The 71937-nt window shown below is 35.7% G+C and overlaps 5 protein-coding genes across 10 annotated transcripts in view; 3 read left to right on the top strand and 2 right to left on the bottom strand.

Annotated features, from left to right (window-relative positions):
• Positions 1–635: 635 nt before the first annotated feature.
• Positions 636–4592, top strand: LOC133870624 (serine/threonine protein phosphatase 2A 57 kDa regulatory subunit B' kappa isoform). Its single transcript, XM_062307788.1, has 2 exons — positions 636–2288; positions 3913–4592. The coding sequence occupies exons 1-2, from the start codon at positions 1155–1157 to the stop codon at positions 4267–4269; spliced, it is 1491 nt and encodes a 496-aa protein (XP_062163772.1). The 5' UTR covers positions 636–1154; the 3' UTR covers positions 4270–4592.
• Positions 4593–24147: 19555 nt separating this feature from the next.
• On the bottom strand, positions 24148–32108 carry LOC133870930 (cyclin-A2-2-like). 5 transcript variants are annotated; one of them, XM_062308215.1, is made up of 13 exons: positions 31980–32108; positions 31251–31312; positions 30359–30726; positions 29663–29954; positions 29237–29367; positions 28352–28444; positions 27346–27479; positions 26628–26703; positions 25711–25787; positions 25591–25624; positions 25338–25487; positions 25102–25236; positions 24148–24610 (listed from the first exon to the last, which is right to left on the bottom strand). In XM_062308215.1, exons 3-13 carry the CDS (start codon positions 30686–30688, stop codon positions 24557–24559), a joined length of 1506 nt encoding a protein of 501 aa, XP_062164199.1. In that variant the 5' UTR covers positions 30689–30726; positions 31251–31312; positions 31980–32108; the 3' UTR covers positions 24148–24556. The 5 variants fall into 5 exon arrangements, with proteins under 5 accessions (XP_062164199.1, XP_062164198.1, XP_062164202.1 ...); XM_062308214.1 differs by having other exon boundaries at positions 30359–30718; XM_062308218.1 differs by having other exon boundaries at positions 30359–30668.
• An 8816-nt stretch (positions 32109–40924) lies between these two features.
• LOC133871766 (photosynthetic NDH subunit of subcomplex B 3, chloroplastic) lies at positions 40925–46569 on the bottom strand. Of its 2 annotated transcripts, XM_062309184.1 has the most exons (6): positions 46266–46562; positions 46063–46176; positions 43009–43062; positions 42548–42610; positions 42168–42230; positions 40925–41263 (listed from the first exon to the last, which is right to left on the bottom strand). In XM_062309184.1, exons 1-6 carry the CDS (start codon positions 46458–46460, stop codon positions 41228–41230), a joined length of 525 nt encoding a protein of 174 aa, XP_062165168.1. In that variant the 5' UTR covers positions 46461–46562; the 3' UTR covers positions 40925–41227. The 2 variants fall into 2 exon arrangements, with proteins under 2 accessions (XP_062165168.1, XP_062165169.1); XM_062309185.1 differs by lacking the exon at positions 43009–43062 and having other exon boundaries at positions 46266–46569.
• A 1406-nt stretch (positions 46570–47975) lies between these two features.
• On the top strand, positions 47976–51440 carry LOC133871335 (pentatricopeptide repeat-containing protein At5g11310, mitochondrial). The gene is made up of 2 exons (XM_062308762.1): positions 47976–48636; positions 48977–51440. Exons 1-2 carry the CDS (start codon positions 48030–48032, stop codon positions 50194–50196), a joined length of 1827 nt encoding a protein of 608 aa, XP_062164746.1. The 5' UTR covers positions 47976–48029; the 3' UTR covers positions 50197–51440.
• A 6596-nt stretch (positions 51441–58036) lies between these two features.
• LOC133870391 (protein TIFY 8) overlaps positions 58037–71937 on the top strand; it is a 16933-nt gene continuing 3032 nt past the window's right edge. The window contains exons 1-4 of the mRNA XM_062307504.1: positions 58037–58569; positions 59563–59747; positions 59853–60307; positions 60441–60528. Of these exons, the coding sequence (XP_062163488.1) occupies positions 58305–58569; positions 59563–59747; positions 59853–60307; positions 60441–60528 (993 nt within the window). The 5' untranslated portion in view covers positions 58037–58304. The remainder of the gene's footprint in view (positions 58570–59562; positions 59748–59852; positions 60308–60440; positions 60529–71937) is intronic.

Genomic DNA, 71937 nt, shown 5'->3' with positions numbered 1-71937 from the left:
GAAGAAGACGAAGGGCGGCGGCTAAGAAAATAGAAATGAAGAAGGGGTAGCCGGGTAGGGTTTTTAGGATTTTAGTTATTTAGAAGGGTCCGCGAGGCGGGTCCGCTAGGTTTTTTAAAACCCCAACCCGTAACCTGCCCCGCCCCGCTTTATCCAACCCGTAACCGCATAAAAACACTTAAAAACCGAAAAAAAAAAAAAAAAAAAAAAAAAAAAAAAAAAATCGGGGCAGGACTAGTTTTCGAGTTTTTGCTCACTCCTAAACTTGATTGAAGTACTAATTTGATCTTTTTTTTCAAAATGAAAGTACAATTTATGATGCAAATAAAAACTCCAATATCAAGAAAATAAAATTTTCAAAATTAAAGTACTAAAAATATATTTAACTCTATTTCCCAATCGATAAAAAAATTTCCTCCCCAAAATAAGGGGAGGGGAAATTTCAAACGCGCTTTGATCTTTTTTCCCCGTCCGTACTGGGACTCTGCCAACTAATCCACTGTCTGTCTGTGACTGTCCACATTACACAATTCAAAAAAAAGAAAAAAAAAAGATTTTTTTTTTTTAATTTTTTATTTTACCGATATTATTATTATTATTTTGTCATGAGAAGTACCTAACATTTTTTCCGAGAAAATGCCACAATTTTCTCATCGACCGAGAAAAAAAAAAAGAAAACCAGGAACTTCGTCCATTCTTTTCATGGAGATCAAACAGCCATTATATGCTTCTTAGATCTCCATCACCTCTATTTCTATCTTTCTCTCTAAATTTCTGTTTTTGGTTTAATTTCCCTCTCTCTCTCGCTAATTTTATTGGAAGAAATAAGAATAAGAAGCTTCAGAACCTGAAAGCTTTCTACTTTTGCTGTTTTTGAGGGAAACTCGGAATCCATTTTTGCCTGATTCTGCTTCGTTCCAAAAATATCAACGGCGCCCCCACAGGTTCGAGATCTGGTATTTCACCAATGCCCAATGCAGTCTCAAAGAGTTTCCCCATTGCCCCCAATCTTTCACAACGTGGGGATCTCATAGGTTCATCGATATCAGATTCAGATCTAGGGTTCTTATAGATATCTCAAATCCGCCGCTAATGGGTGTTTGATCTGAAAATCGCAGGCCTTTGATTGATATTTCTCACGAAGTCACAAAATCATGTTCAAGCAATTCCTAAGTAAACTCCCACGGGGCAGCAAGTCCTCGTCGAAGACGGACTCGGCGGAGTCGCCCCGATCCGAGGCTACCCGATCGTCGCGATCGAACGGCGGGAGCGCCACGGGCGGCGCGTCGAAGCGAACGGCGGTGTTTCCGGCGAGTGTGGTGGCCGGAATCGAGCCGCTAGTGGCGTTTCGGGACGTGCCGAGCGGCGAGAGGATGGGGCTCTTCTTGAGCAAGGTCGGCCTCTGCTGCACCAACTTCGACTTCGCCGACCCGGCCAAGAGCCCGGTCGAGAAGGACGTGAAGCGCCAAACCCTAATCGAGCTCGTCGACTTCGTGGCCTCGTCCGGGCCTTCGATCCGGTTCACCGAGGCGGCGATCCTCGCCACGTGTCGGATGTGCGCGGCCAATCTCTTCCGGGTCTTCCCGCCGAGCTACCGATCAGGGTCGGGCGGGTCGGGCGAGAACGACGAGGACGAGCCGGTGTTTGACCCGGCCTGGCCTCACTTGCATTTGGTCTACGATTTGTTGCTTAGGTTCGTTAACTCCTCGAGCGTCGACGCCAAGGTAGCGAAGAAATACGTAGACCATTCGTTTATACTGAGATTGCTAGAGCTCTTTGAATCGGAGGACCCCAGAGAGCGAGAGTGTTTGAAAACGATTCTGCATAGAATTTATGGGAAATTTATGGTTCACAGGCCTTTTATTCGTAAGGCAATCAACAATGTTTTCTATAGGTTTATGTTTGAGACGGAGAGGCATAACGGGATAGCCGAGCTGTTGGAGATATTTGGGAGTATAATTAGTGGGTTTGCTTTGCCTTTGAAAGAGGAGCACAAGATTTTCTTGTGGAGGGTGTTGGTTCCATTGCACAAGCCCAAGTCTGTGGGGATTTACTTTCAGCAGTTGTCTTACTGTGTAGCGCAGTTTGTGGAGAAGGAGCCCAAGTTGATGGTAACGGTGATAATGGGGTTGTTGAAGTACTGGCCGGTGACGAATAGCCAGAAGGAAGTGATGTTTTTGGGTGAGATAGAGGAGATTTTGGAGGCGATTAACATGGTGGAGTTCCAGAAGGTCATGGTCCCGTTGTTCTGGCGGATTGGATGCTGCATTAATAGTTTCCACTTTCAGGTATTGTTTTTTCTTTCATAACGATTTTGTTTGTTGCTTGAGATAAATGCTGCAAATTTCTGTTCGGTTTTGACACCTCTTGATTTGCAAGATAGCGTCTTTTCTCTTACTGCTAATGTAGGGGCATTTGATTTGTCATCTTTATTCGGATAGGATGTTCTGATGCATTTACCCATTGTAAAATATGGTCGTATCATTACGTGTTCAACTCGTTAAAGTATTAACTAGTTTTAAAGATGTGGTTGAAGTCTTTGGGGGCTTGAAAGTACATCCATTTATGCTTGTAGTATATTATGGTAAATGTGACTAAAACTTCCTTAGACATAAGAAAGAGCTACACACTTGGTGTCACAAATCTGGATTGCCTATCTTCGCATTGATTATGCAAGAAAACATGGAACGATGTTTGAATATTATGGATCTGCAGGTAGGTGTTGAATTTGCTTTTTAATCACCATTATACAACTTGACAGCAGATGGTTCATTTCATTCCTTAGTTTTCATTAGCTTTTGAGATCACAACCTGCAACAATAGAGCAGATTTGTCATATCTTTCATATTGGTTACCAGTTTCTGCTAGAGAATGTATTGGTCCCAAAGGGTGTTTATAGCAGCATCTTTTTCATAGTTATTTTTATCAGATTGTCATTCATAACCACTGTTTTTTTTGGGTAAATTTCATTCATAACTACTAATGTTTACTTTTTGTCTATTCTAGTTATAGACATTGCCTTGGTACATGCCATATTGCTTCAGAGACTTCTGCCATTTACATGTTACTCTTCACCGGGTTCAATTTATCATTCTCACTGTGCTAGATGTTATGTTTGTTGTAAGAGATGTTAATTCGCATGGTAGTGGGAATGATACGTGGGCTTGTGATGGGACTTTAGTTACTCTTTTTTTGCTTAGTTTCAGTAGTGCAGGACGGTGCTCATTGTGTTTTCCTCATCTAGATTTTAGAAAAAAGAACCTGAGATTTGGAGCTTGACTTGCAAAAATAAAAAATAAAAAACAAAGATTTGGAGCTTGGTTAACTTTATGAAATTTTGTACAGCTGTACAAACTGGTGGGATGTTCTGCTTGTTAGGAATGGAATGATGGTAAGCTGTCACCTTGCCATGCATGGCTAGGAGCAGAGCCAAATTGAGACAATATGTGAGCAGGGCTTGGGGTTCTAGAGTATCTATTAAACTTTTCATGAGCGTTAGGAGTCCTATGTATGGCACCTAGAACTCTTGCAGTTAGCTATATTTTGGCTGGAGATCACTTAACATCAAGCATTGATGGTTTCTGTGCACTAATAGTGTAGACATTTTGTCCAATTGAGCTTCCAATTCTGCTTAAGAGATTTAGGCTTGTACGCCATTCTTGTGTGGTTGTCTGAGCACTGTATCACTTATTCCTCATTAGTTGTTCCACGATTTCGCTATAATTGGTCTGCGATCTCGTTCTTCATTTTGGCTGGGTTATTTGAGTAACTGCACTCTTCCTCCCTCTCCAGTCTCCACCCCACAAAAAAAATTATCTGTTTTTCTCTAAATAGCTTTTGTGATGCCTCATACTTGTCTTCTCAATGGCAAGGAAAGAAAGTTCAATTGTCTGCGTTGACTAATTGTTTCAGGTAGCTGAAAGGGCCCTTTTCTTATGGAATAACGACCACATTGTCAACTTGATTGCACATAACCGTGAGGTTATTCTTCCCGTCATATTTCCGGCCTTAGAAAGGAATGCCCAGAGCCACTGGAACCAAGCAGTGCTCAACTTAAGTGTAAATGTTAAAAAGGTGTTGATGGAGATGGATGACGAGCTTTTCATGTCCTGTGATGCTCATTTTAAGGAGGAAGAAGCAAAGCTAAGCCTGGTAGCCGAGAAGCGGAAGGAAGCATGGGAGCAATTAGAGAATGCAGCCAGTCTCCAGCCGATAATTGGAAATACTGCTGTTCTGGTAGCTCCTCTAGCAACCTCAATTGCCTGTTAAGTGCCATTACCAATTGATTGTGCCAAGCTTTTCTTTCTTCTCTTTTCCTGTTTTTTTTTTTTAATGGTGGTGGGAAACCAGAAGAAATGGCACTTAACAGAAGAAATGTACTAAAATGGCTGTTTTTTGGGTGGTGGGAAATTATTTTTGGATTATCCTCTGACGGCCAACTGTAACTTTGTGTTGATCCTGTATGTTCCATTACTACTGCGTGGAAATGTTAATTGCTTCCTTGAAAAAGTAATGGGAAGGCCCATGCAGTGGACGACTAAAATGTTCTGTACAAGCTAATGGCTTATCAATTTTTGTCCTCTTTCTCTTTCTCTGCACTCCACATGCCCTCCGCACCTTTATGTCAGTGAATGATAAATGCTGGTGAGCTTCTTTCTGCTCGCTAGTTGTCTTAGATAATAGATACCACCATAAAGTTTCTTCCCTTTTTTTTCTTTTTTTTTTTATATATATATATATAAAAATTAAAAAAAAAAAAAAAAAAAACTACAAAAAGCGACATACAACGTATACCTTATAATTTTTCTAAACCATTTGGATAGTTACAGTGTTACCTAATTCACTATATTCATAAAAAATCACTTGTATTATCATCAATCCCCTCCATTCTCGAAGTAGAAAAGACGAACTCCTGTTTCTCCTATTGTTACTGGCCCGTTACAATCCTTAGCTCTGTTTCACCTTGTTATTAAACATGTTACGATTCCTGCATTCAGCCTTAGAATATATTTATCCCTGCAAGAATTCTATCTGAGTCTCTTTGCTTGTCTTTCGAGTCGTTATTTAGTTGGGTCTTTCTCTAGTATTCTAGTTATAATAGGGAGTGTATTTCCAATAAGAGTACATTTTTAAGATATCTCAGTGGATTCTTGAGTTTGTTTTCAATCAGTGTTGGAGTCTACTTCAGGTTCATGAGTCTTTTAACAGATTTGTGGTGGGAGTAAAAGTTGTATGATTGTAACTCCATGTAAATCGAGTCTTTGAATATAAATGTTGAGAAGAATTATAAAGCAACGTGTATGTTGGAGGTGAGGTCCTTTAAAATCTATTCACCCCACTTTTCGTCTATTATATTGTCATCATAAGAAAGCCACATCTTTGTTAAATCGACTAAACCCTACGAAAATCTATGATTAATAAGCTAACAGAGCAAGTAAACAAAGTGGCAACATGCTAATAGCAACATCCAAAACGAGATTGGTGTAAAAGATTACCTCCACTTGAGATTAACCCTCAACATCCACATTCTCTATACTTCTTCCCTCTCTCTCTCTCTCTCTCTCTCTCTAACGTAATGAGGCTAATGAGTCGTGAAAATGCCATTTAAGACTAAACCATGCACACTCAAAAGGGTAGAGACATCCAAAAATTATATTGTTGAAACCGTCCATCGAAAGTTCGATATCCAAGTCGACCATTCGTGGCTATGGTTGCATCGATTGTTCGGTTGTCCTCACCAAACGTTCAGTGAGATCCAAAATCCACAAAAACCCAAATATAATATACTTATCCCAAGTCCAAGCATCCTAGGTTGTAATTAGAGTATTCTTATTGGGGTGTTACAGTAAGTATTGTGCTTTAAAAATAAGTATAAAGTCTCAGTAAGTAATATACTTACCGTTTTCCGTAGATTGCTTAAAGACTCATTGACTCAATTTTTCACTAGACTTTATTGTGCTCACTCGCGACAATATATTAGTCCAAAATTATTTTTAGAAGGCTAAAATCTAGACCCTTAATTCTTTTCCTTATACTCTAACCAAAAATTGGAAGTATAAAGACATATTTACAATCGTAAATATATTGCAAGTATGGAACTATGGTAGTGCATGCATGACACTACTCACATGAGTGCATAGCCCTCAAACGTGAATACATGGAAATAAACCTTGGTTTTATTTTATGTTTTATTTTATTATGCTAAACACGTTGCTAAAGTCTCCTATTAAATTTTGGCAGTATAACGGTATATCTATAAGGTCATAATGGCACTTGACGTTACAACATAATTTTAAAACGTCGTATTGTTACTCAAGCATTATGACTATCTCTCACTTCTTCTCACTATTTATCTAATAGCGTTGATTTGTTGATGTATGTGATATGTTTTTTTTCTCCCCTAAATGTGAGTTATAAAAATGAAAAAAAGAAAAAAAAAATGAAAACCTAGGCGATCCTTTTATTTTTTGTTTTTATTTTTAGGTTTTTATTTTTTAATTTTTAATTTTTTTGGGTAATTACCTTTTTCCCCCATGAACTACCGGCCTGTGTCATTTTGCTCCCACGAACTATCACTTCGACAAAAAAAGAGCATCAAACTACCATCTTTACATAATTTGCCCCCTTCCGTCAGTCTAATTCATGCAAAGACTTAAATGCACTAACTCAATTTCAAAAATTACCTAAATATCCTCATTTTAAACAAAAAAAAAAAAAAAAAAAAAAAAAAACTGAAGGAAAAGGGGGTGGTTGCAGCCACCCTGGCCTCCCCAGAACCTGGGTTGGCCGCACGGCCACCCTAGGTCTTTTCTAGGGTGGCCACGCAGCCACCGCAGAGGCCGTGGGTGGCCCGCGAGCCACCCCTAAAGGTGGCTCGCGGCCACCCCGGAAGCTGGGTGGCCTCGCGGCCACCCTAGAAAAGACCTAGGGTGGCCGCGCAGCCACCTCAGGTTCTGGGGAGGCCGTGCGGCCACCCCTTAGGCCGGGGTGGGCCGTGAGCCACCTTAGAGGTGGCCGGAGCTACCTCTGCGGGTGGTCGCAGGCCACCCGGCAACCTCAGGGGTGGCTACCGCCACCCCTTTTCCTTCAGTTTTTTTTTTAATATATTAATTTTAATATTTTTTATTAATTACTGTAGATGGCATTTTAGTCTTTAAATCGAACGTAACGGTAAAAAATGACATATTCCATCCAAGTTAACGGAATTCCATGACGGAAGGGGGTAAAGTATGTAAAAATGGTAGTTTGATGCTCTTTTTTGGTCAAAGTGGTAGTTCGTGGGGGCAAAATGACACAGGCCGGTAGTTCATGGGGGAAAAGGTAATTACCCTAAAAATTAAAAATTAAAAAATAAAAACCTAAAAATAAAAATAAAAAATAAAAGGATCGCCTAGGTTTTCATTTCTTTTTTCTTTTTTTCATTTTTATAACTCACATTTAGGGGAGAAAAAAAACATATCACATATAGCAACAAATCTACGCTATTAGATAAATAGTGAGAAGAAGTGAGAGATAGCAGGTGTAGCTCTAATTTTTGAAAGGACCAGGCAAATCAAATTGAGAAGGGCTCCGAACGAGAAGAATAAAAAAATAAAAATAAAAAAACCAACCTAAACAGGGGCAGCAAATTTGGGGCAACAAATTCTCTCAATCTCAACAAGCATTATGATCAAATCCACTTCACGCCTTATGTGATTCCTCTTTTTTAGCAACACCCTTACGAGACGCATCGCTGCAAAACTTGACTGGCGGTGGTTATGCAAAACAGATAAACCCCTTTTCCAAACAACGAAACACTCCAAATAATTAAACACATTAGAAAAAGAAAATGAGATAACAAGTCTACTTACAGAGATTAAACTTCAACAAAAAATTAAACATCTTAATTACTTTAAGTACCACCACAAGATTCACAACCACATAAGCTAAATTAGAGTTACAGAATCCCAAAATACAAAGTGTTTAATCGTCATTCCAACTTTAATAAATAAATAAAATCAAGAATAATAGAAGTGCTTTATCACTTTGTGTTAGTCATATTAATACCGACTTGTTGGTTATACAATGTTTATTATATTAATTAGAGGACATAATCCATCAAGAATAATCCACTTAATTACAGCAATTCAAATTTGAAATATCATCGGAATCAACATCTTAATAAACGACAGATATTAATAAACAACTTTATGGGCTAAACGAATTCCTATAATAAGATCTTATTGCTCAATCTTTAATTATATCATGTCTAAAAGCACACTTGACCACGTTGAGATGCATAGATATTGGCATAACTGGCTAATTAGATGTGTGTTTCTTTGTTCTGCCTTGCGAGAGTGAATCGTCTCTACTGGAACCCTCTGATGCGGGTGATTAATCTAACCGATTATGATAATCATAGAAGAGCTCCTCACAGGCTTCATGATGATCCTTGGCAGAAACGTTTATAACTGATGTAATCAAAAGTAAAAGCCATGTATAACAAACTCATCAGAACTCGGCATTGAACCTTTACCATCGAAGAGCTCAGGTTTCCTGTTTGAGCCATTGGAACCTTACCTCACCTTAATCTGAACCACCTGTTTTGAACATGTCGGGCGGCTCGCTTGGTGCAAATATGTGATTTACTACACCAGCTAAAAGCCACAAATTCAACCAAGCACACACGTTCCCACCCTCAGTCAAGTAAGGCCAAAAACAAGAAACTATCAAACACATTTAGGGGTAAAAACATAGAAAATATGCATACATCACGCTATTAGATAGACAGTGAGAAGCAGTGAGAGATAGCAAGTCTAACTCTATTTTTTGAAAGGAAAAGGTAAATCAAATCGAGAAGGGCTCTGAATGAGAAGAATCAAAAACAAAACCAACTTGATCAGGGGGCATCAAATTTTCTCAATCTCAACATGCATTATGATCAAATCCATTTCACGCCCTATGCGATTCCTCCTTTTTAGCAACACACTTATGAAACGCATCACTGCAAAACCTAACAAGTGGTGGTCCTGCAAAAAAGATAAACTTCCTTTTTCAAAGAACAAGACACTCCATATAATTTAACACATTAGAAAAAGAAAATGAAATAAAAAGTCTGCTCACAGAAATTAAACTTTACAAAAAAATAGAACATCCTAATTACTTTAAGTAACATCACAAGATTCACAACCACATAAGCTAAATTAGAGTTTACAGAATCCCAAAATACAAAGTGTTTAATTGTCATTTTGAATTTAATAAAAGAAAAAACTAAACAAATCAAGAATAATAGAAGTGCTTTGTCACTTTGTCTTGGTCATATTAATACTGACTGGTTAGTCATACAATGTTTATTATATTAATTAGAGGACAGAACATATCAAAAATAATCCGATTAACTACAACAATTCAAATTTGAACTATCATCGGAATCTACAACTTAGTAAACGGCATATATTAATAAACAACTTTATGGGCCAAAAGAATTCATATAATAAGATCTTATTGCTCCATCTTTAATTATATCATGTCTAGAAGCACACTTGAGCAAATTACGATGCAAAGATGCTGGCATAACTAGCTAATGAGATGTGTGTTTCTTTGTTCTTCCTTGCAAGAGTGAATCGTCTCTGCTGGAACCCTCTGATCCGGGGGATTCATCTGACCGATTACTATAATCATGGAAGAACTTATCACAGGCTTCATGATGATCCCTGGCAGAAATGTCAATAACAGATGTAATCAAAAGTAAAAGCCATGTATAAGAAAGTCATAAGAATTCAGCATTGACCCTTTACCATCAAAGAGCTCAAGTTTCTTATCCGAAGCCATAGAAACCTCACCTCACCTTAACCTAAACCACCAGTTTTGAACATATCGGGCGGCTCATTTAGTACAAATATGTGATTTCCTACACTAGCTGAAAACCACAAATTCAGCCAAGTAAGGCCCAAAACAAGAAACAATAAATCACATTTAAAGGTCAAAACATAGCAAATATCGCATACAACAACAAATCCATGCTATTAGATAAACAATGAGAAGAAGTGAGAGATAGTAGGTGTAACTTTGATTTTTGAATGGACTAGGCAAATCAACTCAAGAAGGGCTCCGAACGAGAAGAAACAAATACAAAACCAACCTCAACAGGGGGCAGCAAATTCTCTCAATCACAACAGGAATTATAATAAAATCCACTTCACGCCCTATGCATTTCCTCCTTTTCAGCAGCACCCTTACGAGACGAATCGTTGTAAAACTTGACTAGCGGTAGTCCTGTAAAACAAATAAATCTCTTTTTCCAAAGAACAAAACACTCCAAATAATTTAACACATTAGAAAAGGAAAATAAGATTAGAAGTTTGCTCACAGAGATTAAACTTCAACAAAAAATTAAACATCCTAATTACTTTAAGTAACATCACAAGATTCACAACCACATAAGCTAAATTAGAGTTTACAGAATCACAAAATACAATGTGTTTAATTGTCATTCGGACTTTAATAATAATAATAATAATAATAAAAAAAAAAAAAAAAAAAAACAACAACAACAACAACAAAAAAACAAATCAAGAATAGTAGAAGTGCTTTGTCACTTTGTGTTAGTCATATTAATACCAACTTGTTAGTCATACAATGTTTATTATATTAATTAGATGACAGAACACACCAACAATAATCCAATTAATTACAGCAATTCAAATTTGAAATATCACCAAAATCAACTTCTTAGTAAACGACATATATTTATAAACAAATTCATTGGCTAAAAGAATTCCTATAATAAGATCTTATTGCTCAATCTTTAATTACATCATGTCTAGAAGCACACTTGAGCACATTGAGATGCATAGCATAACTGGCTAATGAGATGTGTGTTTCTTTGTTCTGCGAGAGTGAATCATCTCTATTGGAACCCTCTGATGCAAGTGATTCATCTGATCAATTACAATAATCATAGAAGAGATCCTCACAGGCTTCATGATGATCCCTGGCAGAAACGTCTATAACTGATGTAATCAAAAGTAAAAGCCATGTATAAGAAACTCACCAGAATTCAACATTGAACCTTTACCATCAAAGAGCTCAGGTTTCCTGTCCGAAGCCATAGAAACCTCACCTCACCTTAACCTGAACCCCCAGTTTTGACCATGTCGGGCAGCCCGCTTGGTGCAAATATGTGATTTTTCCTACACAAGCAAAAAACCACAAATTCAGCCAAGCACACACGTTCCCACCCTTAGTGAATCAAGGCCCAAAACAAGAAACTATAAAGCACATTTAGTGGTAAAAACACATCGCATACAGCAACAAATCCACGCTATTAGATAAGCAGTGAGAAGAAGGTAGAGATAGCTAGTGTAACTCTGATTTTTGAAAGGACCAAGCAAATCAATTCGAGAAGGGCTCTGAACGAATCAATTCAAAAACAAAACCAACTTGAACAGGGGGCCGCAAATTCTCTTAATCTCAACAGGCATTATGATCAAATCTATTTCACGCCCTATGCGATTCATTCTTTTAAGCAACACCCTTATGAGAAGCCTCGCTGCAAAACCTGACTAGCAGTGATCCTACAAAAAAGATAAACTTCCTTTTCAAAACAACAAGACAGTTTACAAAATTTAATCCATTAGAAAATGAAAATGAAAATGAGATAACAAGTCTGCTCAGAGAGATTAAACTTCAACAAAAAATTAAACACCCTAATTACTTTAACTAACATCACAAGATTCACAACTATATAAGCTAAATTAGAGTTTGCAGAATCACATAATATAATGTTTTAATTGTCATTGCGACTTTAATAAAAAAATAAAATAAAATAAAAATAAAAAAATCAAGAATAATATAAGTGCTTTTTCACTTTGTGTTAGTCATACAATGTTTATTATATTAATTATAGGACAGAACACATCAAGAATAATCCAATTAATTATAGCAATTTAAATTTGAAATATCCCCGGAATCAACATCTTAGTAAACGACATATATTAATAAACAACTTTATAGGATAAAAGAATTTCTATAATAAGATCTTATTGCTCAATCTTTAATTATATCATGTCTAGAAGCACACTTGAGCACATTAAGATGCATAGATGCTGGCATAACTCGCTAATGAGATGTGTGTTTCTTTTTTCTGCCTTGCGAGAGTGAATCGTCTCTATTGGAACCCTCTGATGCGGGTGAATCATCTGACCGATTACGATAATCATAGAAGAGCTCATCACAAGCTTCATGATGATCCCTGGTAGAAACGTCTATAATTGATGTAATCAAAAGTAAAAGCCATGTATAAAAACCTCATCAAAACTCAGCATTGAACCCTTACCATCAAAGAACTCAGGTTTCTTGTCCGAAGCCATAGAAACCTCACCTTACCTTAACCTGAACTACCAGTTTTGAACAGTCACGTGACCAACTTGGTGCAAATATGTGATTTCTTACACCAGCTAAAAACCACAAATTCAACCAAGCACACGTTCCACCCTCAGTCAAGCAAGGCCCAAAACAAGAAACTTTATATTACATTTAAGGGTAAAAACATAGCAAATATCACATAAAACAACAAATCCACGACTGGGAAATGCGAGTCTGTTTTGTCCACTTTCTCCATCCGTTTTTTTAGGACTAACTAGACCATAAGATTCAGTTTCTCATCTCAAACCAGCAAATCATGATCCCTACAGTAACTCCTTTTTTCCTGTCTCTAATTGATCAAGTAGTAGTATGTCAACAAGCAATTCATCATCTTTTTAAATGGGTGGTGGGCAATGGCAACATTTTTTCTATCGACTGAAACCTCCGAGCTCACGGGAAAGACGGAACTTGTAGGTTTATTCAATTAAGGACGAGTCGGCTTCGTAGTGAATAGGGACGTGAGGCTGCATTTTGAAAGGACCAGGCAAATCAAATCGAGAAGGGCTTTGAACGAGAAGAATCAAAAACAAAACCAACTTGAACAGGGGGCATCAAAATCTCTCAATCTCAACAGGCATTATGATCAAATCCACTTCACGCCCTATACGATTCCTCTTTTTCAGCAACACCCTTATGAGACGCATCGCTACAAAACCTTACTAGCGGTGGTCTTGCAAAAAAAATAAACCTCCTTTTCCAAAGAATAAGACACTCAAAATAATTTAACACATTAGAAAAAGAAAATGGGATAACAATTCTGCTCATAGAGATTAAACTTCAACGAAAAATTAAACATCCTAATTACTTTAAGTAACATCACAAGATTCACAACCACATAAGTTAAATTAGAGTTTACAGAATCACAAAATACAATGTGTTTAATTGTCATTCTGACTTTAATAAAAAAAAAAAAAAAAACAAAAACAAAACAAAACAAAACAAATCAAGAATAATAGAAGTGCTTTGTCACTTTGTGTTAGTCATATTGATACCGACGTGTTAGTCATACAATATTTATTATATTAATTAGAGGATAGAACACATCAAGAATAATCCAATAAATTATAACAATTCAAATTTGAAATATCTCTTCGGAATCAACATCTTAGTAAACGGCATATATTAATAAACAACTTTATTGGCTAAAATAATTCCTCTAATAAGATCTTATTGCTCAATCTTTAATTATATCAGGTCTAGAAGCACACTTGAGCACATTGAGATGTAAGATATTATTCCCTTATGTGGCCTTTATATCACATTTACGGTGTTTGCTATGTTTATTATTTTTTTTAATAAACATATACGGTATTATGATTATTTCTATTAATTTAGATTACCGTAAATATGGAATCTGTATTATGGTTATTTCTATTAATTTAGATTACCGTAAATATGGAATCGGTTAATTGATTTTAAAAATCAATTAACAATATTGTCTCCTTGATGGAAGGAAACAATTCGGTGTTTACCATTTGAGGGTCCCTAACCTAGCCTATAAATAGAGTGCCTGTGTACACCATCAGTACAGCCATCAAGCAATAGGCATAGGTTAGAAGACACTCATATTTTTGTTTCCAGAAGTGCTTGAGCAACAATGGCCGGAGGTATGCCTAAAACTCTTCTATGTTCTTATTATTTCCGCTGCGCATGTTAGGTTAAAGAAATAATTGTTATTTAATTATTTCTAACATGAGATGCATAGATTGTAAAGACTCAAGGAAAAACGCTAGCCACATCTGCGCTATCACCTCAAAAGGACTAGTCAATTTGAAGTTTCCTTAGAATCCATTATAAAGCCTAGTTTCACTTAGTAACTAGGCAATGTGGGACTTAGCACTCATGAATATCTATATAAATCACTCACTCTATGTGAACTATTCATCTCTTCCTAATATAGGATAGGGGTGTTACAAACTCCCCCCTTAAACTTCTGACGTCCTCGTCAGAACCATGTCATGCAGTGCTCTAGTACCACATGACCTGGCGTTACTAGGTGGCTCTGATACCATTTGTAAAGACTCAAGGAAAAGCGCTAGCCACATCTGCGCTATCACCTCAAAAGGACAAGTCAATTTGAAGTTTCCTTAGAATCTATTATAAAGCCCAGTTTCACCTAGTAACTAGGCAATGTGGGACTTAACACCCATGAATATCTATATAAATCACTCACTCTATGTGAACTATTCATCTCTTCCCAATATGGGACCGGGATGTTACATAGATGCTGGCATAACTGGCTACTGAGATGTGTGTTTCTTTGTTCTGCCTTGCGAGAGTGAATTGTCTCTATTGGAACCCTCTGATGCGGGTGAATCATCTGACCAATTACGATCATCATAAAAGAGCTCCTCACAGGCTTCATGATGATCCTTGGCAGAAACATCTATAATTGATGTAATCAAAAGTAAAAGTCATGTATAAGAAACTCATCAGAACTCAAAATTGAACCTTTACCATCAAAGAGCTCAGGTTTTCAATTTGAAGCCATAAAAACCTCACCTCACCTTAACCTGAACCCCTAGTTTTGACCATGTCGGGCGGCTTGCTTGGTGCAAATATGTGATTTTTCCTACACCAGCAAAAAACCACAAATTCAACCAAGCACACACGTTCCCACCCTCAGTGAATCAAGGCCAAAAATAAGAAACTATAAATCACATTTAGGGGTAAAAACATAGCTAATATCGCATACAACAACAAATGCATGATATTAGATAAACAGTGAGAAGAAGTGAGACATAGCAGGTCTAACTCTAATTTTTTAAAGGGCGAGGCAAATCAAATCGAAAAGGGTTTTGAACGAGAAGAATAAAAAAAACAAAACAAAACAAACTTGAACAAGGGCAGCAAATTCTCTCAATCTCAACAAGCAATATGATAAAATCCACTTCACGCCTTATGCAATTCCTCATTTTCAGCAACACCCTTACGAGACGCATTGCTGCAAAACTTGACTGGCGATGATCCTGCAAAACAAATAAACCTCTTTTTTCCAAAGAAATAAACACTCCAAATAATTTTAACACATTAGAAAAAAGAAAATAAGATAAAAAGTCTACTCACAGAGATTAAACTTCAACAAAAAATTAAACATCCTAATTACTTTAAGTAACATTACAAGATTCACAACCACTTAAGCTAAATTAGAGTTTAGAGAATCAAAAAATACAATGTGTTTATTTGTCATTCCGACTTTAATAAAAAAAAACAAAACAATTCAAAAATGGAAGAAGTGCTTTGTCACTTTGTGTTAATCATATTAATACCGACTTGTTAGTCATACAAAGTTTATTACATTAATTAGAGGACAGAACACAACAAGAATAATCCAATTAATTACAACAATTCAAATTTGAAATATCATCGGAATCAACATCTTAGTAAACGACATATATTAATAAACAACTTTATAGGCTAAAATAATTCCTATAATAAGATCTTATTGCTCAATCTTCAATTATATCATGTCTAGAAGCACACTTGAGTACATTGAGATGCATAGATGCTGTAATAACTGGCTAATGAGATGTGTGTTTCTTTGTTTTCCCTTGCGAGAGTGAATCGTCTCTATTGGAACCCTCTGATGCGGGTGATTCATCTGACCGATTACGATAAGTATAGAAGAGCTCATCACAAGCTTCATGATGATCCTTGGCAGAAACGTCTATAACTGATGTAATCACAAGTAAAAGCCATGTATAAGAAACTCATCAAAACTCAGCATTGAACATTTACAATCAAAGAGCTCAGGTTTCCTGTCTGAAGCCATAGGAATCTCACCTCACCTTAACCTGAACCTCCTGTTTTGAACATGTCGGGCAGCCCACTTGGTGCAAATATGTGATTTCCTACACCAGCTAAAAACCACAATTTCAGCCAAGCACACACGTTCTCACCCTTAGTCATGCAAGGCCCAAAACAAGAAACTATAAAATCACATTTAGGGGTAAACACATAGCAAATATCGCATACTACAACAAATCAACATTATTAGATAAACAGTGAGAAGAAGTGAGACATAGCTAATGTACCTCTGGTTTTTGAAAGGACCAGGCAAATCAAATCAAGAATAGTTTTGAACGAGAAGAATCACAAACAAAACCAACCTAAACAGGGTGCAGCAAATTCTCTCAATCTCAATAGGCATTATGATCAAATCTAATTCGTGCCATATGCGAATCCTCCTTTTCAGCAACACCCTTATGAGACGCATTGCTACAAAACCTGACTAGCGGTGCTCTTGCAAAAAGGATAAACCTTCTATTGCAAAGAGCAAGACACTCCAAATAATTTAACACATTAGAAAAAGAAAATGAGATAGCAAGTCTGCGCACAGAGATTAAACTTCAACGAAAAATTAAACATCCTAATTACTTGATGTAACATCAAAAGATTAACAACCACATAAGCTAAATTAGAGTTTACAGAATTACAAAATACAATGTGTTTAATTATCATTCCGACTTTAATAATAATAATAAAAAAATAAAAAAATAAAAAACAAACAAACAAATCAAGAATAATACAAGTGCTTTGTCATATTAATACCGACTTGTTAGTAATACAATGTATATATTATATTAATTAGAGGACAAAACACATTAACAATAATTCAATTAATTATAGCAATTCAAATTTGAAATATCACCAGAATCAACATCTTAGTAAACGACATATATTAATAAACAACTTTATTGGCTAAAAGAATTCTTGTAATAAGATCTTATTGCTCAATCTTTAATTATATCATGTCTAGAAGCACACTTGAGCACATTGAGATGCATAAATGCTAGCTTAACTGGCTAATGAGATGTGTGTTTCTTTGTTCTGCCTTGGGAGAGAGAATCGTCTCTATTGGAACCCTCTAATGCGGGTGAATCATCTGACCGATTATGATAATCATAGAAGAGCTCCTCACAGGGTTCATGATGATCCCTGACAGAAATGTCTATAACTGATGTAATCAAAAGTAAAAGTCATGTATAAGAAACTCATTAGAACTCAACGTTGAACCTTTACAATCAAAGAGCTCAGGTTTCCTGTCTGAAACCATAGGAACCTCACCTCAACTTAACCTGAACCACTTGTTTTGAACATGTCGGGCAGCCTGCTTGGTGCAAATATGTGATTTCCTATACCAGTTAAAAACCACAAATTCAGCCAAGCACACACGTTCCCACCCTCGTTCAAGCAAGGCCCAAAATAAGAAATTATAAATCACATTTATGGCTAAAAGCATAGCAAATATCGCATATAGCAATAAATGCGTGCTATTAGATAAACAGTGAGAAGAAGTGAGAGATAACAGGTGTAACTCTAATTTTTTAAAGAACCAGGTAAATCAAATTGAGAAGGGCTCTAAACGAGAAGAATAAATAAAAAATAAAAAATAAAAAAAATAAAAAAAGCAAAAACAAAAACAAACAAAACAAACAAACTTGAACAAGGGGCAACAAATTCTCTCAATCTCAACAGGCATTATGATCAAATCCACTTCATGCCCTATGCGATTCCTCCTTTTCAGCAACACCCTTACGAGATGCATTGCTTCAAAACTTGACTAGCGGTGGTCCTGCAAAACAGATAAACCTCATTTTCCAAAGAACAAAACACTCCAAATAATTTAACACATAAGAAAAAGAAAATGAAATAACAAGTCTGCTCACAAAGATTAAACTTCAACAAAAAATTAAACATCATAATTACTTTAAGTAATATCACAAGATTCACAACCACTTAAGCAAAATTAGAGTTTACAGAATCACAAAATACAATGTGTTTAATTGTCATTCGAACTTTAATAATAATAATAATAATAATAATAATAATAATAATAATAATAATAATAATAATAATAAAAACAACAACAACAAAAAAACAAATCAAGAATAGAAGTGCTTTGTCACATTGTGTTAGGGTGCGTTTGGGATTGCGATTTCGTAGACAATAAGTGCGATTTTAAACCAAATTGCAGAACATAGATCGTTTGGGAACTGTGTTTTTAAAAATTGCGATTTGAAAACGCAGAAAATCTACTTTTTCAAATCGCAGATAAGATGTTGTTTTTTTGAAAACGCAGGATTTTAAAGGTAAATTCGCGATTTTAAAGGCTAAACTGCGATTTTGCCAAACGCTTATCTGCGTTTTTAAAAATCACTTTTTTCAAATCGCACATTTTAAAATCGTTATTTTAAATCGCACTTTTTGAAATCGCAAACCCAAACGGACCCTTAGTCATATTAATACCGACTTATTAGTCATACAATGTTTATTATATTAATTAGATGACAGAACACATTAAAAATAATCCAATTAATTACAGTAATTCAAATTTGAAATATCATCTGAATCAACATCTTAGTAAACGGCATATATTAATAAACCATTTTATGAGCTAAAAGAATTCCTATAATAAGATTTTATTGCTCAATCTTTAATTATATCATGTCTAGAAGCACACTTGAGCACATTGAGATGCATAGATGTTGGCATAACTGGCTAATGAGATGTGTGTTTCTTTGTTCTGCCTTGCGAGAGTGAATCATCTCTATGAGAACCCTCTGATGCGGGTGATTAATCTGACTGATGATGATAATCATAGAAGATCTCCTCACAGGCTTCATGATGATCCCTGGCAGAAACGTTTATAACTAATGTAATCAAAAGTAAAAGCCATGTATAAGAAACTCATCAGAATTCGGCGTTGAACCTTTACCAAAGAGATTAGGTTTCCTATTTGAAGCCATTGGAACCTCACCTCACCTTAATCTGAACCACTTGTTTTGAACATGTCGGGCGGCCCGCTTTGTGCAAATATGTGATTTCCTACACCAGCTTAAAACCATAAATTCAGCCAAGCACGCACTTTCCCACCCTCAGTCAAACAAGGCCCAAAACAAGAAATTATCAATCACATTTAGGGGTAAAAACATAGAAAATATAGCATACAGCAACAAATTCACGCTATTAGATAAACAGTGAAAAGAAGAGGGAGATAGCAAATGTAACTCTATTTTTGAAAGGACCGGGCAAATAAAATCGAGAAGAGCTCTGAACAAGTAGAATCAAAAATAAAACCTACTACCTGAACAGGGGGCAGCAAATTTTCTCAATCTCAACAGGCATTATGATAAAATCTACTTCACGCCCTATGCGATTCCTCCTTTTCAGCAACACCGTTATGAGACCCGTCACTGCAAAACTTCACTAGTGGTCCTGCAAAACAAATTAAACCTCCTTTTCCAAAGAACAAAACACTCCAAATAATTTAACACATTAGAAAAAGAAAATGTGAAAATGAGATAACAAGTCTGCTCACAAAAATTGAACTTCAACAAAAAATTAAACATCCTAATTACTTTAAGTAACATCACAAGATTCACAACCACATAAACGAAATTAGAGTTTACAGAAGCCCAAAATACAAAGTGTTTAATTGTCATTCCAAATTTAATAAAAAAAAAAAAAACTAAACAAATCAAGAATAATAGAAGTGTTTTTTCACTTTGTGTTAGTCATACAATGTTTATTATATTAATTAAATGACAAAACACATGAAGAATAATCCAATTAATTACATTGTTTTGGCAGTTTAGGAGGGAAATTGACACAATTGATAGTTTGGAGAGACATTGACAATGTGGTGATAGTTTGTGTACTTTTCCCTATAATTTTTCTACAATTAATTGAATATAAGGACATTCTATAAAATATTTATCTAAACTTTTTTAGATTAATTTGGGCATCATAACCATTAACCACTTAATTCAAATGAACAGATTTTGTAGTATGAAAGAGTAGTTCGAGAGGAGCTTAGTGAGCTTTATAGCAAAAAAATATTTTTGGGGCCATGGAGCACTATTCCTTGGCGGCCATTTCAGAACCATCAATTTAACAAGCCGAGGCTTGACTAAATTTACAGGCCTTAAGTTAACTCGGCTAAGTTAAGAAGCCAAGCCTCGGCTCGAGCTCGATTGGATTTTAATAATATTTTACTTGAATAAAAGCCTTGAAAGCTTAGAGCTGGCAAAAGTAGATTGGCGTTTACTTCAAATAGGACAAAATTTATTTATTTCATTTGTACTTCACACGTAATGGCTTCCGCTTCCTAGCGAAGACATGTTGGCTTCCATTTTATAAGCTTTCTCTGGTAGGATACTACTTGTTTTTTCCAATGTGAGACAAGTAGCTATCACCTTTACTTAAACATTAGGAGCACAACATGGGTACAACAGTCTCTCAAATGGGGGTGGGACCAAGACATTGGGCCTCATCCCCATATGAGGGCCTGTTGTGCCCATGTTGTGCCCATGATGTGTAAATAACATTTCTCTTTGCTATACTATATAATGTGCAACACGTACAAAAAAAATTATGGGGTCCAAGTTGTGTGTGTGTCTATATATATATATATATATACACAATATACACATGAGTAATGTTAGGGACCATCTTTTTATCCTATTTTTATTTTTTTAAAGTTGATGTAGTTTTTAAAATCACAATTGGATCAAAATCCAATAATGGTCTATCCCAAATTCAATTGTGATTTTAAAAACTTTAGGAGAATAAATAAATATATATATATATATATAGGCTGCCCTTAATGGCTTAGATAGAAAAAAGAACAAAGAAAAAAAATATAGAGGTTGCGTAGGAACTTCTGCAACACGTACAAGAAAAACTATGGGTCCAAGTTGTATATATGTATATAGGCTGCGCAGGAACTTCTTGACAAAGCTATATATATATATATATATATATATATATATATATATATATATATATATATACACGCTTTTACCGCGAATTACTGCATTTATCTGAGTGATCCACAAATGACGAAAATCTCTTTTTTACCTACCTCTATCCCGATAAAGCCGAAAACAAAGCTCTTATTTTCTGTTGAGTAATAGTTCTAGTAAGTCTTGAATGAGACCCTCGAAAGCTTGATGCAAATAAATGAATTTTTGTTCTACGTCTCCGAGCTATATATCCTCGTTTAATTCTGATCATTGAATAAATGAAACTTCGATGAATAACTAATTGATTTTCTTTCTTTCGGTTATTCTTTTTCCCTTTCCTAATTTATTACTAACAAAACGGATTCTTTCAATGTATAAAATAAAAACTCCAATGGCTTTTGCTCCTATAACCTTTCCGGCCACGATTTTCTCTTCTTCTTTTTTTTTTTTTTTTAGGCATTTCACTGTAAAATAAGAAATTGTATTGATAGTGATACTAGATATTAAAAAAGCATATTAAATAAAAACAAAAAAGTAGTAAATCTAAATAGATCAAAAAATCATAGGTACCATCGTATATAAACACGCACGCGAACTAATGATTCAAGCCGAACGAGTTAAGTCAAATTTATACAAGCTGAGCTCACGAGCTTTATTCGAGCCGAGTTAAGTTTATACGAATACGTCTCGTTTAATATTCAAGCAAATTATTATGTTTGCGAATGTCTCATTTATTATTCGAACCGAAACTGAATCGAGTTTAACCGAGCCGAGTCAGGCCGAGTTCACGAGCAGCAGACTCATCTAACACCCCTCCCAAAAATTGTTTTCCAAAAGCTTTTCTTTGTCCAATTAATTATTATTATTATTTTTTATCACTTTACATATTTCGGAAATAAAACTAAGACCTCAACTATAAATGAATATTCATCTCCTTAAATATTCACGTACCTGTTTAAATTCGTCCGAAATTATTGTTGTATATTCATAGAATTATTATTTGGTCTTAATTTTTAAATTAAGACTTCTATATTCAAGAATAATATAATTTTGTAAATTGCTACCACTAACGAAGTATTCCATCTGTCTCTCTGCCTACCTTTCGAGTTATTGTTTAGTTGGGTCTTTCTCCAGTATTTTAGTTTGAGATATGTTATTTGCACAACTCTTACACAACAATTGTTCAACAATGCTGATGTGTCCAATATTTTAAAAAAATAAAAAATAAAAAAATTTGAAAATACTGGACACATCGACATTGTTGTGTAGCTAACATATCTCTTTTCGTTATAACTGGAGTTGTATTTTCTAATAGATATGATACGTTTACCACTTCTATACAACTCGTGTACAATTCTAACTTCTTTTTTTAAAACTAAACATCGAATCTCTTTTCCTACACGTGAGTCCTACATATCCAATGATTGATTTTTTTTATTTTTATTTTTTTTTTTTAAAAAAAAAAAAAAAAAAAAAAAAGTCGTAAAAGTTGTAAAAAAAATTGTAAACGTATCATCTCTTTCTAATAAAAGTACATATTTAAGATGTCTGAGTGGGAGTAATGAGTTATAGTAGGAGTTGTGTTTGTTTTCGATAAGAGAACATCCGTAAGATGTCTCTGTGTTGGAGTCTGCTTCGGTTTTAGGAGTCTTTTAGCAGTTTTGCAGTAGGGGTAAAGTTGTATGGTTGTAACTATTTTCATGCGTCTTTGAATAATAATACCACAGAGAAGAATTATTAAGCAATGTGTACGTTAGAGGTGAGGCCCTCTAAAACCTATTTATCCCACTTTTCATCTACTATACTGCCATCATAGGAAAGCCACATCCTTTTACTTGGTCCACATCAAAGGCTTTAGGCTTGTAACAAAGTAGGTCATATTTGATCATGGTTCGAAAATGTTGATTAGAGGGTCTTTCTTTACCATAGCTATATTATCATTATCCAACAATGATCCATTGGCTACCTTGCTACATCATCTTCTACTCAAGTATTGACCCTAGAAATAGGAAAAACTGAACAGTGTACAATGATGTGATCACAACGCAGATGAGTGGCAGGAAGTTATAGGAAAAGAAAACTGCTATAAATCTTTCAAATGCTACAACCCACCTGTTGAGCTGTCATCTTTTCCTCTTCAACGTATCCGCATCCCATGCAAAGAGGTTGCTCATTGCGTGCGCAATGGACAGCCTCAAGTGAGAAGGCACTTAGGCTCCACCTGTTTGGGTAGGTGTTCCAAGCAAGGTGGGGCCTGGGTGCCTATAATGGGCAGTCTCATTGCACCTGATCCCCATCCGTCTTCAACAACCAAATCCATCCAACATGCATTGGAATAACTTCAAGTCTTGCTGTTCAAAACTTCCCTGCATAGTCTACTTGTAGGAACAAAATGGGCAACTTGAGTGGCAAACTGTGGTTAAAATCACAACTGACATGTCTCAAGGAACATTATGGTCAGTGGATGCCATGAATCCAAATGTTGCTAATTCGGTCAAATTATTAGATTTTTAACTCTATTTTACCATAGTTTGTTGTAGGTAGGGACTGGGGGGAGCTGTAATGGGGCCTGGATCCTAGGATCTTGCACTAGAATGTCAATTACTGGCTATCAGAGAACTTAGCTTGGAATCTGGGTGCCCAACATCCGCAGAGATTATTTGATGTTAGCTGCAAGCTGCACAGTGATTATTTGATGAACTAAGAAAATCCAGGAATTCCCTGTATTTACTGATATGTTTGCTTTTCTTTTCATCTCTTTTTGGCTAACAGCTGGACTGATGAACTTGTAAGTGGAGCTGAAGCTCTCTAGGCTTGAGCTTCTCTAATAATGTGTATGTGCACTATCTCACATGTCAGTGCCTACAAATATACAAAAATTATGGGCCGGATTCTATTTGAAGATACAACAGCATAAGGACTAAATGGAGAAGTGAATCCTACAAACAGCAATGAAAATACTACATCTAAATTGCAAACTACTTTTCTGCAAACAAAAGAGCAATTTCTTTTTCTTTTTTTTTTCTTTCCATAATAAGGTTTTGGATACATTAATGTTCAAATAGCTACATTTCCTGTCACAAATTTGCAACCCAGGAATCCTAGGTGCTGTTAAAACTTCCAATGGGATAGGAAGTTTTAGAAATTATTCTGCCGAATGGCATATAAGTTACTGCCTTAAATGTGTCATGCTCTAACAATTTCAGGTTACATGGGCCGAGATCTGGAAGCACCAGAACTGGATAAGATGTTACAACAAACGACAAAGAACAAGAATTGTAAACATTAACTAACAGTAAAATTAGTAACTTGAGATGTGGATCACCCTTATAGTGTCAGAATGTAGAGAGCCCTTCCACCTCAAATATTTCAATTCATCCATTAGAGAATCAGATATCTTGATTTTAGAAGAGTGAAACAACCGGTTGCGGAGAGGTCAATGTTGCCACACGCTTGAACTGCCATAAGAGATACAATTTTATGAGAATACTCTTAAAGGAATATTAGAAGAATTTTTAGTATCATGTTAATGCTTAAGATGCATTTTGAGGAATCCAAAAGGCCTGTTGTCGTTGGAGTTGTTCTGATTATAAGCAACCACCAGATTAAGAACTAATAGCTAAAACCTAAAAGCCCGTTGTCATTGGAGCTGTTCTGATTATAAGCAACCACCAAATTAAAAACTAGGTAAACTAATGCTCCTTTTTGTTGGTTCACTTAGTTTGACCTAAGTGAGAGTTGGTTCAGGGAGGCTGAATGAGAAATCCTTAAAACTTCTTCCGGCTTTGCCAAACAGATCCTATGATTTTCTTAAGAGGCTACAAACAAACTTCTGATGTACCTTCACAAGCATTGGGAGATGCAAACAACTGTAATGATGAATAAGTAATTCAACTACAGTTTGAGAGAAATAAACTTTTTCGTGTAGTCCTAAACAACAAATTATTACCTTCTGTTGTCTATACTTCTCGCGTATAGCATTTAGGGAGCAACCGCTGGTGTTCAGTTGCAAGTCTTCCAGTGCAAGAACTATGCTTTTCAGCTCTGATGCCTTGTAACTGGTATAATGTTCTAAAGTTGGATTCTGCATCAAGTGCACATCAAGAACTTTTTCAGACATTTTTCTTCTAATGAAAAGGAAGAAAACACTTCAAATGGAATGAGGGAGGCACAAAAATTGCAGACCCATGGGTGGTCTGTCTGATTGAGTGTCCATCTAGCAAGGAACACAGCAGCTGCAGCTATGAGGGAAGGTAGAAACTTTAGGAAGCTATATTCGACTAGTGTCAATTCTGCTAAATAATTTGCCAAGAACTCAAGTTCGACAGAAGGAAGCTGTACAGCAAAATAAGAAAAGTAACAAATTTAGTTTCCTTTTGCATGTAATTGATTTTCTAAATGTAATACAAGAGATGAAGAATACCATCATCTAGAATACCTTGTAAGAAGCTTGTGCTGCTTGAATGAATCTCCTGAAACCCAAAGATTTGGAGATCATAAAGATTAGTTGGTTCACTATTAGATGCCATTTTTGAAAAACATAAAGGTGGTGCATTACCTGAGAAATGTTTTTGTGCTGGGAACAGATAACTGGAAGTTCAAGAAATTCAAAACTTGACGCTCCAGTTCCAATACCTGCCATTTGATGTCAACAATCAGGGGACATAAACCAAAAGAAGAATTTGAAGAACTCTTCAGAGAAAACAAATCGCTCTTCTCTACTTACAGGAGGGCTTTTCTGAGACTGAGTAAAGCTTTGCAACTTAAGTTTTAGAGACAAATTTACAGGGGATCCTCATAAATAAGACTCACATAAGGCATAAACTTTAGAAATTGAGGCTAGCCCTGAACTTGCAGCAAGTGCCTCATTAAATTATCATTAATGAGTTTCGCCTTCCTTTCCTTTTTTAAGTTTTGGAGAGACAAGGTTTTCATATTATTGTTGACTCCTAAATAATAAATTGAGTTCTTTTTTTTTTCTCAGTAAATGTTGCAGGATAGGTTGGTTGCTTGCCTTTACAGTTACTTTAAATGACCTTACAACTGCTCAATCAATGACTTCTTTCGAATGCTTAAAAAAAATAATTATATATCTCGAATAAATCATGGACCATTGCATCTTTTCTCCAAACAATAACTCGCACTTATTTTGACCCTTTCCTTATATTCTGGTGCCTTCAACTCGAACAAAATCACTCCTTACTGGATCTTCTTCATTGACCAAATCATCTAAGATGACTTCCATCTTATTATACGCATCACATAATTTCTCTAAGAACTTTATCACATTATTTCTTGGTCAATGTGTACATATATACAACTTGGTTTCTGAAATTATGACGATTGCTGCTGCAAAGCTATGCACTAGTTTTTATGTTCAGATAATTAAGTTTGAATACAACATCAAATGGGATGCCAATGACTTACCAGAAACATAGATGCCATAAACATAAATTTCAAGTAGCAAGAGTGTACCTCTCCTCTCATGTAGGTATTGTCTGTGATGACACAAAATTCCTCCACTCTTGGTGCACAGATTTCCTCGTACTTCCTTCAAGCCACAACAGAAAAGAAGCAGACTTTAGAATCCCCTGATGATATAAAAAAAATGGACGTAACATCTAATTTACCAGCACCAAGAAGTGAACTCAAGATTTGGCATATATTGACCCAAAAAAATTGAGTTAATTTCATGTTAAGAACTAACTAATGGCGATAACACGAGAGGAAGATAGACACTACTTCACTCACACAAACACAAAGACACAAAGGCACAGAGATGTCTTTAATGTGTCTATGACTTCAGCCATTAGCCTAAAAACGGAGTATTTTTTTTTTTTTTCATATAGAGAAAGATAACAATAATAATAAGACACTCCTGTCTCATTACCTTGGATCCAATTTTATAATTCAAGACACGTCATCTTCAGAAGACTAGAAAAAAGGGGAGTTGTAAGAATGTTTTTCTAATCATAGAATATTCATCATTGTCCTTGGCATTATCATCATCATCATCATTATTACTTACCAAGATAATCCATCATTATCGTTATGATTATTAAAATCTTATACAAACCATAGTTCTGAATTGGAAACATTTTAATGAATGAGAAAACTTTCTCATCAAAAACTTAAATGTAGAAAACTATTGCACCTTATTTACTGGAACCACCAAAAAAACTATAGAACTTACGAGGCAATTAGCATGCAAGTAACACCAAGCAACTGGAGTCTTGTTTTTTCCATATAATTTTTAGAGAGGAACCGATCGATGAGATTCACTGTGAAGTAAAGAGTATCTGGAACAAGCTTATATTCTTCAGAAACCTGGAAAAAGAGACAAATCGATAAAGACCAACACTAACCCATTGAACATCCAATTATGAAATTATTCACAGATCAACAATACGTATCCAATCCTTTCTTCTGGCTAAAAATATATAAATAACTAAACAAAAATTCAAAATATTCTTTGAAGATGAAATAGAACAACATTATATCTAGAACATGATAAATAATGAAAGTAGCAATCTACTGTCGATATCTAAGCACTAGATTATTTTCTAGTAAAGAGCACAACAAAGTTGGATCTGAAGTAGTTTTAAATTCTTATATATTTTACATGATTGAGCCAATGAGCTATGGCCAAATAGCACTTCCTCTTCCGTAAATTGAGTAAAGGATGAGGCCTTAGGTTTAAGATCCAGTAACTGCCAAAATAACTTATCAATCAATAAATAAAATATATGTTAAAATCAAAATAAAATATTAAATAGAAGACTGAATATTGTTCTTCTGTCTTTTAGGTTAAAGTTGAACACTATCAGCATGGGGCAAAAAAAAAAAAAAAAAAAAAAAGCATAATGAAAGTAATGTGAGATTAACTTTTAAAAACAATCATATATCAACCAGTGAACGATAAGATGGGTGAAAACAGGATGCAAATTAACAAAGAAAGATGGAAACAGAGGAGGTAATGGCTACTTGACAATTATGGAAAGCTCCTTTTAAATTAATTGAAGAACAAATACAAGTGATATTATAAATATCATATTACCAGTTAGCACTAGAAATGGGAGTGGATAGAAAAGAATTGAGAAATTTGTTCAATTTTTAGGCCTAGCTTTTTCAAAATCAAACAAAAGGAGAGAAAGTGCCATGAGTTTCTTAAAGCAAGATCAATTTGGATGTTTACTAACCTCCACAAGCCAATCAATCAGAATTCCTCTCATGCTTGGAGTGATATCTCGCTGCAACTTTTCCATGTAATTAGTTGATGGCCTACAATCAAGCTGACGAAGGGGTGTTTTTTCAGTAAGTTAGCATATGTCACTTTCTTGTCTCTAAGCAAAAAGGGTAAGAGGGCGGCAGGACCGGAGGTTGGAACTCCCCACCTAGACTTATCGTAGTACCCATTGGGGCACCAGTCAAAAAGGGTCTAGATGGGCCTGCAATGCAGGGAATCTGCAAGCGCTACCTCAAGACGGGTCGAGCCATACCCTGACCTCAGCACCACCAAGGGCATAGTAGCAAGAAACTAGTGAGCGTGGATCAATGGGCATGAATCTTGTCCCCTTAGCATCTTGCTCATGGAAACTCAAACTCATATCCTCCCCCTCACCAAACCACTTGGGAGTAAGCCCTTGCCACTAAGCCAACCCCTCTGTTATAGTTAACATATGTCACTTATTAAAATAAACTTGTAAGTTAACAATCCTTTTCTTTTACAAGAACCATTTATAAGTGAAATGTTGAGTTTTGAAAGAAAAATAAAATAAAAATAAAAAATAAAATAAAAAAATCAGGGAACCTTGTGTTTCTATCTCTGCTGAATGAGAGATCACTCACAAGTCATTATTAAAACTTTAAAGAATCTTGATGATTATGTAGTGCCTGCCATATTACCGTCAACACTAAGGACACTTTTCAACGATGGAAAAAGTAGTAGCACCAATGATTGAAGACTTTTATGTGATAATATGTTTAAAATATGCAACTAGCGGGATTTGCAGTTAAGCAAGGACTATAGAATATTAGAATTAGCAATAAGTGAAATTAAAATGAATACTACTTGCAGTACAAACCTCTGCAACACGTATATAACTGTGTATATCAGAGGCATATGAGCTGCAGGCTTTAGGATCTTTTAAGTTTGAATCAATATCCACAATGTCTGGACGACTTGAGGTTCCCAATTCCTTGCAGACCATATCTTCTGCATTATTTAATCAAAAAGCATCGCAGATAATATAATATTAGAAACAGAGTGCAATGACCTAGAAACATCTTTCTGACTAACAAATAATATCCTTTCTGAATTCATGATATTTTTTCTCTGCCATAACATTAACAGATTAGCAATGTAAATACATGAACCCTTTTTCACATCACCTTCAAAACTTCTATAAGTTATGAAATGGAGGCATTAAGTTACTGTACAATTTTGTCAGTTAAACAGTATGTTCATAAACTGTTGCATCCTGGGGAGAAATTTGCAACAGAAAACAAACCTTTCTCTTGAGAACTTTGGAGTCCAGCAGGTTTTGTGGAAGCCTGTACCATAGGCATCTGATTTGCTAAACCACATTCCCTTATGCTACAACTCATGCTTTGCTTGTTAGGCTCTTCCTCTTCTAAATTAACTGTTAACGTCCTATCTTGCGATTCCACCATCCTTATTTTGGACAATTCTTCAGCTAACTTTGTTTTTGCATCCCCCTGAATGGCTGAAATCTCTTGAGTGACTCTTGCGACTGCCATATTGTTCTTCTTTCCCGGACCTCTTCTAGCCTGCTTGCTAGTCTGTCAACCAGCAATGTCAATGATTTAGCAAGTATTGATATATTTTGCAAGCAGTGAAAACCTATGGGACAATATAGTTGCTACTATGATCATTGTCAAGAACAGTCTCCTAATTTTTAAATGTGGGTAATCATCAATGCCACAGCACAGGTCTAGGCTAATTACATCAGCGTGATTATTCTAAAACAATTTGTCAAAATCGGGGTCTCCTATAATTGCTTATATAGCCTAAATTGACCTAGTACATGGGACTCAACACACCCGTGCGACTACAACGTAATCCAAGTCGAGATACCATAGTAACTTTTAATAAATTGGAAGTTACTGGACAAATACTATCATAAAATATTGCTACTTCGAAATTCGCATATCAAATCACAAACTGAAAGATGGTAAATCCTTACCTGAATTTTTGATGCATGGATTCGGTTCATAAGTGAATTCTCACATAAGATATTAGTGACATCCTCAAGCACTGCCCTTCTCTTATGCTGTATGCCAGCAGGAGCAACCATAGAAGCTTTGTTCTCATCTGATGCTGCTCTTTTGAACTTTGAACGGAGAACATGCTTCTGTTCTTGCTTAAAAGAGGGTTTGGAAGACGGGAATATCCCTCCTGATGAGCCCAAGGCTTTAGCTCGTGCTCGTGTGACTCGAACAGTAGACTCTTCAACTTTGGCAGCATTTGTATTTTCTTTATCCATATTTGCATGCCTTGTAAAAGAGCAATGCATGAATTCAAAGTGAAATCTTCTGCATCGAACCTACACTTCTAAGATCGATTCATTGTGAGATAATTGGAACAAGCAGCTGGTCTATAAGCTGGAAAAATCCCAAGTAAAGATGCAATGTAATTTATCCTTTCAACCCAAGCAGCATAAAAAATTCAACTCGAAAAAGCCTTTACAGTGACATTTTTCGCAAGACATTGCAACACAAAGGAAAGAGTGAAAACCACAAGCGAACACTTAGCGGATATGACAAAGCGTGCATGTGTAAAAGATAACAGTTTCACAGAATCAAAGTTTGCTTTCCAATATTTTTACCCTTCTGTTTCACAAATTTAAGGTACATTTGCTCCACATTACTGAGGCATCTATGTTGAGCAAAAATTTAAATTCGGAACTTAGCCCTCTCTTCTTTTCATAAACTTTTTTTTTTTTTTTGAAGGTTCGGTTTAATATAATGCTTAGCAAAACCAAAGAGAAAAATAGATGCAAATTTCAGTTTTATCAGAATAACAGAAGCCCATAGGCTAAAATCAGAGGGCCTAAAAAGGAGCTATGGAAAGATTACCTTAGTGCATTTTGTTTTCGCTCGTCATTACTCTAAATCCTCTGTTTGGTAGCTGATAAAACCTGAGGAAAATAGTAGAAAATAAAATTTTCCATTAACAAAAAACTCTCCTTTTATAAAAAAATAATAAATAAAACCAAATGGATGCACAAGGTCCAGCTGAGTAGACATTCTACTTTTTTCCTCGAGTTCAATTGAAAATGTTAACAAAAAAAAAGTGAAAAACGAAATCTTTTGTTTCTTTTTTTCGCTTCGAACAATATCTCAGGAACAAACAGAGATCTTAAAACCAAACCAAAACCCTAACTTCTCATTGATTTTCTCTCCTAAAGCCTAAAACTTTCGTATATACTACACTAAACTCAACAAAACGAATAAAAACACCGGATTAAACTCATTGACCCGAATTTTTCCGATAAATTCCCCCGAGACAAGAGAAATCACAAGCCGCACAGTGCAACGAAACAACCAAAGATTTCAAAGCAAACAAAAAAAATAAATATATAAAAAAGAGAGCGTCTCGTCACAGATCTGTGTCGCGAAACTGAAAAAAATAAAGAATTTGAGAGAGTTCCCACAGAATCTGTGACGCGTCATCGACACAAATCCAAAACAACGAAGCTCCAGCATTGCGAAATTCACGCGATTTTGAAAAATCAAAAAGAAAAATGATCAAAAAAAGGAATTAGAAATGCGTGCAAGAGAGTGTGGGAGAGGCTCCGAGCTTACAGTGTTATTCGGAGCTCCCGGAGACCTTCAGGGGCGGCCTGGGAAAGCTCTGAGAGAGGAGAGAGAGAGAGAGAGAGTTCACAGAGAGTGTGTTTGTGAGAGAGAGCAAGAGAGAGTGCGTGGATATAAGCGGAGCGTCTGACTGGGCGGGACGGAGGTACAGTTTGAACTTCCAAATTCCAAAAGGGTATTATTTGTTATTTCCGCTACTTGCTTTTCCTGCTTCCACGAATGTCAGTCATTGACGCCCATGCCAGGTGTATTTTTTTTTGGATTTGAACAATTGAACCTCTTTTTTATATTTACTTTTTTTCTTTATTCTTTTTGTTTTTTTTTTCCTTCTATGAACACAAATTCGAGGATCAAAATTGGTCCAAATGGCTTTAAAAAAAAAAAAAAAAAAAAATTGAAAATTGACCATTTTACCCCTCTAAATGCACTAACCGACTCCTCTCAATATCATTTGAAATAGAGAGTATCCGTTTCCAAAATTGAGGGCAATTAACACCTCTTCGGGTAGGTGGATCTCTCACATCCAAGCCCATATAGAGGACTACTCATATATTATCTCATACAATATATATTAGAATGGAATATGAGTTTTTAGTAGATTATTTGGTAGTTTAAATTGAGAAAGAAATTGATAAAGATTTCAATACATAAATGACAATGGATGATTTTTCTTTCATGAAAGGCCATCGCCGAGCATAATTTGAACGAGATAGTCACATTTTTTTTTTGTGTGTGTGCATGTCTATAGCAATTTAAAAAACTTTTGTATTCGAAGTGGAAGTTCTTTTTACAGATGATTTTATAGACATGTAACTTTTATACACAGTTACAACGTGATATAAAATTAAGTTTAAGACTTGTTTGTTGTTATTTTACATAAATTTGCACGCGCACATATAGAACGACTATATATATATTTATTTATTTATTTATTTACGTAGGTTCGGACTCCTCACAAAAAAAGAAAAGAAAAAATCAATGGTTGATTGACACTTCCACATCAGCATGGTTGGATAAAACATAAAAGTATGGTTTCTAGCTAAAAAACAATGATATACACCACATTTTTATTCTACTTTACTGATATGGCATGCAGATCGGATTTTTGATCATTCATTTTTTTTAAAAAAAATAATAATGATTGCTTATTGATAGTACCACATCAATAAAAATATTTTATTAGTTGTTTGTGAATGATTTGAAATTTCTAATTTAAATTGAATGATTAAAAACTCATTTAATTTAAACTGTTATTCTTGTGAAATTTATTGGACCCATTGAATGGTGGGATTTGTTTCCAATGTTGAATGTAATTTCGTAAGATGCATGAGCACGAGTAATAATAATGTAGCCTTATTTTATATGCAAATGTCTTTTTCTTTTTTTTTTCTTTTCTTTTCTTTTTAACGCGAAGTGACACTAGAGCTGAATAGGAGAAGATGGTTATAAGCGGGGGACCTAGAAAGTTATTGCATCCAAACAACTACTGGTTGGAAGACCCGTTGTGACGTGGCGATGTGGGATGTCACATTCATCTCCCGCTATTTGGTCGAAATATAATCTATTATAATGGGAAGTATTGTTATGGATACTTCAATTTTATTACAAGTATCTTACAAATTGATGTGACCATTCTAATTTTTTATGAGAAATTTAGCATAAAATTAAACTGACGTGACAATTGGCTTAGGTCCCATAGTTTTTTACAGAACCTAAACCAAATTCAATCCATAATTAGTGAAATGATTAAATTTACTAATTATGAACTATTACGTCAATTTCTAAGACGGTTGTAGTAAAAGTTGTAGTACTCTAAACATTTTTCTAACAATAGTTTTGGTTAGGTTAATTATTTAGTCAATTATTTTTCTTTTTCTTTTTTGAGTTTCTAATAAGTCAACAATAGTTAAGTTATGTTATATTTGCTATATATTTTTTTAAATGATGTGGTAGTCCTCACTCAAATATACGAATACGTATTAAAATTTGATTGAAGATGATGTAGCAATCAACTTACATATCGTTGCTCAACGTTAAAAGCAAATCTAACGGAGAGAGGGATTTAATTAATAACGATACATACCTTAAAAATTTGAAGGAGCGATTTGATAAAAGATGAATCGAGAGTATTTTTCCATGAGTTGAAATAGCATCATAATTGTTGAAGGCATCAAAACAATAAGGCTTAGGGTAGTCCAACCCATTTGGTGCTTGTAATTCCCAATTTAAAACATTGACTTGGGGATGCCATTGAATGCCACTCCCATATACTTTTGGCATTGAAGATTTGGTTTTGTGGAAGAAATAAATAAATGCCAAGGAAATGTTTTGTTGACAGCATTAAATTCTCCATCAAACTTGGTTGATGATGTACTCTTAACAGGTGAGGCCAGGTAAAATAGACAAACAAATTGAAGCCCAAAATAGAATGTGACTTCTTTGTATAGAAAGATCACTTCAAATCTAATTAGATCAATAACCCAACCTGCTGGTATCTTTAAATTTGTAATAATAAGACAAAAAATAATAATAATAATTAAAAAAAAAAATCCCACTTTAAGAGTGTGTTGGCCCTAGATTCTGGATGCAAAATGCGTATTTTTAAATAAAATCATGAAAATCAATTTATATTTGGGAGTGCGTTTGAAAAAAAATGACAGTTTAAAAACGTGAAAAATTCTATGCAAAAGGGTGTCTTTTTTTTTTTTTTTTTTTTCTACATGATTTTAGCTGATGAACTGCGATTTTGAAAGCCTACTAACTGCTTTCTTAAATTACGTTGTGATTAATTGGGTTTTGAAATTGTTAAACCCTAATGGACACTAAAACTACGAATCTACATTCTTTTTTACACTACTATTTTGGAGCATGGCTCCTTTGAGTGTAGGATTTTTTTTATGTAGTCTTTAAAATTGTAAATACCGAGAAAAAAAATTCAAAATTATGTCTGAATTGTTTATAATAAAAAACAAAATTGGTAATATATGTTTGGAAACAAGGACAGAGCCAGAAGTTCTTATGGGCAGGAGCCAATAGCCAAAAAAATTTTTTTGATAGGGGCTAAATAAGCTAAATTTTTATTTTTACCTCGTATTTTTAAAATTTTTAGAAAAAATAAATAAATTTCTACCTAATAATTTTTTTTTTTTTTTTAGGAAATTGTGGGGAGGGGGCCCCTCCGTCCCTGGTTGGAAAGGTGAATTAAATTGAATATAATTAAAAAAAGTAAAACTAAAACTAAAAAATACCTCCAAACAAGTAACTTTTGTTCTTCCTTTGTTTTACCACCAATCAAGAAATGGGGAATCAGGAATTTGGAGCATTCATGAAAGCATTTGAAAAATGATAGCTGTACCATGAGTTGACCTGCCTCAAGGCAGGCAAATGTTGCCTTTATGTTTGCTCATGATTTTTCTTTTTGAATTGGGTATTTGGGAAAGGGCGCTGGCCGCTGGGACTGCAGGACCACTTTCTTTAATTATATTATATTATTTTATATTCTTTAATTAAACCTGTTTGTGAAAGACCTAACCTAAACAACACGCAAGCTAATGGGCCCCTCAAGACCTGTAAGGAGTCAGGCCCAAAGTAGAAGAGGTGTGGGCCAACAGCTTTTGTTCTTGGCCCAAGTGGACCCACCTTTGATCCCATGTGAATGAGGTTTGGGGAAAGACCAATTTGGTAAGATGGAGCACTTAAAAAGTATTATTTTATTGAAATTTGAGTGTGTAATCATATAGACTTTGACCCTTAAAGTAGTAATATAAAATGAATGAAGATTTGGATGTGATTAAATTTAAAAATAAAATAAAATAAATAAATACCATAATATATAACTTTGCAGGAGCCAAAGACATTGGCATACGCTCCCTTCTCATCACATGCCACTGAATCTGAATCTTTGGCATGTTCTTGAAAAGGACAAAATGATTGAGGAGGATAGAAAATAAGGCTTGAGATTCATAATATTTAGTTGTTCAAATTGTTAGTAGTTATTGTGAGAGAGTTTGTGTGAGACCCAGTTGCCCGATTAGGTAGCTGGACAGCCAAAATTTATTTAGGCAAGTAATGAGTGAGTCTTCTATTTGGATTCTTACACGATAGTTACTCAAATTGCTAGCAAATTAGACAGATAATTGTTTTGGATCTCTATCTAGAAAACAACAGGTAATCGAGTACAATAAGGTTGTTCGGACGGATTAGTATCTCTTACAATTTTAAAGAAATCTAGATTCTTAAATTATGAAATTTAGGCCGTTTCTTTACATCAAAACCCTTGAAAAATGCCACTTATTAAAATTGTGGCATGTTATCGACGCAACCAGAAATAATTTTTCTCTTAAAATGCTTCTTTTTCACTTTTGCAAAGAAGCTTATTTTCAGAAAAATAAAAGACAATTTTTTGTTCAAAGTTTTTTTACAATATAAAGAGCAAGAACCTGATAAAAGTATACTCAATTCTCAATTGTAACATGTCACAATTTTAATATGTGACATTTTTCAAGCGTTTTGATTGGCCTAAATTTTATAATTTGAGAATTTTTAAAACTGTAGGGAGTCTTAACCATGTTCGAACACCTGTTCAATCTAATCGAGAGTGTTACAAGGACTTTAAGCCTTAAATTAGTAATATAAAATGTATGAAGATTTGGATGTCCTAGAGAGAGAGAGAGAGTGAGAGAGAAGAAGAAAAAAACAGAAAAAGAAAGGAGCCAAAGGCATGGCATATACTCCATGCTCGGACACCTATTAGGCTTTAGTGCAATAAGACTGTCCAAACACCTACCCGAACAAATCGAGAGCGTTATAAAGCTAGAAAGATAAGAAGAAAGAAGAAGAAGAAGGGTAGGCACTTTGTCAAGAGGCCCCCACCCCACCAATTCAATGTAAGAGATGAGGATGATGCAATTAGAAATTATAGACAGACATTTGTGACCATACTTGTCCCACGGTCCCCCACTTGCACCAATCCTAAAACATAAAGAAACAAAGCATACCAAAAGCCACCGACTTTCCATGACTCTGAAACGTGAGGCTCCTTGTCCTTCAAACTTCAAAGACCAATGGCCCATCCACAAATATGAAATATTTTAGCATTAACAATCTTTCAACCACCCCATTTTCACTATTTGGTGACCTTGAGTTGTTTAAATATAGCTCCGTTTGTTAATGCTTTTTAAATAGTAATTTTTTTAATATGTATATATATATATTTTTTTTTTGGGTTTATGTCTCTTTTTATTTTCTTGGTCTTATCCAGTTGTGGAGCCTTCTGGACCAATCTTTGTGTTTGGTCACTCTCTATTATTTGGTCCTTGCTTCGGACTTAGAAAATGCATTTACCGCTTCAGTCTCTTTTTGGTGGCTGTTGCTGTTTTTAAGTGAAAGTACAGATAGGTTCGCCTTAATCTGTATTTTTTTTGCTTATGTAATCACTTCGCGTGGCCCCTTGAGATGAACAAGTCACTTGTTTAACTCTTTTCCTAACTTTTGTTTGTATTTTTGCATTGTTTTTCTTTCGATTTGGGTCTGTTGTTGGGAAGCCCACCCTTTTTTCAGTTTTTGGTTCTCCACTCTCTCTTCCTTTCGAATTAAGAGTGGTCAGGATCTCTCATATAACCATTTTCCATATTTAATTAGAAAAAAAAATAAAATAAAAAATCAAACAAAGAATAGTCACCTCGTTACAAGTCTAAATCACATCCAAATGGTATAAAGGATCTAGTTGTAGGGTTTAAATACTCTTTAATGGTTGTTTGCTTGGCTAAGTGGTCAAGCCATGTGCTTCTTGTTGACTTGAGGCACCAAATTGATATCGTAGCTAGTTAAGTAGCTCTTTGTTTATTGCAATCTTTTGACCCCCTTACTTCGGCTTAACAAGATTATAATAATAGTCCAATGAAATTGCTCTGCCAATTTAGATTGCGTTTAGCCCTGCGATTTTGTAAATAAATAATATAACAAAAACTTGTTTTTGAACAAAATTGCAAAAATATCTCGTTTGGAATGGCATTTGAAAAAAAAAAAATGCATGTAATGAGTACGTTTTTAAAAATGCATGATTTTAAAAGCCGAATAATTATTTTACCAAACACTTATCTACGCTTTTAAAAATTGAATTTTAAAATCGCTAAAACCAAGTGGATACAATTTAAATCCACTACTTAAAAGAAGTTCCAGTCTGAGATAAGCAATTTTACAAGCATGGGGCATATTAAACTTACCTTTTATTTGGTTAGGGTACCAGGATTTGTCTATTTCATAGATCATAGTTCACTGTCTCTAAGACAGATAAAGAATGATATATGTTAGAACAATTTTCGCTATAGTGACGAACACCTTTGTTGATGCTTGCTCCTATTGCTGCATAACAATAAATGTAAGCAAATGAGCTTGCAGGGAGTGGATCCCACTCTGATGCTTAAGTCAGCATGTATTTTAAGAATGAAAATATAGCAATGAGCAAAGATTCTAGAAAGGAATTTCCTCCCTTTTACGGCTTTACCTAATACATTGTGTCCCTTTTATAAGGTTTTTAGTAGCTAAGACATTATCATTGTTCCACATTCATGTGGTGGTTGAAAAATAATCTCAAGTGCAATATTTCAAATATTCAAATCCTGATATCTTGGGATTTGAATTTCTCTTTATGAACTATTATGATGGATAGATGTTGTTGTCCATCTAACAACTTATTTGAATGAGATTTGGTTGAGTGGGACCCATAGTGAGATTTTATCCCCAACAATATATATATCATAGATGATACCCAATTTTCATTTTTTGCTCACGCTAATAATAATAATAATAAAAAAAAAGTAGTTAATGTTAGGCTAGAGTTCAGTGCTTTTCTTGGCTTTAAGAGCCAAAATCCAAGCAATTATAGTAATTATTGTATTATGTTGCTTATTAGAGCTAAATTTTATGCAGCTCTAGGCTCTAAAACAAAGAAAATCACTGATGCTGACCAAAATCTATATCAGCTTTTACAAGCAAGAAAATTACTTCCATAATTAGAACCAAATGAATTGCTATCAAAGAAAATTCATCTCCTACTTTCCAGCCCACACTTGAACTGCCATAGATAACTTTCACTCCCACTTGAATTGCAAACTGACTTCACTTGATGTTGTGTGTATGTATCTTGTGAATGCAGCAATTGAAGGACCAGCATTCCTATTGAGCTCTTTACTTTTAGCTTTTCTCTAAAGATTTAAGAAAACTCACCAAAATCCAAAAGAGCCATTTAACAAGCTCTCTTCTCCATCTTAAATTTAACATCTGTCAGACTCCCTCTCCAAATCTCAAGAGCAAAAAGTGAAAGCTATTGCTTGTTTAAGAATTTTTTATGAAGATGGCAGACAGGGCAAGGAAATGAATGGTGGATGGGATGCTTGGAAAGAATTAAAAAAATAAAAAATAATATTTAACTAAAGTAGAAATTGATGTTTGCTTCCTTTGAAAAGTGGCTCTCCAAAATAAAATAAAAAAAGTGGATTTTTCTCTTCAAATTTAGCTAAAGTTTGAAGAGCTCGCTAGGAATGCTCTAAATCCCTCTAAAATCTAATGGTGTCATAGTAAATAATGTTAACTACTTTTTGTACTCCTTGAACATGAAACAGCTGGAAATGTATCAAGATTTTAGAATTTTGCTTTCAAGTCATTTTCTGCTTGCTAACAACTATCATATTTGAAGCTTCATATACAAAATTAGTGGAGGAGCTCCATTGCTGTTGCTATGACTTAGTATCTTGTAGAGTTTGTATGGAAGACCATTAAAGTGGACTTGATGAAAGCATGCCTTAGTGGAGTGAGATTTTGATTCTTTATATATTAGCAGCCATTAGTATTCCAGGTAAGTTCATTCATTAAGGAGAAGAGCTTGATTTGGGGTTGCAATGGAGAAGGAAAAGAGATAAAGTCTGTCACTGTTCAGAGGCAATTCAAACAGTGATGTGAACAGTATTGGTGTGCCAAAGCAGAAGAAGAAGAAGAAGAATAGATAGAGAAAAGAACACGCATTAAGGTCAACGTGTCTCAGTACTGAAAATATTTAATAGTTTATTAATCAAATCGAGTGCTTTGAATACAATGAAACGCATTTGTACGGACTCATTGTTCAAGATCCCAATTCCCAGCAAATGTGTGAGAGAGTCTCTTTGGAACCCACTTATCCCAATAAGTGGGCGGGCTGCCCAAGACTTGTTTAGATAGGTGGACCCCATATAAGCTCTCTTACATTTGCTGCCTAAATTACTAGCAGTCCAGGCAACAAAATTATTATGAATCTCTATCCAACTGTTTAACCTACTAGGATTCTCAATGTGACTATCAAACAATTTACTAATGGAACCCAATAAGGGATATATGATACTACTAGAAATTTATATAATCTAAACCAAACATAATCAAGAAATTAGCCCCAAAAAGAAAATTATGCTCAGGAATTTTATGAAATTTCAATTCTCCTTCTGCACATAAAAATGCCCACAACTTATAAATAAATTACTCAAATTGAAAATTGACCATAAGACAGTTATAATATAAGCTTCGGAAACCCAATAGCTTCAATCTGACATCAGATGATGGCACCCACACATCAAAGCTCTTAAACTGTCAAAACTGAACAAATCAATCTAAAGACAGCAATTGACTCTTATTCCATGACTCATCACTTCTCTTGTTGTGGAAATGCATGGTATGATATCATTGAAGGTTTCATCACCATTGCTTAACCAGCATTAATCCAGATACATTCATGGCGGAAGACAAACCACTCATTCTAAGGCAATAGAAAGAGTATTGGATTCTTAATTACTGAAGGACTTAAAATTAAGGGTTTTTTTTTCACTGCTCTTTTTATTAAACAGAGGAGAATGAGTACGCTATACAAGACTACATTAGCTAAAATAGTTTCTATAAGAAATTCAGACTAATGAAAAATCAACCATTTCCCTCCATTTATCATCAAATGGCCTACAAATGGCATGGTAATAAGCATACAAAGCTTTCAACTATAAAATAAATAAATAAATAAATAACTTACTAATTCCATCATGTGGTACAGAGATTACTTGTAACATCTGAACAATATACATTATCTATTTCTGCATGCCAAGCTAAGAATTTTAAAATTCTTACCATCTGTTTTGAATGTAAATATGTTTTTAGTGTAATGATGTCTCCCTTCTCGCAATAAATCATTGGCTTCATTAATGAATAGGGTCAACTCTTAATTACTTCTTCCACTGGGGAATCCTCTGAACCACTACCTACAACCAACAATTAGAAAGGAGAACTATTAACTCTGTTAAATGCAAAACAACCATGGTGCTCTCATTTCAGTTGATATAACTAAATTATAGTTCACAGACTGAAAAGTAAAAAGATACAAACAGGCAAACCGATTTTTTCTACAACTCCAATTAATCTATCCACCAGAAATATGTGATTTGCATAAATCCAGAGTAGGTTTACTCAAAACTTAGGATTCGTATAACAGTAAAAGTATAGACCAAGTGTTCATCTTTCTGCTGGAACTGAATAAGAAATTAGATAGAAGTCACAAAACCCTAAGTTAATCACACATTAGTGAAAAACACTAATTCTTCTTTCTTGTCTCAAAGTCAATGGAGCAAAATTACATGAAGTTTGGACAAAAAAGAAAAGCTCCCAACCCTCTGATTCACTAAAGCATTATTTGTTTCAGCAGGAAATAAAAATGTGGAGAGTGTCTTCCTCCTTGTGTTTGGTAAGGCTCCGATCATTATTATTTTTGACGTTTTTTAAGCAGGGAACCATATGAGATTGATGGGAGAAAGATTGACAGAAAATTTACAAGAAGGTGACTTTCAACAAGGGAAAAGTGATATTATGATTAAACAAGAAAGCAATTTCCTTTGTCAGGGGGATTATTAAATTTGACTTGAACAAATTATCAAACTACTGCAATGATCAAATTCCGTGTACTTTTCCAGTCCTACTAGACACAGCCAAAATTACAACTGCCTAGAGCATAAAAGACAAGAATTGACACCATACCCATTTTAGGGCTGTACCTATGGAAGTAAATATACTCACTGAAATTTGTATATTTTGTGCATCATATATGTAACATTTTAACTGAAAAACATGGACGGTGGCAACTAGAGAAGAATAAATTGTTTTGGAAAGTACCTTGCCAGAATTTTCCTTATTTCCCACAATAGTTTGACAAGCAAGCCTCCAAGATTCGGGATTCTGTCCATAATAACCCAAGTTAGCTAAACTAGCCATTTTCTAAAAACTGAATTTTCATGATGAACAGAAAAAGAAATCTTCACATACCAAGAGAGTAATTTACACTGGCTTTAAATTATGGGAAATTCTATCATTTTTTATATAGAAGCAATGGGTTGAACTTCCAAATTTCACTATTGATGTTTAACACCTTTATAACCTTTTACAGACCATTATTATCATTTAGTTCAATAATTTATTAGCAATTGAGGAAGCATGAAATGTTGGGAGTGTTTACAAGAAGCATTTTCCATTAGAGAGAGAGAGGGAAAGCTTGCCTTCTTCAGATACCGGAGCTCTGTATTTGTTCTTTCATTTAAAAGATTCTTTCCATCAATAATCTGCGGAACAAGGAACAAGGAAGCTGCATTTAATTAGAAAATTTTTTCATTCACTGTGCGTCTATCTGTCTCCTAAATATGCCTCAACTGATAGTTTGTTTTGGTTTACTCATATATTGCTCATTCTCCCATGAAGCATCTTTATCTTTTTCCTTTTCTGGATGAACAGCATGTACATCTTTACTGTTGATATCTTTGCGTTTCAACTTGTAAGAGTCTAGACATTTTGTGTAGAAAATTGGAAACATTGTGTAGACTACCCAAAAACAAAAACATCACTTAGACAAACCAATTCTTGAAAAATGTTCTTTTAGACTGTAGTCTGACTGCATCATAAAAGCTTTACCTTAAGAAATTGAAGAAAAGCAGAAAGTGGCAGATGAATGTTAGACTTATACCTCCACAATACAAGTTCCACAGCTTCCACCACCACCACAATTCATCACTTTTCCCTAATCAAAAGTAACCACCATCTTTCACATTGGATAATCTAAAATACAACTAAAATGTACATTATTGATCAATCAACATATTAATAAAAAATAAAAAGACAACCTCCATTGTTTAGAATTATCATCATAGACAATCATTATTGAAGAAGAAAAGTGTACAACAATTTTGGTAGTGCAAAAGACACCACTAGGCTTCACTTGGCTTTTAAGATATACATGTATATTATATATTACACTGGACAGTAGCTGGCAATCTTACACTCCTATTTTTAATTAAAAGTTGAAATTGAAAACATGCACTTCCCAATTTGACCCTCATGAGTCACATGACACATGCACGTCCTTGCCCTAATTGTGGATAATAGGACTTTAACAGATCACTACACTAAATAACCTTGCTTACCTTTATATCAAAATTGGTGCTTTCATTATAAAATATCGATGATAGAAATAGTTTTCATAATTTTTGGGAAAGAATTTGTGATTGGAACTAACTGAATTCTTGCTTAATAGTAGAGACTGTAGAGATTAGCATGCCAAATGGAGATGATCTAATTTATGGTCCAAATTTTGTTTTGTTGCAACTAACAGTGTACATAGTGCCACTTCATTTAAATATGATACCACATCATTTAATTTTTAAATGACATGGCAACACATACACCATTATATCTATGAAATTTAATCTGGACCATGAAATAAATCGTTTCTATTTTACTTGAAATTGAGAGGATTCTACTCACACTATGTGAGGCTTTTTTCCCAAAAAATTGTACTTGGAATAACATATAAGGGTTGAACTAATCTTGCCATCTCACTACTTAAATGATGCCATTTTTAGTAACAATGTGCACGGTAGAAATATTAAGGTTCTTGGCTTAAGTGCGCTTGATGTACAATGGATAGTAAAAAATTATATAAATTTCCTATAAACTAGGTTGTAGGAATTCGTCTAACTCAGTCTGTAAAAGTGTTATGTGTACTTTAAACATGTGAGAAGCGCATGTTTTTTTTATTAATCTAATTAAAAAAGCATGTGAGAAGTACGTGATTTTTTTTTTTTTTTTTTTTAAAAAAAATGTGATTCTCACATACTAAAGGACACATGACACTTTTAGAAATTTTGTTGGAAGAATTTTCCTACAAACCATTTTTGTAGGAAATTTCTGTCCAGTTAAAAAAGGAACTCACAATCTAGCCACTTGTTTAATACAAACCGTGATTATTTAGTACAAATTTAATCAATTTAGAATTAGAAACAAATTTAAAAATGTGATGCTTAGTATTGATTTGAATTCAAATAATAAGCCGGCCCTCAATAAGCACATCACTATAATAGGGCAGGATTTTGAAACCTAATTGTACAATAATCTATTAGGGATCAATCTGTGTTGGCATTAGAATATTAATTAAATAGTTATATTCATCATTTTATACCAGCTTAAGTTTTTAAGATAAATTGTGATTTAACATGGTATCAAAACAAAGATCCTGAGTTGAAATTTTGTCTCCATAATTCACCCCACATTTCAATTGAATATTTTACATGTTGTGCCTATTAGTTGATTAAACTAAGCCCTTTCTATATTAGTTGGGGTTAAGTCCCACACACCCTTCTCATATATATATATATAAAGTGATTTTTTAAAAAAAATTAAAAAAAAAAAAGAGACAATTTTCTTCCAAACTAGATTGAAAGAATTTTTCTTTGAGAAACTTCACTCACCCCTAAACTTTCACGAGATTCTCAAATCTCAATCGCCTCCCCTAAACTTAAAAATTTGCAATGTAAGGTTCTAATCTATCAACCCCTTTCATTTACCCCCTCTATTAGGATTTTCTTTTAAATCCTAATGGAGGAAGTATAAATGACCAAAATACTCCTTTATAAAATAAAATAAAAAAACCTACACCCACGTCGTGGGTCGTCTTTTTTTCTTTTCTTTTCTTTTTTTTAAAAAAAAATTGAATAATTGTACTTTTACTTTTTTTTCTTAATTTAATTGTATAATTGTACTTTTACAAATTTTTCGGTGTATAATGGACATTTTACATGTCAGCTGTTTAAGTTAACAAAAAATTTAGACTGTAGGGGTAAATGAAATTATGAAAGGACTAAATGATTAGAACCCTCACATTGCAAATTTTTAAAGTTTAGGAGGGAGATTGAAAATCACATGAAAGTTCAGGAGTATAAGTAAAGTTTTTCCATTTTTCTTCAATATAGTCTATTAAATTGACATGTGTTTAAAATGCATGGTGACAGTGTATTTTTTTAAAATCACATGCATTTTTTTTAATAGAGCATGTAAGGAGATTTTTAAAAATGCAAATGAGAATCGCTTGTATTTTGAACACATATTAGCTTATGGATTGGGCATTTGTTCATTTAAAAGATAAACTAGATTTACACTCCTCAATTTACCACCAAATTTGCAATGTTCCTCAATCTTTCAATTTGGTTAATGCACCCTACCGATCTACCATTGGGATTGCAATGTCTTCATTTCACAATTCAAAATGACAAAAATACCTTATATATGATAAACAAAAAAAATCAGGAAAAAAGAAAGTCACTTGAGTCACTTGACCTATTATGAATTTTTTGCTTTTCTTTTTTGTTTTTTTTAAGCAAATTATTTTTGTCATTTAAGGGCAGAATGGGACATTACAATTAGAGGTGAAAATGCGGACAAATAATAATCTCTCACATCTACTATCCGCATTCCCTTTATATATAAAATACATTATTATTATTATGTAACAAGTGAAATCTTAATTTATTTAAGCTTGTATATAGTAATAACCGCATTAATTAATCTCATATGCGAATATCGGATAATAATTATGCAGCTGCGAATAGTTAAAAGTGATAACCGCATTTGCATTTTTACTCCTAATTACAATCCTCAATGCAAATTGCACAGTAGATTTTGGTGGGTAAGTATAGTTTCAAAAAAATAATAATAATAAATAAAGAAAAAAAGAAAAAGGACTTACATACGTGGCGTAGAGCTCAATCTTGTTATCTATCATGATGTTCCTCAGAAGCTTCTCACCACTAATCTCTTTGGCTCTCTCCACCTGGTACGACCCGTCGTTCCCTGGCTTCGGCTGCCAAGACCACAATCACAAGCAATCAAATTTCATTTTAGTTAATTCCAATTCTATTATTTCAAACAAAATTTGAATGTGAAATGCACCCCGATGAACTCCAGCTCGATTTCGGGCTTTTCGAGTGGTGGAGCTGGCGACGTCTCCTCCGGCGAATTCGCAGCGAACGAGACTGAGATGCGTTTCTTTCTGAGGTGTAGCTTGACGGCGTTCCTGTGGTTTCCGGTCCCGGGGGAGAAACCCGGCGGCCGGAGCGACGTGGCAGTGAAATTCAGGGAAGCCATTAGAGTATTATTTGATTTTCTCGTACTGTGGCTCTCCGTTTTATAGCTCTCGCGAACTCGTAGATTTGATTAGATTCATGTTGCGACGACCACATATTTGCCACTAATCTACTTCTCGACGCAATATGACCAAAAAAAATATTTTATCTTTCCTTTACAATTATTTCCGATAGGGAAATGATGGAAATACATTTCTAATCTATTTTATTTTTAAATTTATCATAGGATTTATACGACCCATATTGAAATGTGAGTCCCATAAATTTAAGGCATAATTGTACCACTGGTCGTCTCTATGATTAGCTTAAATTACGAATCACTTCCTGTAGCACAAAAAATTAATAGAAGGTCATTTGTAGAAATTATAATTACGAATCACTCTCTAAACTCATTTTACGTCTACCAAATTAATAGAATTCGTTAATTTGTCATGTCATATAAATAGTGAGACAACCTCTAAATATCATTTGTATTGTAATCAATTAACGGACTCTGTTAACTTGATGGACAGAAAATTATTTCAGGAAGTGATTTGTAATTATAGTTTACCACAATGACCTTCTAGGAACTTTTTGTACCACAGGGAGTGATCTGTAATTTAAGTGAACCCCAGGGATCATTGGTGTAATTATTCATAAATTTAATGGTAGATTTGAAACTTGATTGTATAAAGATAGGTAGGAGGTATATGTATCATTTCTCATTTTGGACCTTTTCTGTGTACCTATTTTGAAAATTAAAGTTTTAAATATATTTAAAATTAAAAAAAAAAAAAACAAAACAAAAAAACAAAAAACAAATTTTTTTCCAAATTATTACTTAATAATTTTAAACATATTTTTTTTAACTCTACCAAAACTCATTTTCATATATATATTTTCATATTTATATCATATCAAAACATATTTTCAAACTAAATCCATAAAGCATGCACCTGATTGTTACTTTGAGACTATGTAGTTTTATATTTTATGTGATTAGAGAGAAAAGTATAGAATAAGACCTTAATTTCACCCGCATTTTATTGGGTTGACATGAAAATATTCATCGGCCTTTAAATTTTGCTTTTTATTTAAGAATTAATGAATAATGCTACATTCACTCCAATAAAATGAAATTAAAATAAAAGTGTAGTACGCAGCATTACTCATAAAATAATAATAATCTGCGTAGGTCTAAAATGAAAAACAAGTGTAAGTAATTATGTGAACCTTTTTTTTTTTTTTTTTCTATTTAATTTATGTCTAATTTTTGTGTAGAATATAAGTGCTCATTTCGATGTGTGATTTTTCGAAAAATTACAAATATCGAGAGAATTTATTTTTTAAAATTATATTTGAATGGTTTAAAAAACTTGAAACAAAATTAGAAAAATTGAATAAAATCTTAGTAGAATTTGATATTTAAAAAATAATATTTGAAAAATATTAGAATTTTTTTTCTTCATAAATTTAAATAAAATTATTTTAATGAGAATGATAATTGAAGCTTTCGACTTAATAGACTCCTTCCCCTACAAAATCTGCCGATTTCTCTTTGCTCCTCAGTTCACAGTAAGCTTTCTGCCAAATGCCCTTTCACAGACCTCGCCGTTTCCTCTGTCTATATTCCATCCTCTTCTACAAACCAAACCCTAATCCCAACGCTTACCTTCAAACCCGAAGTCGCCGTTTCTCCTCCGACCAGTCATGGCTCTCCGTTCCCGGTAACCCCCTCATCAAGTGGCCCCCACTGCTCCACCCACAATACTCTCCTCCACCTACTAATCCAACCCCTAACCCTAACCCTAATCCCAACCCCAATTCTTCGCAAAAAGATTTCTCCACCATTTCTGACCTCCTCGCTGACCCTACCATCTCTCCCGGTCCACCTCTCGAGGCTGCGCTGGACCGGACCGGGATCGAACCGGACTCGGCTCTGCTACTGGCCGTGTTTGACCGGTTTGATTCTTCCCCCAAATTGTTGCACTCGCTCTTTGTTTGGGCGGAGAAGCGGCCTGAGTTTCAATCCTCTGCGGCGCTCTTTAACTCCGTGATCAATGTGCTCGCGAAATCCAAGCAGTTCGAGTCCGCGTGGTCGCTGGTTCTTGGTCGGATTGGTGGAGATGAGGAACAGCAGCACGCTTTGGTTTCTGCGGACACGTTTGCGGTTATGATCAGACGCTACGCTCGCGCAGGTAATAACAAGATTGAATCTTGCAACTAATTTGATTATGGAATTTGGCCTTGCTTGATGATTCGAATTAGAAAATTTTGACTTTCGCATGTAATTCGAGCCAAGCTTTGAGTTTGTATTTTAGAGTTGCATTTTTGTATATGAAAATTCACAAGTAATGTAAATGAGGAGACAAGAACTTGCATGAAATTTGGGTTGAAATTTTGGAATTTTCTTGTTATTTAAATGGGGATATCTGATTATGCATTTAATTATGGATTTTTTTGGTGATGTTTTGGCATGTAGAACTGAAGTTGTGGCTGTTAGATTTGTGACCCTAATGTTATGGTTAACTTCTGTAGGTTTGACCCAACCTGCGATTCGGACATTTGAATTTGCACGTAATTCAGACCCAATTCGTGGTTCAGATTCAGAGATGAGTTTGTTTGAGATTTTGTTGGATTCCCTTTGTAAGGAAGGGCATGTAAAGCTAGCTTCAAAATATTTAGATCAGAGAAGGAAGTTGGACCCAGGTTGGGTTCCATCAGTACGGGTTTATAATATACTTTTGAATGGATGGTTTCGATCAAGGATGCTCAAGCAGGCAGAGCAGCTTTGGAAGAAGATGAAACGGGATGATGTGAAACCAAGTGTTGTGACATATGGTACTCTTGTGGAAGGGTATTGCCGGATGCGTCGTGCTGAAACTGCAATTAAATTGGTACATGAGATGAGAAGGGAAGGAGTTGAGCCAAATGCGATTGTGTATAATCCAATAATTGATGCACTGGGAGAAGCCCAGAGGTTTGAGGAGGCAATGCGGATGATGGAGCGGTTTTTGGTTTTAGAATCAGGGCCCACTATCTCAACATACAATTCTCTGGTGAAGGGTTATTGTAAGGCAGGAAATCTTGTAGGGGCTAGTAAGATCCTTAAGATGATGATAAGTAAGCGCTTTGTGCCAACTCCTACAACCTATAATTATTTCTTTCGGTACTTCTCTAAACATGGGAAGATTGAGGAGGGTATGAACCTTTATACCAAGATGATTGAATCTGGGTATACACCACATCGTCTTACTTACCATCTTTTGATGAAAATGTTGTGCGAGGAGGAGAGACTTGACTTGGCAGTTCAAGTTAGCAAGGAAATGAGAGCCAGGGGTTGTGATATGGACTTAGCTACAAGCACTATGTTGGTTCATTTGCTTTGCAAAATGCATAGATTTGAAGAGGCTTTTGCAGAGTTTGGGGACATGATTCGGAGGGGCATAATTCCTCAGTATCTTACTTTCCAGAGAATGAACAATGAATTAAAGAAACAAGGAATGACTGAAATGGCGCAGAAACTAAGGGACTTGATGTCTTCTGTCCCTCATTCGATGAAGTTGCCAAATACATATATGGGAGAAGGAGATGCATCGCGTGCAATGAAAACATCTATAATGCAGAAAGCCGAAGCAATGTCTGATTTGTTGAAGACTTGTACAGATCCAAGAGAACTTGTCAAGTGTCGTAATTCATCTAAGAATGTTGTATCTAGTGCAGACCGGTTGATAGAGGAAATTGAGAAAAAGACTTAACGATACATGAATCTACAAGTACTCAAAATTTAGAGCTGGCATGAGGAGTAAAGAACTCTTTAATTGCATGTGCAATAAGTTGAGCTTAGATATTGAATCGGAGTGACTAATGGATGGCTAATTGGAGATCTTTTTATGTTTTACGAGTAGCATGTGCTTAAAGCTTTTATCCAGCCTCCAGTATATGATGTGCGTGCAAGCATTCTAATGGATAGCTGAAATCAAGTTGCTCAAATCAAATATGAACCTGTAAGCATGTGCAGGCCAAGTTTTGTGGATTGTTAATCAAAGAAACAATGGAAGGTGAGTTGGGTGCTGGAGGATTAAACCAAAATTTTGTAGGAATTTGAGCTGCATGTATTTTAGGATTTGAAAATGGGATTGAAGAGTTTTTGATGCTGCAATCACTTGCACCACTTCTTCTTTCACCAAGGATCACTTGCACGTTAGAGCAGAAGTTTTCTTGGTTTCCTGAACCCTGACTAGGAATGAGCGAAAAGCTTTCGGACTCCCATATATAAAGTTCTTGTGGAAGCTAGTCTCAAAATATAGGGGACCCTGTTAAGGCCAAGGCGAGGATGTGGTTATGAAAAAGTGAATGTGAAACTGTGATTCTCACGTAAATCAGTAGACGTGAGTTCAGATGGGACATTGATTGAGGCCTATCAACAGCTGCTAAGTAGGGATCGGGTGTGCTTGACTAAACACTCTATTGGCGAGGAAATTATTGCAAAGATTGTTAGATAGCTGCATCCTATTGCAGTATTGCGTTGTCAAGGATAGCAAACTCTCACCTGCCACATTGTTGATTGCGAGCTTTTCTATCAGGATGTCATTGGGGCCACAAAGGCCGAAAAGTTTGAAATTGTTCCTGCAAGATGGCGTTCAGATTAAATTGCTTCAGTGACTTATCTTTCTTCTTAGCCTGCGTACACTACTAGTGACTTTCCATATATATCAGAAAATAAGCCTCTTCTTAATAGGATTTTTTGGGATTCCTTCCTAGACTATATAAGAAGGTGGGCCGGGGCTCTTTTCCTTTTTATAGACAAAGCCTTTTGCATTTTTGTAACACTATTGGTGAAAGAATCAGGATTTCTTGAAATTAGTGGTCTAAATTGCATGTAATTCGGGCAGCCCCTCAGAGTAGGCAGGTGCGGGTGAGCCTATCCTCTCTGTGGGACTGCCCGAAGTGCATATGATTCGGGCAACAAATTTCAAGAGATCCCGATCCTTGGTGAAAACATGGCTTGCATTGGGAGGAAATCTGATCCATTGATATGCCTAATAATTATTATATATATGGTCCAAAAAGGAATACCTAAGGTGTGTAAGAAACAGCAACTGCCTCATTTGAAGATGTGATGGCTAATAATTCTCGGGGCTTGATGGTCATGGCAACAGGTATATTTCCAATTGAGAAGTGCCACCCCACTTGCACACTGGTACATCAAGGGCACCTTGGTCATGAATTTTGTTACTGGAATTAAAAATAAATGAATGAAAATAAAATCATATCTGGAATTCTCAGGCGACCCAAGAAGAATGTAATGTGGATGTTACGCATGATGTTGTAGGGACTAGTGGGTGGTTGAGAAATTAAGATTAAATTACAAGATGATAATTATGTTTAATCATATTCACAATAGGATGATGAGAAGTACATTCGTATTTATGGATTCGTTGACATATTGTCTGGCTGAGCACGTGTTGTGGATCTTTTCCCCAAATTTCACGCTTATGCTTTGGCTTTTCATGCGGAGTGCTGCTGGTGGGAGTGCAAGCCGCAAGGTACCAATTGGAGCCTAACGTGGATTCGACTTAGGGGATATAGAGATACGCAAAATCATCTCCCTCTCAACAAAGTTGGACAATTTTATATAGACTCTGTCGGAGAAAGTTCTTTTAATTTAGTTTTTTATACGTTAATGGACGCGTGACAATTTTATAAACAGCGTGGGGAGTAATTCTAAATGCTGTCCACATGTCCTCCAAGGCTAATGTGGCATCGATTTTGAAAGAACACGGAATGACATGTAGCATTACTCGCGTGTTGGAGGAAGTTCTTCCGACCCAATTTGAAAGAAATCTTTATCCTGCTCTAAAGACGCGTGAGCTTAATGGATGGATTAAAAGAATTGTCTTCAACTCAGTTTGAGGGAACAAATTTTGCCACTTTTAAAATTTCAATGATAAGATATTCACCTTAGTTAGGATTAGAAACAAGAGTATCACCAATATAAAAAATAAAAATAAAATAAAATAAAAGAAGAAAGAAAGAAATAAGACTATTGTGTCATTGATGAATTAAGATTTTATTTACTCCCTATTATTGTAAGCAAGGCAAGGCTGTGCAATTCTTGACTATATATGTGATATTAAACTCGGATTAGTCCTTGAATAGGTGATAAAGACAATTTCTTTGTTAATTTTCAAGAATCATGCTCGTGATTCCGTCAAATTATTGAAACATAACAAGAGTTGAATTTAAGACTTTAATGTGGTTAACCAAGATAATATAAAATGGAGTACAATCTGGCTTAATTATCTTACTTTTTATGCAGCAATTATTAAATATATATACAGGGATGTGATTCATGTAAACAAACTGACTTTGTTTTTGGAGATTTTTATTTCTCTATATACACCAACAAAGAAATGGTGGACGTCATGGGGATGGATTAGCCAATTATTAAATTTATCGTTTATTTTATTTTTCTTTTGAATAATCATATCATAAAATGAAGTTGAAAAGTCCCTTCAATAAATCAGGTTATATTGTTATGCGTTTTAATACTTATTTATTATAGTTTTACATTTTATGTTGGGACAGTTTTTGGTACAGTGTGAACAGCGTGTTCTTCGATGTTCTTCACGCTCGTCACCCATACCTAAGTTAATCGCATAAAATATTCAGTCTGTCGTTTATACCTAGCGTATGAGCCTATTTATAGGCAATGAAATATAGTCAAAACTGAATTGAGTTTACTATTCTCACTTAAACTAAGAATGCCTGGTGTTTGATTTATTCAATTGAGAGTTTGACTGTTAATCAGATTCATTAAAGAATCTTTATTGGGCTCGGATTGAGACTACTACCCCAATTCGACTTTGAGTATGATTATTCTCAACATCATAAATAATGTTTCTTTCATTTGTAAATATTTTTACAGAATTTTATTGACAATATTTGTTACAGCTGCTTTTACAAGTATAAATTTTTTAAAATTAAAATTGATGAAATCATATTTAATATCAACACTATCTAGAAAATAATATTTTAAAAAGTTTGAATATAAAAACATAATTAGTAATTTTGTATCCCAATAATTGAAAAATAATTTTTAAACAAGATAAAATAAAAATAAAATCTTATTTAATGAATATTTAAATATATATATATAATAAAACAGAACTCCATTAAATTTATCTTTTAAAAGGGGTCTGAATCTCCTCTTCATTCATTGGAAGTTTGAACCTTTTTACCTTAAAAAGCTCGAACTGAGCTTTATTAATTGCATGGTTGGTTTATGTAGTGAATAGTGGAGTCCAGCGAGGGCAATAGTGGAAAACATGTACAGGAAGCCCAGAGTGGGAAGGACGGCGGGGGTATAATAGTAAAGCCGGAGCGGTGATAGCAGTCAACAGATGTACTTGAGACTTGAGAGAGAATCTGTGCCCTAAAATCCTTCCCCTCCTAGTGGCCAGTACTTGCTCCACCACCACATTCAGCCACCAAATCCTCTCCTCCACGTGTCTCCTTTTGGCTCTTTTAATAATTTGCTGCCACCACCAAACTATTATTTAATTTTAAAAATAATTAATTCTATCTAGAACCATTTTGGATTTGGTTAAGAAATTTAAAAAGTAATTTTATAAAATAACAAGTTAATCCAACTAAAAAATAAGTCCGTTTGGTAAAAGGCTTAAAAAGTTTGATAATGAAATTGTCATAATCTTATTTATAACAATTTTTTCTAAAATTTTAAGTATAACATTACTCTTACTTATTCTAAAAATTTAAGTCGATAAAAATAATAAATTTAATTATTTAATTAATATTTTAACATTTTTTTAACAAATAAGGCGTAACACGTAAAATATTTAATTGATAAATAAATTTAAACTCAAAAATCTACTTTTATATATATATATATATATATATATATATATATATTTTAAATACAACATTGATTCAACAAGATCAGGATTACAAAGATAATCCAGAATGATGGGTGCCCCATCAATAAACCCAAAACTGATAAAAATAGTGTCAAAACTCGTAACACCAATAAGGAAATGTGTGTATTTTTAACTCTAAAGGAAGAAAAAATTTCCTAGTCCTCTTTACCTTGGACGAAACTAAGGATTGGTCTACATAAAGTATATAAAGCACCAAAACAGGGAAGAGCAGTAGCATGGCCCTTGAAATAGCCTTCTACCCTGTCAATAACAATAACCCCTTTGAGAGGGATGAGAGGCGGGTACTGATTTGGTAATGAAAACAACAATCTCTTTGCAGGAGTTGAAGAGGAGTGGGCACTATTAAAATTAGAACAAAAACTCTAGAGAAAAGGGCATCCCACAAAAACCAAAACCCCAAAACAGAAAAGCAAAAACTCGTAACAAATCATCATCGGTAGGCAAGGTGTGCTGGCAAAAAAGATCCACTTACCGGCGCGTGAATACCACGTTCGGTGTAGGGCTGACCACGCATTGACGCGTGCGAAGCGTGCACAAGCAAGTAAGATTTACTCACAAGTGCTTGTGGGACACATTTTGGCGCGTGATGATCTATTTCAATATTAAAAAGTATCAATTACCTTAGTCAAATATAATAATCTTCATGTGCCCTCCTTTACTAGCATTAGAACCACAATGTCAACACCGTAATTGCATAATCTTTTCTTAAAAATGCTACATGTACTTAAACTTTTATAAAAGGAGCCTTACTAAAATGATGTGGAGCTTATTCATTAGTATCCGTATCATTTCTTTTTATTAATTGTTTTGATTATCTCCAATTAATAAGCTTCACATCAATTAGTAAGGTTCTCTTTGTAAAAGTTTAAGTACATGTAGCATTTTTTTTTTAATTTTTTTTTTTAAAAAATAACCAAATCTTTTTCCTTAAGTATTAGGTTAAAAATATAACTAAATTGTAAATTCTCAGAATTTTACAGATGTAAAAATTCTAACTTAAATAAGCTGTACAAATCTACTGTTCATTTAAAAGTAATATTTCTATTAAACATTTTGCCTTTCTTTTAAGCCATTGTAAATAATAGTATACTATTTTTGAAAAGAAAGAGAGAGAGAGAGAGAGAGAGAGAGAGATAACGTATTAGGAACGGGAACGAATGTTGACAATGGGGTGTCCAAGATTCCAAGTTAGGGCATGAGGCATGAGGCATGAGGCATGAGGCATAGCTATCAGTAGGGCCTCTGAATAAAATTTCATAAATGTCTTGTTAAATGATTAAGAAAAATATAAAATCAGGTGATTGCATTAATTTACAATAAGTTTTTTAGGAATTAAAAAGTGACTTCAAACTTTACGTGGTTAGCATAAATAACAAATAATTAATAATTTTTCGTCCCAACTTGTGTCTGAATATTTTAGCGAAAACAGTTGCCGGACCACTCCCAAATCCTTTGGATGGTTTGGCTGCCGCCTTCTGACCAATTTAAGGTTATTCGAGTACTTCTTACAATTATAAATATATAGGGGATACCGTGTCGTATTATTATTGCTACTAATATGGCATTATAATGATTTTTGGTAAAAAATTTAAACGAAAGTTTGGGGTAAGGAGTTATTTATTATTTATGTTTATCACGTGTAGTTTTAAGTTACTGTCTAAATCTTAGAGAGCTTAATGCAAAGGGAAATGCTACTTAGTATTATCTTGTCATTCTCTCAGCCTTCTCTCATACGGTGGAATCATATAATGCAATACTTTCCCGGCTAATCCGAGACTAACGAAGTTTAAGTGATCACTATATGCAAATAGTTTAATACAGCCAGGACAGAAGGATAAGAGAATACAACGTAGCATATCTCTAGTGCAAATCAGTGTAATCACATTGACTAATTTTATATTTTTCTTAAGATAAATGTTACTTTGTATTATCTTGCTTTTTTCTGTTCTTCTATGTTGATGTGATATTATCAATTAATTACTATTTTTTTTTCTTCATCTTTCTTTCATCTTTAATTAAGATTGATTGAAAAGTGAATTAACATTGTCACATCATTGAAAAAAAATAAGAAAAGGACAATAACATGCCAAGTAGCATATATCTTTTCCTAAATAATATATAAGCTTATAGATTTGCCAATTTACTTAACCATTCTCTTTAATTATGGCATTGGTCTACATTTCAACGCTTAATCCTTTTATATTTCAGTACTCGTCTGTAGCACACAAGTGAAAGCTACTAAAAAAATAAATAAATCCCTCCTCTAATTGTACTTTCTAATACATGGTGCAATAAAAAAGGTGGACAAAATTTTCTTCTATTACAATTTTTTTTATTATAATTCAATGTATTTAATTGATATTTATTCTTAAAATATGAAATTTTTACGTATATTTTTAATAAGATAGCACTGTCTTTAGAGCATACGATTCTTTTATATATTTTTAAAATGCATATAAAAATTACGTACCTTAAAAATAAATGACAATTTAATTGACAGTTTGAAGAAAAAACTTTGTCATAAATAAATTGAGATCCATTCGAGAATTATAAATTAAACGTGAATATTTGTTATACATAAATTAATACCAAGGTACTAAAAATTAGGATTTTTGAATTATTTTATTGGTTTATACATAAAAGACTAAGTGATTCCTAGTTGTGTAACTTTTTCTGTCCCAATTCCAAAAAAATGTTTCAAAAATTTTGAGTTTAATTTTAATAAACTAAAAAATAATTAAAATTTCAAGGTTGAAGGAAAAATAATGGATTTGTGAGAAAATAATTTAAAAAATAGTATGCCAACGGAAAGTCAACTCGCTTAAATAATTGAAATTTGGATCATCTCCGGTTGAAATCAACTAAAAAGGAGACGTCTCCAAATAATTGAACGCTCCAACATTATTATAATGAATATTAAGCACAAGTTCAATAACAAAAGATAAAAACAGTCATTTTCACATTTAACTAATCCATAATGCTTTTTTTTTTTTAATTATTTTTTTAATATTTTTATTGTATTTTAGAATATTTAATAATATTGTCTACTCTAAAAAGATTTTAATAATCCTATTCACTTATCTTCTATTTATTCAAAAGGTCAATCTCCATTTTCATTTCCTTTGTCTATTTTAAAAAATTAATATATTGAGAATAGTCCATGTTTAATATTATCTCTTTCAATTTTCACTTATTTAAAAAATAGCTTTCTTAGTAAAAAATAAGAAAGAAGTGAAAGCAATTTGACAAAATAAGATCAGAGGTTAACATCACACGCTTAAAATTATTTATATTAATTGATATTGGCGTATTTTAAATGATTTTTCTTTTATTTTTTTTAGGTGAAAAGTAATTTAAAACACGCTATATTAGTCGGTGTGTAATAACTAATAAATTTAATAAATGAGTTTAAAGAGTAATAATAATAGCATTTCTTTATGCATAAATACACGATCTCACTTTTAAAAATGATTATAGGAATTACATATTTTTATTAAAAATAATTAATTTAATAAATTTAATTAGGAGAAAATAATTTATGAGTAGAAATAAGAAAGAAGGAAAGTAATTTGACAAGTAAATAATAAACACACAAACCCACGCCCAACATTTATTCTCAAAACAAAACAACCGAAGGCTCAGACAGAGACAGAGAGAGAGAGAGAGAGTCAGAGAGGGAGAGAACCTTTTGCTTTTTATTACTCGCTCTCTTTCTCTCTCTCTATCTCTCTCTCCAACAAAGCTCGTTGATTCTCTGTCTCTCACTATTTTTTTTATCTTTTCAGAAAATCGTGCTGTCTTTTTCGCAGAGTCTCTCTAGTTTCTCTCCCTAGAGAAAGAGAAACCTCTCACCACAGAGAAAGAGAAGAAGCTCTACAGAAGAGTAATATGGGGATGAGGAAGAGATGGCCGTACAAGTAATGGCTCAGCATCAAACTATGCCCAACAATGCCAACGCCAACACTAGCGGTAACAGTGCAAGCCAAGGCCAACAACAACAGCAACTAGCTAAGCCAATGTTCCATGACTTTCTTGGCATGAAGAAGCCCGCCGATTCGCCTCTGGGTTTTTCCCCCAAAGCCGCCGACTCGCCGTCGGCCTCGGCGTCTCTTGGGGCTTCCTCCGGTGGTGCCCGAGGGCTCATCTCCACCACCTCTGATCTGGGTTCCGGTTAGTCACTCTGTCACACCTGTGCTTCACTTTGCTCTGCTTTTTTATTTTCAACTGCTGTTTCTTCTAACTTCCTTTCTCTTTTAGCTCAAAGGGTGGTTCTGTGATTCTGGGTTTTCTTAAACAGTTTTTTTTTTTCCTCCCCTTTGTATTTTGGGTGGTTTTGTTTTTATGTTTACAAAAATGTTTTCTTTCTCTAATTTATTAGATTCATCTGGGAATGTCGAAGCGTTATTTGGTTTTCTATAGTTTCATGGGCTATTTCATTTATATTTTTTTTTTGATGAATAGGTTATTTCATTTATATTTGGCGTTACTGTGTTCTTGTTTGTGTTGTGTGTCTGTGTAATCAAGTGGATGGTCTTGATTTTCATCTGGTGATATTGGAAGCTTTCTCTCTCTCTTTTTCTCAGTCTCAGAGTGGGGCGGGTGTCTTTGATACGGGTTTGTTTTAGTGAGGTCAGTGACGGGTTGGTTGCTTTCTAGGTCCTCTCTCTCTCTCTCTCTCTCTCTCTACACGGGTTTGTTGTATCTGTTATAGTTTTGCACTTTTTTCTCTGGGACTCGACTTGATTCTATATTCATTTTTTGCAAACGTCTCTGTTAAATTTTGTATGTAGTGTTTAGTGTTTCCTTTTCAACGTGGTTTGGTGTAAACCATGATGAATAAAAAAGTGTTGAATGTATATTATAGGCAATTTATTCTTTTCCTTTGATAATTTTTTCTCATTACCAAGTGAGAAGTCGAATTAAGCATCTTATTATTGCCCTTTAGTCATTGTGTTATGATGATATGCATGCTTTGTTTTGTTTTTGTTATATATCTTTTTGTCCTTTAGTTGATCCCTTCCATCTTTGACCTTAATTAGTGGGCATTACTAATCTTGTAGCTTAGTTGTTGTGGTTGTTTTGCTGAAACACATTTAAGAAAGCTTGGTCTTTTTCTGATTTGGCATCTAAATTAAAGCTTCTTTTTCCCATTAATTTTAATAGAAAGACAGGTTGGAAATCATCTCGAGGGGATTCCCTTTTATGGTCCAAGGAGTGATATTTCTGGGCATGAGATAAGTAACAGAATAGTAGGAAGTAAGCGAAATAATCCCGATTCTGCTTTTATGGGGTCATCCAGAGATGGAATCTTGGATCATGACTCTCTTGAGAACTCGCATTTGATTAAGGTGTGAATGATAGTGATTGATGTTTCTCCATTCTTTTTAAACAGCCAAAAGAACCCCATACGTGGATTCATATTCTCTAACATTTTTAGTCATGTTCTGATATAGTTACTCCGAAATGGAGCTGGGGGGGAGCGATATAGAAGGTCCAATGATGATGAAGTGTTCTTTGGCATGCAGTCAATGAGGCCAACTCCTGCTTCTCTTGTGTTTCAGCCTCCCACTGGCAGTAGAACCGATGCTAATGTTTCCAAATGGGAACGGCCTATGTCTATGAATGTTGGCCCTGCCGTGCAATACCCACCACGTGGGGGCCAGTTTGCACCTATACTGCATCAGGTACATTCGAACAGAGTCAGGGATGCCACTGCTGGTCCTTCAATCATCTCTCAATCAGCTGCTGACGAGGGATCTAGAACTGGGATTAAAGGCCCTGTAATTTTGAGTTCCATCAATGCCACCAGTGGTGTCTCTGAGAGGAACTCATCTGCCGTGCTGCCAAGTGGCAACAGACAGAAGTCTGGGACTAATGTTTTAGAGCCAGAATCTTCTGCTCCTCCCAGGTAAATGTGACAATATGATTTATTCTCCTCTCTATCTATTTCACTTTTCTTTTTTTGGGAGAGGGGGGGGAGGGGAGAGAGAGAGAGAGAGGAGATACTTGACACCATGTATTTGTATCTGTTGTGATTGCAGTCGACTTGGGTTAACATCTGGTAGTCGGCAGATGACTATATTTTATGGCGGTCAAGCTCATGTTTTTGACGATGTCCATCCAAATAAGGTTTGTTTTCTGTTGTTCTACCAAAAGTGGAGTCATCTTTGTTTAATGTTACTGGTTTCTACTGTCAGGTAGATGAATTAGCTTTAAGCAAGTATGTTATTCTACTGTCTGCTAGATGAATAAGCTTATGGTGCTAGCTTAACGAGGACCTAAATTGGTTGATGTTGATGAATCATTTGGGAAAAGTACATAGTTGATTGGTATTAACTTGGTTCAATCATATCACGGTTGCCTGCCATTGTCTGTAGAAATGCAGAGGCGGCACGATCTATGAAACGACAGATGTATGTGAGGTTTATATTGACCCATACATCCACTGCTAATTTGTTTAAAGAAACATGGTCGTGGATTTGTGAGTTTGTTTCACATCTGTACTCGTGTTATTGATACTGCAGTTTGCAATGCACAACTAAATGTGCACCTTATAATGCTTGTACAGGATTTATATCAGCATTTGGAACTCATGAACCCTCATACTTTTGTTAATTTTTTGGACAAAGCTTGTTGGAAGATTGCTTCTGATTTTCTGTTTTCATTTATAGTAGTTTTTATAGAAGGCCTGCTTAGGGTCCCATAATAATAATGTCGAGTCACAATTCTAGTGGAAATTTGTACATATGACCACTAGAGCCTAGAGGACATAGCTGCAACATTAACCTACTCCTGAGAGGAGCTTGAATCGTTGACATTCATTATTAGGAGGCAGAATGTTGAACATGTAAACTACCGATATGACATGATTTTATTCTCTTATTTATTTATATTATTTTGATTGTAATCTCCTAATAATTCCGTTCCATAATAAGTTTGTATTCCACTCCTATTTAAACCCATGCAAGCGTATGGAATGAACATCATGGAATAAAACAATTTATCTCCTCCTCTTCTCTTCAACTTGGTATCAAAGACTTTTGGGTTCTTGATTTTTTTTTTCCTGGATTGTGAGTTTCCTTTTGGGTTGGGTGCACTGTCTCACACCCACGTATTTGTGGCTGTGCGATTGGTGCACCCGACACAAATGCCGTGACAGGGTGTTGCTCGGTGTAATTTGGGTTGCACCACTGGCGAACGGTGGAGATTTGGTGGGACAATAGATCGGCGAGCACTGTGCAATGTGAGTTTTTGACTAATCAACCGTGAAGGGTTGTCCCTTCTGGATTGTTGGTAGTCTCTGGGGTTTTTTCTTGAGTTTTTGAGGACTACCGATGTATTTCGGTGGCGACAATACGCTCTCCGGCAGCGGTGCGCAAATGATTTGTTTAGGAAGCAAAAACGACATGAATGTTGGAAAACATGTCGTACAGAGTTCTTCCAGAAGATCTGTCGTTTGAACTTGCAAAAACGACAAGTTGTTCAGCAGTTTGCCAAACGACAGGTAAGAGTCCTAAATTACTAGTCTTTTAGCAAAAAAAAAGAAGATGATTGATCAGTAGTTTTTGATGGTTGAATTCTAATATTCCTTTTACTGCATTGTAATCTCACTTGAGCCCTTGTGTTGGAGCTATTTGGTTGGATGTCTAAACTCAAAATGGTGGAATCGAGTCAGACCACAAAAACTCACAAAAAAGGGGTAGAGAGTCATGTGACCTCCTATAGTGAGAATTCAACTCTCCAAATCACAATTGTGAAGTTGGTGGGCTGAATTATCTTTCTTGGTCGCAGTTGACCATGTTATATATTAAGAATCGAGGAAAGATGGGATACTTGAATGGGAAAGTATTTGAACCTAGGTTAGATGACCCTTCCTATGACAAGTGGGAGGTTGAGAATTCAATAATTACGTCCTAGTTATTATACTCTATGTTACCAGAGATTAGTAAATGATATTTATTTCTCAGCACGACAAAAGAAGTTTGGAATGCAGTACAAATTTATGAATTGAAACAACGAATACATGGAACAACCCAAGGTGACTGGTCCGTAGCTACTTATTTTCATAAACTTCGTGGTTTGTGGTAGGAGTTGGATCATTATCAGAATTTGCAGATTGAGTGTGTAGTAGATGTTGTCAAAATTAAGAAGATAATAGAAGAGGGACATATTTATGAGTTCTTAGCTCGTTTGAACTCATAGTATGATCCTGTGCGTGTTCGGATTTTGAGAAAGGATTCTCTTCTGTCACTTAGGGAGGTATTTTCATATGTCCAAAATAAGGAGAGTTGTTGCGGCACGATGCTTCATTACAGTTCACGGGCTCAATTTGCTCAAACAAGTGCGTCTCAACTCAATTCGAAAGGTCATCTTAGAAGTCGAGATGGTGGCAGAGTAACAGAGGCGACCTCAAATGACAAGGACATTATTTTGTGACCACTGTAATAGGTCTCGGCATACTCAGGAAACTTGTTGGAGACTTTATGGTCGTCCTACCCGAGGTCACAGGGGTCGCTCAGGTGGAGGAACCAGGCCTCGGGTTAATCTTACTTACATGAGACAATTTCCACACCAGATGCTAGTTCTACTTTTGCTGATATTGGGGGCTTTAGCAATGAAGAGTTAGAAACACTAGGTTGTCTTATGTCTCGATTAGAAACATTTGCTACTGCATCCTCTTCCTTTGCTCATACAGGTAATTTAGCCACTGCTCTGAATGCATTTGCTCCTCACTCTGATGATCCTTGGGTCATTGACTCTTGTGCCTCAGATAACATGACTTCTATGTCCCCTTTATTTTCTTCATATAATCCTTGTTCTGACAGAGAAAAAGTTAGAATAATTGATGCTTCTTTGTTGCTAGTGTCGTGCAAAGGATCAATTTCTGTCACACCTCTATGACCTTGTCTTCTGTCCTTCTTGTGCCTGATTTTGTCACTAATTTATTATTCATTGCATGTATTACCTGTGAGTTGAATTCTCGAGTCATTTTTTATTCTCATTATTGTTTGTTTCAGGACCTAGTCACATGAATGATGATTGACAGTGGTAGCTTGAGGGATGGTTTGTACTACCTGAATTCTCAGTCTAGAACACAAGGTCGGCTCACACAGGCATATCACTTCGTTCGAGTAGATAACTCTGCAACAAGAATATGGCTTTGGCATCAGCGATTAGGGCATCATTCTTTTTTTGTTGTTGCGACGCATGTTTCCTTCTTTTGTTTTGCATAATAATGTTTCTAAGTTTCTGTGTGAAACTTGTGAACTCGCCAAACACCATCATGTGTCTTTTTCTCCTAGTATCAATAGAAGTGCTGAGTCTTTTGTTTTTGTTCATACTGATGTGTGGGGCCCTTCACATGTGGTTCTTTGTTCGGTTATTGGTGGCTCGTTTCTTTTATTGATGTTTTTTCTGGGACCACCTGGGTCTATTTGTTAAAGGATAAAAGTGATGCGTTCTTTGTGTTTCAAATGTTTCACAAGATGATTTAGGCCCAATTTAATACCAATATCAAAATTGTTCTTTTTGACAATGGAGGTGAGTATATGTCAGGTGGTCTTGGGACGTATTTTCGAGAACATGGCATTATTCATCAAACTAGTTGTGTCGATACCTCCTAGCGGAATGGTGTTGTTGAACGGAAGAATCGACATCTTCTAGGGGTAACCTGATCCTTAATGCTTGATCCTTGAGGTGTTGTCCCCACATTTCTCTACTTCAAAAGGCGTCTCTCCCAAGGTGTTTGGATGTATTTGTTTTGTCCATATTCATGGTCCAAGTTGGGGTAAGTTAGATCCTTGGGCCCACAAATGTGTCTTTGTGGGTTATTTTCCTACGCAGAAAGAGTATAAACGCTATCATCTCCCATTGCGAAAGAATTTCTCTAAATGGATGTTATGTTCTTTGAAACACAACCATATTTCTCCTTAACCCAAGCTTCTCTTCAGGGGGAGAATTTGAGTGAAGAGGAGTTTTTGAGTTTGTTACCTTTCCTTACTCCTATGCTAGATCAGGAGAAATAACAGCTTGCTAAGGAGTCTCCTACTAAACCTATTGATAAGTCATGTTTAGCCTGTGGAAGAGTTGAGAGTTTACGCCAGAAAAGGCTATCCTTGATGCTACATGCCAAACATATGATCCTAACTGGGGTAGTACTACTTCTATCCCTAATATGAATCTTGTAATACCTATTGTCGATGATATGAATCTTCCTATTGCAAGCGCAAAGGATTTAGGTCATATACTCACCATTCCCATATTTGATTTTGTTTCCTATTAGAACCTTTCACCATCATATTGTTTTTGTGTGTCCAAATTGTCATTTATGTCTATTCCTAAAAATCTACAGGAGGTAGTTAGTGATCCAAAGTGGACTGTATCGATCCAAGAAGAGATGAAAACCCTTCACGAAAACAATACGTAGGATCTTGTTCAAATCTCTAATGGGAAGACGACTATTGGATGCAAGTGGGTGTTCACCATTAAGTATAAGGCTGATGGTTTTGTGGAACGATACAAGACCTGGTTAGTTGCAAAAGGCTTTACACAAACTTATGAGATTGACTGTGAGGAAACATTTGTTCCGGTAGCAAAGATGAACTCAATTAGATTATACTTTCTGTAGTAGCAAATTTGGATTGGCCTCTGCGTCAATTTGATATGAAAAATGTTCGTCGTGGACTATAAAGATTCATCTTCTATGGGAAAAGTGTGCAAACTAAAGAAGGCTTTGTATGGCCTAAAACAATCTCCAAGAGCATGGTTCAAGCGGTTTTCCTGGGCTATACAGAGATTTGGTTACAAGCAAAGTCAAGCTAATCATACACTTTTTATTAAGCATTCCACTCAAGGAAAGGTAATAGCTTTGATTGTGCATGTTGATGATATTGTAGTATTCGGAAATGATGAGGAGATACAAAACTTAAAAAAACTCTGGCCAACGTGTTTGAAATAAAAGACTTGGGCAATTTGTCTTTTCTCGCCTCTCTAGGCCTCTCTCGCCCCCCTCCCCCCCTTTTTTTTCCCCTTTCCTGCCTCGCCCCAGTGGTGGTGCATGTAGGCGTGTCCCACTAGGGTTCCGTTCTCTCTTGCTACTTAGAAGCTCAGACGGCGTTGGGTTTTTGCGTAACTCTTTGTTTTTGGTTGTTCTTTCTGATGTGGTTTTGTCTATTCAGTTCTGAGTGAGGTTGGTGCTGGTTTCCGGCTGGTGGTGGAGCGTTCATGTGGAGATATCATGCAGTGCTGATATGGAGTGCCCTCTCTCTGCAGAAGCAAAAAAATTCTTCTTTTCGGTGCGTGAAGATAAGGCATAATTTCTTTTGGAGGATAGGAGGAAAGATTTTGTTGGGTTTGTGTGCTTGAGTGTCCAATGCTCTGTTTGGCTGGTGGATACAGTTGAAGAGGTGTTGAAGTCTCCGAGTATAGAAGACTTCGCCAAGTCTTATCGTGAAGTTGAGAAGGTGCTAATGGTCCGTGGGGGCGGTAATAAGGCTGGCTGTTATCTGGAGGTGACGGTTTCTGCAGAGGATGGTCGGAAAGGTATCATCTGGCTTCCCGAAGGTCGTGAAGGATGGGGATGGCGTCCGTTTGTGGGAGAGTTGTGCCATTTGTTGGTTCTCCCGGGATAGCTATTGATCTTAGCCTCTGTTTTCAAACTTTGGGGGTTTCTCACGAGGGGAATGAGAAGGCCTTTTTAGACTTCATGGCTCTAATTGATGCGGAGCATCGTCTGGAGGCTCCAGTCCCCACTTCTAAGTTTAAAGGGTGTCGTGAAGTGAAGAACCTAGAGTGCACTATTAACTATGATGCTAGGAGTTTTAGTTCTAGCCAGGGCAAGGCAAGAGGGCCTCTGATGTAATGTTTTAGTCTTTGGGTTTTGTGGGCTGGTTTTGTAGGGGTCTTTGGGTTTCCTTATGTTTTTGGGTTTTTCGGGTGTTTTTCCCCTCTCCTCTTGTTCTCCTGTTTTGGTTTCCTCTTTGTATACTTCCTGTATGCTTAGGGGCGTCTTTTACGTTTTTTATAAAATTCTCTACTTTTTTTAAAAAAAATTTGTTGGTGCCTTTTCAAGCCAAGTCTGAGTTGCAGGGTTCTGTTGAGATTTCATCGGCGTGGAAGCAGGTGGGAGCAGGTGCGAAGGCTTCTTCGTATGGGTGCTCCTTCACGGAAGTGGTGTGGGCTACAATCAGTTCTCCCACGGACTCTGGTGGGTTAAAGAAGTCGATTTTGGGTCACCTTGATCTGTTTCCAATGGCGGCTTGTTTTGAGTGGGAGAACGGAGGTGAGAATCTGAGATTGGCGATGGATTGTTCTGAGTTGGAGAAGAATTTGAAGAGGGCAGAGGCCAGTTTAGAGGAGAGCTCTAGGTCATTGAAGAAGGCGATGAAGATGAAGGGTACTCTCGTAAATCGCTTGGAGAAGAAGATTCTAGGGTTTGCGTGGAGAAAGTTTTGCAATCGGATTAAGGCTGAAGTGGGCCAGGTGGTTGGTTATGGGCTGGATCAATTACCCACAATGGGTTTTAAAAGGTTTCGTTTGAGCTGGTTCGCATCTAACCCTAAACTGGTTTGTGAGAAAATGGGTTCTGGATCCGAAGCGGGTCCTAGGGTTTTTTCGGATCCTGGGTCTATTTCCTTGCCTGAAGATGCCGTAGGTCCTCAGGCAAGGCTTGTTTCTTCACCATCGATGGTCGAAGCTCTGTCTTCATTTGCGACTGGGGATTTTGAAGTCCAGTAGAGTGGGACTTCTTAGGTGAGGTCTGCTTTCGCCAGTGGGTGTCTTTTAGCTTTGGCGGTCTCAGTCGATTTCGTCTTGGTGTCGGCATTGGAGGACGTAGCTCAACCTTCTCTATAGAGGGCTAGAGAAGGCAGAGCAATGCATTTGGATGAGAGCTTATTTGCAGAGACAGTGGCGGCAATGAGGATAGATATTGTCGGTGAGACCAAGTCTTTGCAGCACTCTAAGGTGGAGGATCCCAGTAAGGCAGTTTCCATGAAGGCTATTGTTAAGCAATCTTCTTCGGCGAGGGGATTCCTTCGGAAGGGGGTTTCTCAATCGGTCAGTACAATCCACTCTCTCGCTTAAAGTGTTGGTCGTGTCGTCATCGACTCTTGTTGCTAAGGAAGTTGGGGTGGAAAGGACTCCTTCCCTATTGGGTGGCTGCGGCTCTCCTAACGTTGAAAAGGATGAGGATTCCGGGTTTAATGGTTTGATCGAGTCTCAAAAGTGGCTGTTAGGCTATGGCCTGGATGGGGAGAGCATAGTGTGGGATCATGGGGACAAGATTTGGTATGGGGAGGATGGACAATCCATTTACCCTTTGGGTGTTTTACATCCCAACATGCCCTTGGACTGGGCGTTGGATGGTGATGAGGGCGAGGATCCGTCCTTGGCAATCCTGGATGTCATTGATGAGGAGTTTCATCAGAAAACTATGGTTGCACGCCAAAATACCAAAGGTATGGGGGAGCTGTTGAAATTGAAAAGCTCCATTAATTACGGCGATGCAAGCGCATCCTTTCGGCGTTGGAAATAGAAGGCTCACATGATGTAGTGTTGAGTGCCTCATGTGGTTCTTGGGTTTTGGGGTTTTAGGGTCTAGCGGGTTTGTTGGTTTCTTTCTTTTTTTGGGCTGGTTTGGTTGTTCATGTGTATACTACCTGTGTACTTAGGGGCGCTTTACGTTTTTTTTAATATATTTTTGTTACTTATAAAAAGAAAATTTAATTTTTGGGCATTGAGATAGCGAGGTCCAAACATGGTATATTTATCTCCTAACGAAATTATATCCTTGATCTTCTCAAGGAAACATGATTGCTAGGATGTAAAGCCCTTGATAATTCAGTGGAGGTGAATGTTAAGCTGGGAGAAACTAGTGAGTGTCCGCTGGTGGATAAAGGTAGATATCAGTGATTAGTTGGCCGGTTGGTTTATTTATCTCACACCCGCCCAGACATTGCATATGCTGTTAGTGTTGTGAGTTTATGCTTTCTCCACGACAGCTCCATATGGAAGTAGTTTATTGTATCCTTTGCCACTTAAAATCTTCACTAGGTAAGAGATTGTTGTTTTCTCGACATGATTATTTGGAAATAGAAGCCTGTATAGATGTAGATTGGCAAGATCAATTATGGATCGACAATCTACATTAGGATGTTGTACATTTGTAGGAGAAAATTCGGTTACATAGCGTAGCACAAAATAATTAGTGGTTACCAAATCTAGTGCAGAAGCAGAATTTAGAGTCATGACTCATGGAGTGTGTGAAATATTATGGTTGAAGATATTCTTGAAAGAGGTTGGGTTTGATTCCAAGGATTCTATGAGATTAGAGGTGTAAACGAGTCGAGCTTGAGAGAGTAGTGCTTGCTCTTGCTCGAGCTCGAGCCTAGTTTTTGTGTTTGAGCTCGGCTCGAGTACTCCCTCCACGGCCTTAAATCCAACATCTCATGCGGTCTCCATCTCTGCGCGAAAACGAATACATGGACGATGATGAATGGCTACGATCTACTGCTCTTGCTCCGGTGGAGGCAGTGTTGTTTTAGAAGCTAAAAGGACGACTTGGAGAGGCTACCGGAGGATCACGACATGGAGATCACTGATGTCCTTGTGGAGGGCTTCGCGCTGCCTTGCTCGCCGGCTACGGATGGCACAAAGGGTTGTCTTTTTGTTACGGGTCTACTTGAGAAAGGAAAATAGAAGAAAGAAGAATGCATTGGGTCTGCAATGGAGGATAGAGTCTAAGCATGAAGATGGGTATGTCATAGGTCTGATATTGAAAAGTTGCATAAATGACTTGTTGAGGGCATGCGTTGAGAAGGAGAAGAGAAAGTAGTGGAAATTTGGAAGCATGCATGACAAGGAAGACTTGGAGAATTGGGAAAGTTAGTGAGGCAGGAGGTGAGAAGTCACGTGTCTTGGGCATTGGAAGAGTCAGTCTTGGAAATTGCGATATAGCTTGGCGTGGGAAAAATAATATTCCATATAATTGGACTAATGGTTTTGCACAAGTTGTCTCTCCACTCTTTTAACTCATTATAGCCATTTTGACTGAGAGAATGGCTTCTCTCTCTCTCTCTCTCTCTCTCTCTCTCTCTCTCACACACACACACACACACACACAACGAAAGTGGATATTTATGGTAAAAATCTTTCTAATCTCATCATCACCTGGTACTTAAGTGGGATCCACTTAAAACGGGTTTTATTCGGTAAGAGAGGATGGTCAACCACTTCATAAACAAGTGGACATGTTGAGCCCAACGAGTAATCCTAGAAGTTCCTCTTGTGTTCCTAAAAAATGAGGTGGCTTTTTAAAATCACCATTGGACTTGTGATTGATCACTATTGAATTTTGAGCAAATGGTGATTTTAAAAGCCACCTCATTTTTAAAGGGACACAAGAGTGACACATGAGGGACTTTTAGAATTACTCTGAGCCAGCAAGTTTGATTAATTTCTAAGAGGGGTAATCGGCCACATTAAAATTACCTTATGGGAAGGTCCGTTTGATATCCAAAAATTGCTCAGCAACAATCGGGCAAGTGGGGAATATTGGAGTGAACCAGAAAAGTTTGGGTAGAGCCGGATACACACACACACACACACACATTAATAATATATACGAGTCTAGTCCTAATAAGTGAGTCGATTCTTATACGACCAGGTTTACGAACATCAATCGAGTCGAGCCGATTCTTATACGACTAGGTTTACGAACATCAATCGAGTCGAGTCAAGTTTCTACGAGTATGTATTGTTTAATAATTGAATCTAATTTTGTGTTCACGAATGACCAATTTAATAATCGAGTCAAGCATGAGTCGATTTTAATCGAGCTGATTTCGAGTAAACTTGTGAGTAGCTTAGCTCGTTTACACCCCTATATGAGACTGTATACGGCAATTAATATTGCTCACAATCCAGTCCTACGTGATCGAACCAAGCATGATGAAATTGACCGTCTATTAAAGAAAAATTCCGAGCGGGTATAATCTGCACTGTATGTGGAGATAAGAGAAGCACTGTATGTGGAGATAAGAGAACAAGTTGCAGATATCTTGATAAAGGGAGCGTCTAGTAGTGTTCTTCATTTAGGCTTATGTAAGCTGGGCATGCGAGACGTCTTCGCCTCAGCTTGAGGGGGAGTGTTGAAGATGGAAACTACCGATATGACATGATTTTATTCTCTTACTTATTTCTATTATTCTGATTGTAACCTCCTAATAATTCCTTTCCATAGTAAGTTTGTATTCCTCTTCTAGTTAAAAGCATATGGAATGAACATCATGGAATAAATCAGTTTCTCTCCTCTCTTTTCTCTTCTTCTGTGTTCTTCTCTTCTCTTCAACTCAGAAAACCAGTTAATGATATCTTTTGGTTAACTGTCTTTAATAGTCAGTTTCCTGTTTTTGCTTTATGTCCACAATTATTATGAATTTGTGTCTTCTGAGGGCTAAAGATATGCAAGTACTATTCACCTTATGATGCTCACTTTCAAAACACACTATTGACACTACCAAGGTTGTAGTTAACTACTAAGTTTGCTAATCTGCATGCTGTAGAATTATACCAGTAGAACTCCTTTGCTAAATATGAGAATCTGCGATCAGAAATACACTACTTAGTCTATAAATTGCAGTGCAAAACTTTTTTAGAGTTTTTGGAGTTGTATGTGCGGCGATTCTCAAATCATCGGCACAAATACTGATATAAACACTGTGTTAGGCTTGCACTTAGATTCATAGGAGTGTTGGATTTTTCAGGCCTTCACATCTGATGATGGGAATTGTTGATGAACTGTTTAAAGTCTTGTTAAGGTTTAAGAAAGATCCATCATTACCTCTCTCATGGATTGTTATGATATCCATAGATTATGAATATGCCAAAAGTTTTTGGTTCTCCTTCTAAAGCTCGTGTGATATGAAACAACCATGTTAAGCACTCCAGGAACAAGTTTGTTTTGTGCTAAAGTAAAATCATTTTCATGCTGCGTCTTTCAACAAAACCTAAACCCACGGTGTCAAATCACTTTAGGAAATTTATTTGTTGATCTTTCTTGGACATATCCTATATCTCAATCATCAAAACTGGAAATTACTGGAAAAGGTCTTTTATTGTACTTGTGTATGTCATAACTTGCACAGGGCCTTGTACTCAGTTGTTTTGATGAAAAAAGAATTTTGGGTTTGCATTTTCCTTGTAAGGGGTTCCCAGGTGTCAATAAGCCAACCTACCTATATCGCAGCATGTTATGCACCATGGATGCTTGGAGCAACGTGCTTGGTGCACAGTAGTTGTATCAAATTGGAACATCATCTATACTTCGTAGGCACCACCATAAGCTCATGGCTGTAGGACATAAACTTCAGTTAACTGGATGGCCCTGTCACTGCTGTAGGATTCATAAGCAAATCGTGTTATTCATGACTTCACCCCTTCATTGTTGTTGGGCCACAGCTGTTGCTAAGAATTCACTACTCAAACTCAGGCACTGAACGTGTGACAACAATTTTTTTGCTTAAGCTTTATAAATATATG

This window comes from Alnus glutinosa, chromosome 6, assembly GCF_958979055.1.
Source record: "Alnus glutinosa chromosome 6, dhAlnGlut1.1, whole genome shotgun sequence".
In the NCBI taxonomy this organism is placed as follows: Eukaryota; Viridiplantae; Streptophyta; class Magnoliopsida; order Fagales; family Betulaceae; genus Alnus; species Alnus glutinosa.
This window is presented reverse-complemented; position numbering and strand designations above follow the sequence as displayed.

Bases quoted from the DNA above. Each gene is read 5' to 3' on its own strand.
- LOC133871766 (XM_062309184.1), bottom strand. From the start codon at position 46,460: ATGGCTTCCCTGAATTTCACTGCCACGTCGCTCCGGCCGCCGGGTTTC. The intron at 43,063-46,062 runs GTAAGTCCTTTT...ACTTTTGATTAG, and splicing joins TTGAGCTCTACGCCACGTAT to GGAAAAGTGATGAATTGTGG. The intron at 42,611-43,008 runs GTATAAGTCTAA...CTTGTTCCGCAG, and splicing joins GTGGAACTTGTATTGTGGAG to ATTATTGATGGAAAGAATCT.
- LOC133870930 (XM_062308215.1), bottom strand. From the start codon at position 30,688: ATGCATTGCTCTTTTACAAGGCATGCAAATATGGATAAAGAAAATACA. The intron at 27,480-28,351 runs GTTAGTAAACAT...CTCTTTTTCCAG, and splicing joins TGATTGATTGGCTTGTGGAG to GTTTCTGAAGAATATAAGCT. The intron at 25,788-26,627 runs GTACACTCTTGC...ATCAAATGGCAG, and splicing joins ATACCTACATGAGAGGAGAG to GTATTGGAACTGGAGCGTCA.
- LOC133870624 (XM_062307788.1), top strand. From the start codon at position 1,155: ATGTTCAAGCAATTCCTAAGTAAACTCCCACGGGGCAGCAAGTCCTCG. The intron at 2,289-3,912 runs GTATTGTTTTTT...TAATTGTTTCAG, and splicing joins TTAATAGTTTCCACTTTCAG to GTAGCTGAAAGGGCCCTTTT.
- LOC133871335 (XM_062308762.1), top strand. From the start codon at position 48,030: ATGCCCTTTCACAGACCTCGCCGTTTCCTCTGTCTATATTCCATCCTC. The intron at 48,637-48,976 runs GTAATAACAAGA...TAACTTCTGTAG, and splicing joins CAGACGCTACGCTCGCGCAG to GTTTGACCCAACCTGCGATT.